We start from the raw sequence: 72,089 nt of genomic DNA on the forward strand, positions 1-72,089 counted from the left end.
TGGAAAGCAGGTAAACAATATCACCCTCCTCCTCCAAACAAATGAATGAACACAGCCAGTAGTTTGGATGAAAACTGGACACTGTGTATTGGCCATCATATCTTGTGTGGATGTTACTGAAAATCTATGAACATCAAGGCCGATAACAGGTATGTTTCCTACTGTTTTACTGCTTGTATTTAGTTGAACACGATTTCTCAGGATGGGTGTTGAATAGTTCATGGCTGACAATCAGTCACTGCGATTTTTTTTTATTAACAAGATTTAAGATCTTTACTTTTCATTGCTGTGAGAGGTAGTAGTTAAGATGGAAAGCAAGATGGAACATGTTGTCAGTCTACTGGTTTCATTTAGAGTGTCCATCTTGCATTTTTCCTTGTATATTAGTTTTGCGGTACATAAAGAAAACAAATCAGTTATTGTGTATTGAAAAGTAATTAATTTTAAGTTTATTTTGTACCGTGTGGCATTCCTAAAATAGGATAAATAGTGATAATAGATTCGGTAAATGAGGAAAATGTTGATTTTTATGTCTATGCCGGAAATAAATCCACCTATTTCTGAGTCAGAATCAAATTTGCAGCCTCAACCTACTGCGGAAGTTTCTCAAGTCTCTCTAGACGTTTATCAGTTTACTGATTTGCTTGACAAAATTTCAGTCTTCATGAGTGTGCGTGATACAGACTTGGTCCCGCAAATAAATGTGACTCTGGTTGAGGGAGATAAGGGGCTAGCATCACAAATTTCAGCACAACTTGAAACGCGAGACCAAGTTTTCATCAAGCGAATAAATAACAGCTTATTAGGTATGTCAAAAGAAATTTGATACCTAAGAAAGATCTACAGAGGTATCCCTGCAGCGATAGATAATTTTTAAATGAAGTTCAGACATTGTAATTGAAATCACCGAGCAGCAGTTGTTTGGCAGGGTAGAGAAATTGGCACACGGAACCGAAGAAGTATGAAGAAAGTGTCTAGATGCTCAAGGGGAAAGGATTAGCGCTTACTTTACTAAATGGCTATACGAAAAAGCCACACAGATTAATGACAAAATAAACGCGGGGTAGAAGCAGGGAGTGCAGCGAAGGGGCGCTGAGGCATTCACTGAAGAGAGTAATTCAGGTCATACTGTTCAAGCAGAACTAGAAAATATCAAACACAAAGGATGACACTCCACAATGGCGAAAAAACTATAAATCTCAGGTCGTGGACGTGCATCGCGCAATCGCAGCTTGACAGAAGCCATAACGTGCGTGCGTCACACGTCACTGCTAGTGCTTACGACTTATATGAAATGAACGTTGCCTGTCACCGATCGTATGGCGGCGAAACTGACCAAGTTAATTCTGACACTGAATATTCTAATGAATCTGTCTGGCCGGCTCCCACTTGGATGTGGTGGCCGTTTACAGAAGCAGATATGTGAAAGGTACAATTATAAGTTCCGACAGGTACTACGTTTTTAAATCAAGTACTAGGAGCAGAACTGAGAACTAAAATGGTTACGCAAGAGCCTTGGTTTTTGCTGCTGAAAAATACAAGGTCCATTGTCAACAATTCAATGAAACATTTCAAGCTTTAACGACAGGGGGCATCACTCTAAAGGATGTAAAAAATGAAAACAGGTGGGATTCTGCTTGTGCACGAAAGTTCAATCAAGAAGGGCCATCGACTATGAGTGAACAATGTATCTGGAGGTTTTATTTGCGGAGAGACACTTTATTGTGTTCGATGTTTACAATGTGTTTTGTTACATTTTTTTCTAAGTGAAACTTTCAAGTTATAACACAAATGTCCTTATTGTTGTCCAGCGGCGGATACAGAAAAACCTGAAGGAGAGGGCGCTAAAGATATCTTGAGCTGCGTTTACTTTTACCGTAACAAAAAAGTAATCAAGTCACATGCAAAGTTTAAGAAAGTATCTACATCACTAGAATGACCGCGACTTTTCTCGTAGGTTAGCTACCTATGTGCCGGACAGAAATGTATAAAATACGATGATGCGCACTCTCGTGCTACATAGGAATGGTACAACTACTCGATAACTCGATTCAGTCGAATCGACTGACTAAAGAAACGAACGAATAGTGTGCCGGTTGACTGGCTGGGGCGGTGCGGATGGCAATGCTGTCGGCCCCGTAACGTTGGGGGGAGGGGTTCCCACGCGCCCTCTACAGGGTATTACAAAAAGGTGCGGCAAAACTTTCAGGAAATATTCCTCACACACAGAGAAAGAAAATATGGTATATGGACTTTCCATGTTAGAGCTCGTTTTATTACTTCTCTTCAAATCACATTAATCATGGAATGGAAACACACAGCAACAGAACGTACCACCGTGACTTCAAACACTTTGTTACAGGAAATGTACAAAATGTCGTCCATTAGCGAGGATACATGCATCCACCCTCTGTCGCATGGAATCCCTGATGCGCTGATGCAGCCCTGCAGAATGGCGTATTGTATCACAGCCGTCCACAATACAAGCACGAAGAGTCTCTACATTTGGTACCGGGGTTACGTAGACAAGAGCTTTCAAATGCCCCCATAAATGAAACTCAAGAGGGTTGAGGTCAGGAGAGCATGGAGGCCATGCAATTAGTCCGCCTCTACCAATCCATCGGTCACCGAATCTGTTGTTGAGACGCGTACGAACACTTCGACTGAAATGTGCAGGAGCTCCATCGTGCATGAATCACATGTTGTGTCGTACTTGTAAAGGCACATGTTCTAGCAGCACAGATAGAGTATCCAGTATGAAATCATGATAACGTGCTCCATTGAGCGTCGGTGCAAGAACATGGGGCCCAATCAAGACATCACCAACAATGCCCGCCCAAACGTTTACAGAAAATCTCTGTTGATGACGTGATTTCACAATTGCGTGCGGATTCTCGTCAGCCCACACATACTGATTGTGAAAATTTACAATTTGATCACGTTGGGATGAAGCTCATCCATAAAGAGAACATTTGCACTGAAATGAGGATTGGCACATTGTTGGATGAACCATTCGCAGAAGTGTACCCGTGGAAGCCAATCAGCTGCTAATAGGGCCTGCACACGCTGTACATGGTACGGAAACGACTGATTCTCCCGTAGCACTCTCCATACAGTGACGTGGTCAACGTTACCTTGTACAGCAGCAACTTCTCTGACGCTGACATTAGAGTTATCGTCAACCGCACGAAGAATTGCCTCGTCCATTGCAGGTGTCCCGTCGTTCTAGGTCTTCCCCAGTCGCGAGTCATATGCTGGAATGTTCCGTGCTCCCTAAGACGCCGAACAATTGCTTCGAACGTCTTCCTCTCGGGACACCTTCGTTCTGGCAATCTGTCTCGATACAAACGTACCGCGCCACGGCTATTGCCCCGTGCTAATCCATACAACAAATGGGCATCTGCCAACTCCGCATTTCTAAACATTGCTCTGACTGCAAAACCACGTTCGTGATGAACACTAACCTGTCGATGCAACGTACTGATGTGCTTGATGCTAGTACTGTAGAGCAATGAGTCACATGTCAACACAAGCATCGAAGTCAACGTTACATTCCTTCAATTGGGCCAACTGGCGGTGAATCGAGGAACTACAGTACATACTGACGAAACTAAAATGAGCTCTAACATGGAAATTAAGCGTTTCCGGACACATGTCCACATAACGTCTTTTCTTTATTTCTGTGTCAGGTATTCTAAACATTCATGGTGGTGTCTGTTTGTTCTATATCGTGTCTCCCTACCACTTTCGCGCAACGATGCTCTGACCGTGGTTTTTAGGGAATTAACTAGTTTGAACCTGGGACCTGTTGCTGGTAAGGAGACGCCAGACCACACATGACATGTAGAATTCAGAAGAGTTCTGTGAGACTAGCGATGATATAACCAAATACTAAATGGTCTCAGCGTCAGCTCCACTGCACTCCCTGTAAAAGAATCTTAATACTAACTAAATTTAGTCGAAAGGGTTCAAGACTTTCCTGTTTTTAGTTAGCTGGTAAAATAGCATCCAAAAAGCAGTTAAGTTTACCATTGGAAATTTTATTCTACTCCCAAAACATTGTTTATAAATTGCACTATTGATAGAAGGAAGTGTTTTAATACAGGATGGTAAAAACCAACAGTGTCCAACAAAAATGTGAACGAATATTCCCTGAATGGGTTTCCAAGTTCTACAATCGATCGAAGGATGACCTATGCCATATCACATCTATAATCTAGTTTTAATTTAAGTTTCACAAAAGAGAAAACTATCAAAATGGTCTACAGTAACCCACAATTATCTTTAATAACTTATCTAACTTGTAAATTACAGTGGCTGATGTGGCTTCTCAGTAACTATATAAAAGAAAAATCATCGCGTTTCAGATCTGTTCTTCAAGTGGCAAATGTGAACACCATGAGTTTTAATTAACTATCGACACTAGCATTATGCAGAAACGGGGTGTAACAGATGAGACTTCTGCAGTTCTGAGTGAAGCCTTATGCGTTCAAAAATGCGGCATCGCGTGCGTTCATTACCTTGTCGGTGTTTAGGCAGCGTCAGGGCGACAGCGGCCGGCGCACCAGCCATCCAGCTCGCCGCCTCGGAACTCACTCTCCTCTAACTTCTCGTTACTACAATTTACCGAAGTTAGTTTAAAAAAACTATCTGGCTATGTTTTCATCTGACCAATCAGGGTCTCAATGTTAACCTTAAGCTCCACCTACAAAGATTCTGTCTATCCAATGAGAAACGTTATACTTTTCGTGGTGGGGCAATGCTTTTAAAGTTTTCAACATAACAGAGACGCTAAAAAGTCTCACGCTAAAACCTGCAGCTGGTGTGGTCCTTTTAGCGTTATCGTAAGATCTATACTGTTCTTCTGGAGGGCTCTGTCTTTTAACATGGGCTGGGGGGTTGTCCTTGACGTAGCTGAGACGCGAAAAAGTCTCACGCTAAAACGTGAGGGTGGTAGACTTAGAGGTAGGCTGCTGACGTGGGTGTCCGTCCCTTATCGTAGGGCTTTCTAGCTTAACACGGTTCTGCTCTCGGCTTCTGTCCTCGTTTCTCCCCTCAGAACTGCGTCTGCCTCACGGTGGGAAGGTACGACATGCATTTAGGCATTCTTGTGTTAGTCTGTGGTATTCCATGTGCTCACTCGTTACTCGTATTACCTTGCGTTAATTTAATGTCACGATTTATTCGGAGCTATGTGACAAACTACTGGATTTGCTTATCATGTCAGGGTTTTCATGTAAGGTATTGCATTTGCCTGACACCTTACATATCACCACCCTTCGAACTTAATTTTTGCACTGAATTTAGGCAATGATTGAATCGTTGTCTAAGTCAGTCAAAAATTTTCTAATTTATCTAAATTTTGTTGCATATTGTTCAGCCACGTTATTCTGTTCTATGCTAGTTCGTATTACTAATTTATATTTTTATATTCTTCCACATTATAATTAAAAATGACAAGAGAAGGATATTTTTACGCTATTATTAATTTTCAATTACTTTCTTTCATTATTTAAGTGTGAAGTTTGTTTCTTATTAAGTTTGTTATCGAAAGTGAGGAGTCTTTCACATCGATTTTCTTAGAAATATTGTCTATATAAATATATTAATTAAGTAAAATCTATTCTTAACACATTTTCTAAATATCACGTACAAGTAAAATGTTTTTGTTTCTAGACACTCGTTTCAACATTGTTACACTAACAAATAAGAATTATTTCCAAGAATTGCTTTGTCAAAGAAATATACATACACAAGTATTGAGATATTATCCTAATAAATGGTACAAATGTTAAAAAAAAGGGAAAACATCCAACAAAATATTTTTTTATTCTTTATTTTTATAAAGAGAAAATAAGTAAAATATAGTTATTCTTTTATTTTTATGTGGAGAAAATAAGTGGCATATTGTTTCTTTATATAATGTCCATTTCAGAACTAATGACTTATTTTTATCGATAGTCTATTTTTTTATTTAAGTCCATAGTCAAAGACTGTTATTTTTTTAGTTTATTAGCTGTCTGGTGTGCTTAACTTATTTAGTTTGCCACACGTTTCTTTTGCACAATTCCTACATCACATAATTTGATTTCACACATTCACACAATCCTATGAATGTTTAAGCATGAGGTTGGCGAATGTTTTTGCACGAAGGTGATGGACTTGAGCGAGATGGATGTGGGCAAGTATTTGATGTACAGCTTCGTTCGTCGTTCCTTGTTGGCTTTGCAAGTGTGTGTCGATGTTGTCGAGGTCCCATAATGGAACGGAGCTATGAGTGAAGAATCTCGTGGTTTACTGGCTTTGTATTCGTGAAAGTCATCGTTATGTGTCGCTGAAAGCGGTCGTTTTTCTTTGTAATACTTCGCAGACGACTAGTTTACAATAGGATAGGGATTTGGGAAGGTATGTCGTCTATTCTTCACCCATCTTCTTTCTTGGTCTCAATCTTGCAAATCTTCAACTTCTGTTCTTCCCGATTTTTCTCTGCTTCTTATTGTCGCTTTGAATCTTAATACTAACTAAATTTAGTTGAAAGGGTTCAAGGCTTTCCTATTTTTAGTTAGCTGGTAAAATAACGTCAAAAAAGCAGTTAAGTTTACCATTGGAAATTTTATTCTACTCACAAAACATTGTTTATAAATTGCACTATTGATAAAAGGAAGTGTTTTAATACAGGATGGTAAAAACCAACAGCGTCCAACAAAAATGTGAACGAATATTCCCTGAATGGGTTTCCAAGTTCTACAATGGATCGAAGGATGACCTGTGCTATATTACATCTGTAATCTAGGTTTAATTTAAGTTTCACAAAAGAGAAAACTATCAAAATGGTCTACAGTAACCCTCAATTATCTTTAATAACTTATCTAACTTGTCGTAAATTACAGAGGCTGATGTGGCTTCTCAATAACTATATAAAAGAAAAATCATCGCGTTCCAGATCTGTTCTTCAAGTGGCAAATGTGAGCACCATGAGTTTTAATTAATGATCGACACTAGTATTATGCAGAAACGGGGTGTAACAGATGAGACTTCTGCAGTTCTGAGTGAAGCCTTATGCGCTCAAAAATGCGGCATCGCGTGCGTTCATTACCTTGTCGGTGTTTAGGCAGCGTCAGGGCGACAGCGGCCGGCGCACCAGCCATCCAGTTCGCCGTCTTGGAACTCACTCTCCTCTAACTTCTCGTTACTACAATTTACCGAAGTTAGTTTAAAAAAACTATCTGGCTATGTTTTCATCTGACCAATCAGGGTCTCAATGTTAACCTTAAGCTCCGCCTACAAAGATTCTGTCTATCCAATGAGAAACGTTATACTTTTCGTGGTGGGGCAACGTTTTTAAAGTTTGCAACGTAACAGAGACGCTAAAAAGTCTCATGCTAAAACCTGCAGCTGGTGTGGTCCATTTAGCGTTATCGTAAGATCTATACTGTTTTTCTGGAGGGCTCTATCTTTTAACATGGGCTGGGGGGTGGTCCTTGACGTAACAGGGACGCGAAAAAGTCTCATGCTAAAACGTGCGGATGGTAGACTTAGAGGTAGGCTGTCGACGTGGGTGTCCGTCCCTTATCGTAGGGCTTTCTAGCTTAACACGGTTCTGCTCTCGGCTTCTGTCCTCGTTTCTCCCCTCAGAACTGTGTCTGCCTCACGGTGGGAAGGTACGACATGCATTTAGGCATTCTTGTGTTAGTCTGTGGTATTCCATGTGCTCACTCGTTACTCGTATTACTTTGGTTAATTTAATGTCACGATTTATAGGGAGCTGTGTGACATACTACTGGATTTGCTTATCATGTCAGGGTTTTCATGTAAGGTGTGGGATTTGCCTGACACCTTACAGTATGTCTCCTGAAAGTTTGGGCGTGCCTTTTTGTAACACCCTGTATGTGTATCCGCCACTGTTGTCCGAATGTATGAATGTAGTTAAAAGAAACTGAGAGCTTACGTTACAGATATGACAGCAACGACAGAAAAGGGACGAATGTTAAGAGGAAGCAAATTCTGATTGTTGCAGAGGAAGAGTGGAATGTCTGCGCGCTAGAGTATCAGGAGCCAATGCAGAGATGTTTGTAAACAAATGGGCGTCCTCCTACGAGACCTTAATTGTTGGTGCGTGAACAGACGCAGTGTTTGTAAATAAGGGAAGCACTCATTACGTTGAATACATCTGCATGTTTTTTTAAGTCCGCCCATGGCAAAAAGCTAGATCGATTAGAGGAATTTCATGTTGGAGAGAAAATTCTATTGAAAGCGCACTCGAAGCACTCATTCTTATCCGTGTCGTACACTAGAAGGAATACTAATTATTGTTTGGAACGTAAAACGTAATATGCAGTAATTCCCCCCTTCTCCTACAGACAGTTACGTTTTACTGTGTATTGATTAAGCTAAATCTAAAAGGAGCAATCTGCACTGACATGATTTAAATTACTGCCGAATGACTAAAATGTTGTGAACGACCGGAGGGATAATTAGTTGTAATTTGCAAACAAGTTTCATGGGAATAAGTAACCACGCTTCGTGTATAAATAACAGTTTTAATGTTTACTGAAGCAGAACATTTGCTCTAATTGTACTAAGAAATGGCACGATCATCTAACGGTAAGTCGAGTCTAGGGATAACAGAATCATATCGGAAAACACCACGCTTGCGCCTAGTAATTATAAAGTGAGTGATGCTAATTGATTCAAAAATGAAAGGGAAGTCGTTCAGGTGACATAACGTAAACCGCGTACAGGGAGCATGATAATAAAATAATGGTGTGGCTATACGTCATACCATGCCATTCTAAAAACACTGATGGAAAACAGTGGCAACATCAAAAAATAACTGATGCAGAGTAATGAAATTTCAGGAATACATTTGTCTAGGTAACAAGTGTAAGTGATTAACGTTTCAAAACCACAGATTAATATAAGCGCGAGATACGCCACTACAAATATTAAATTCTGGTACATTAATAACCGCTGTAACCACCATAATATTGAATGTAGGCACGTAAATGTACACGCGTTCTGTTGTACAGGTGCCGGATGTCATTTTGTGGGATGAAGTTCCATGCCTGCTGCCCTTGTTCGGTCAATGCAGCGACGGTTTGAAACGTAGCAATACAGTATTGTTAGGTTAAGTATGACGTGAAGACAATCTGATTTCATTTATGTGGTCATTTTAGAACTCAATTTATTATACTGATTCATGTTCCGTCATCAATTTCGTTCCGACTTTGGCAAGCATACAAATATCTCTACACTGCTTCGACTATTACTAATCGAGACTTGAACATAAAACACACAAAATTCTCAGTTTGTAATTCCAGAATACCTTTCAGAAGAAGTGAAACTAGCTTTTCGTTAGTATTTATGAGATGAATGCGTGCAAATGTTAGGAATATTTTCAACCTAATACTCTTCATGATACAAGCAACTTCATAAAACGCTTTGTTGTCGAACATATTTTATGAATTTCCAATACTTAAAGCTGAAGGACGTGTAAAACTTTATATTGCACTTTGAGAGGAAAGAATTAACACGTAATTCCATGATATCAGTCTGTATACACCAGCATGTTTTTGATTGTAATCCATAACTTTTCTGTTTCTAATAATGGATGACGCAACAGTAATTGGTAAAGCAACTGGCGAATCAGCTGCCAGGATCTAAGTTTTCCGACAGTTTATATGAGCCACTATTTTTACAGTTTTGTAACTGTATTACACAATAAACATGTAATTCTAAAGAGATCATCGTGTCATCCTGATTTCACGGCAATTTTTCTTGCCACTAGCAAATCATTAGCTACACTGTCATGAACTCAGCAAATTTTGGTGAAGCAGATATTCGCAAATTCTTTTACAGCTAGTGCAACATCAGACATCTCCGAAAAACGAAGATGGGTATTTGCTAATTACCCCTGTAATATTTCAGGCTAATGCTGATTGTGCATGACGCTCGAACTGTCGTCCGATGATGTCCTGTATGTGCTCAAGTGGAGGCAAATCTGAAGATCGAGCATGCCTTTTCAAAATGTCGACACTCTGTAGAGCATGTTGGGTTACAATAGAGGTATGGGGGCGAGCGTTATTCCATTGGAAAACAGGCTGACATTAAAATCTGCAGTATGGTTCGTGGTATAACCACGAAAGCGCTAGGTACTGCTGTCATTCGAAATAGCACTCAAGACCTCAGCTCCAAGTGTAGGTCAAGTGGGCTAGCAATCAGACAGGTTGGTTGCATGTCCTCAGCTGGCCTCCGCCTACAACACACGTCCATCACTGGCACCAAGGCAAAACGTCATCAGGAAACATAACCGACTTCCACTCTGCCCTCCAATGAGCTCTCACTTTACACCACTCAAGTCGCAAATGGCGATGGTTTGGGATCAGTGGAATGCACGCTACAGGGCGTCTAGCTCGGAGCTGTCCTTCAAGTAACCGATCTGTAATAGTTCGTTGTGTCACTGTGGTGCCAACTGCTGCTCAAATTGCTGCTGCAGATATGATACGATGCATCAGAGTTATACGCCGAACGCTATGTTCTTTCCTCTCAATAACGCCACGCGTCAGGAGACCGGATTTCCTGCGACTCTACCTTGTCAAGATCACTGCTGACAGCAGTCACGTACAGTGGCTAAATTTCTGCCAAGTCTTTCTGCAGTATCTCGGAAGCAGCTTCCATCTTACCGTAGCTCCATTGCACGACCTCGTTGAAACTCAGTGAGGTTTTGGCAATGGCGTTCTTGACTGCCTCGAAGGTATTCCTAACAAACGTCAACTCACCACGTCCAGTTTCAAACGTAACTAACTGACGATAGTTACAGCGTGTATTTAAAGCAAACCTGATTTGTATCTTCATTGAGACGCCACTCTTATGCAACTGACGTGAAATTTGAATTGACATCAACTTCAGATGGAGAAAAACGAGTACCAACTTTCTTTTACGTCGCAAAACTCCTTCAAGACGATGTGTTTTTTTCCGTTAGTGTATGTACACAACACGAAATACACAATTCTAGTAATTAGTTGCGCTGAAATAAAAAAAAGATTATTTCTTGAACTAATTATGCTATATGATGTATGTTCTCATGATTTTCTACTTAGTTTAAGATTGGCAAATATACTTAGATTCTTAAGATTTTAATATATTGCCTCATCTTTTATTCGAAAATAACACTGTGCTAGAAGTAACGACGGACCATGGATTATTCATCACAGATTGCGTCATAACAGTAGGATAAGATTTATCTTTTTTATTCATGCGGTTTGGAGGACGTTTCTTTCCGCGTACGCGATTCTGCTAGGCTTCCATTTATTCTGATCCGCCGTTAGGCACCATTACGTTGCTTTTCACTCGCACGATAGAACAAGGCAAACCAAGGTATGATGTACACAAAGCCACTGAGTATAAAATTATTTCATCTGTATCAGACCACTACGGCCGCAGGTTCGAATCCTGCCTCGGGCATGGATGTGTGGGATGTCCCTAGGTTAGTTAGGTTTAAGTACACTCCTGGAAATTGAAATAAGAACACCGTGAATTCATTGTCCCAGGAAGGGGAAACTTTATTGACACATTCCTGGGGTCAGATACATCACATGATCACACTGACAGAACCACAGGCACATAGACACAGGCAACAGAGCATGCACAATGTCGGCACTAGTACAGTGTATATCCACCTTTCGCAGCAATGCAGGCTGCTATTCTCCCATGAAGAAGATCGTAGAGATGCTGGATGTAGTCCTGGGGAACGGCTTGCCATGCCATTTCCACCTGGCGCCTCAGTTGGACCAGCGTTCGTGCTGGACGTGCAGACCGCGTGAGACGACGCTTCATCCAGTCCCAAACATGCTCAATGGGGGACAGATCCGGAGATCTTGCTGGCCAGGGTAGTTGACTTACACCTCTAGAGCACGTTGGGTGGCACGGGATACATGCGGACGTGCATTGTCCTGTTGGAACAGCAAGTTCCCTTGGCGGTCTAGGAATGGTAGAACGATGGGTTCGATGACGGTTTGGATGTACCGTGCACTATTCAGTGTCCCCTCGACGATCACCAGAGGTGTATGGCCAGTGTAGGAGATCGCTCCCTACACCATGATGCCGGGTGTTGGCCCTGTGTGCCTCGGTCGTATGCAATTCTGATTGTGGCGCTCACCTGCACGGCGCCAAACACGCATACGACCATCATTGGCACCAAGGCAGAAGCGACTCTCATAGCTGAAGACGACACGTCTCCATTCGTCCCTCCATTCACGCCTGTCGCGACACCACTGGAGGCGGGCTGCACGATGTTGGGGCGTGAGCGGAAGACGGCCTAACGGTGTGCGGGACCGTAGCCCAGCTTCATGGAGACGGTTGCGAATGATCCTCCCGATACTCCAGGAGCAACAGTGTCCCCAATTTGCTGGGAAGTGGCGGTGCGGTCCCCTACGGCACTGCGTAGGATCCTACGGTCTTGGCGTGCATCCGTGCGTCGCTGCGGTCCGGTCCCAGGTCGACGGGCACGTGCACCTTCCGCCGACCACTGGCGACAAAATCGATGTACTGTGGAGACCTCACGCCCCACGTGTTGAGCAATTCGGCGGTACGTCCACCCGGCCTCCCGCATGCCCACTATAAGCCCTCGCTCAAAGTCCGTCAACTGCACATACGCTGTTGCGGCATGCTACCAGTATTAAAGACTGCGATGGAGCTCCGTATGCCACGGCAGACTGGCTGACACTGACGGCGGCGGTGCACAAATGCTGCGCAGCTAGCGCCATTCGACGGCCAACACCGCGGTTCCTGGTGTGTCCGCTGTGCCGTGTGTGTGATCATTGCTTGTACAGCCCTCTCGCAGTGTCCGGAGCAAGTATGGTGGGTCTGACACACCGGTGTCAATGTGTTCTTTTTTCCATTTCCAGGAGTGTAGTTCTGTAGTGTCGTGGAATAGTAAAGAGTTGGAAACGCGGAATATTGTCAAAGTTTCGTTGCCTATGTCGAGAACCAGAGGTAGGACGATTGCACATATATCGGAATGTGTCACCATGCAGGGGCAATCGCCTGGTTACACACAACAGGGCAGAGAGAATTGCTTAGTACGTGGGTGTGTGAGACAGAGACTTTCGTAGAGTGAAAGACAGAGGTATAGCGTGAGCTGTACTGCATTTCACAACTTCGCGTAAGTCTGCCGCAACAACACTTAACTCTGTCGCAAGAACACCTAAGGGGCGGCTACGACAGATGAATCAGCAGTCTAAGTGGAACGAATGTAGTCCTTACAAACGAGCATGACGTCAGGACGTCGCTCGTGCTTCCTTTAAATACGACAGCTTTGATAGCAACAAGGCACTCACACTCTCTCTCGCAGTTTGACTTGCAGTTAGATGTGTACCGGGTCGCTGCGTAGTGCTCAGCTCGGTGATCGACACGTTAATCTTTATTAAGGAGATGTTGCAGTAAGTGCGGCCCATCCAGCAGCAGACGTGAGGGGACAGTACCAGTTCTGGTCATCTCTGCTGCCGCTGTCAATCATCAACCCAGAATTAGCAGACCGCAACAGACTCGCTCGCCGCCAATGCTGACCAATCAGTGAGCCGTCGTCGAGATCGTGCGGGGCCTAGGCCCTGTGCATCTGCCGTCACAACCGGGTGAGCCGACTACGCTGGGGGACTGCAGCCCGTTCCGCCCGTCCACCGCGGACGAGCCACCAGGAGGAGCAGGGAAGAAGGCGGGGTGGGATAGAGTACACTCCGCACTACGAGAACGCCTGTCGTGCCGACAGCGCCGGGGACTCCAACCCGGAGACCCTACGCGCAGCGGCCTGCTGTCTGCCGCGAGCCAGCAGGACAGCCGGGCGCCGCCAGCCACGCGCGGCCGAAGTTTAGGCTAGGCGCAAATTGAGACGCGTATAGCGCTTGTGGCGCGACGCAGCGTGTGTTTTTGTAACATCACAGGTTCAAATGAGCCCGCGCAAATTTCGACGCGACGCGACTGGGACGCGACACGCGCCAGCGCCAGGTCGCGCGGCGTTGTGGTTGAGGCACAGTTTCTCGCGCCGCGCGGCTCTTGTGCCTCGCTAGCACCGTGGGAAATTTGAGGCGGGGAGCGAAAAAGTAGCCCGGCCATATGCTCACATCGGAACGGCGCATATCAGCAGTGGTAGTATTGCCCTTACGATAAATTTTGCCTTACTGTGTACTAAATTTCATTGCCTTTGGGTAGTGTTCCGTTTTTTCGCCTTTAAAAGGCTCCAGCTTTCTTCGTTAGTAGCTCATACTTTTCTGTTATTTATATCTGTATAGTTTTGTTGTCAAGAAAAATGCATACTTCAGTAACTGATAAGACATTGGCCGCTGGAATTGTATCATATGCCTCCGCGATGTTTTCAGACCGCAAGAAGGCACAGAGGGTAGTGAAGCAAGGAATATTATAAACTCGTGTGATAAAGAATCAAGGTAAGAAAGTAAAACAAGGTTATCTTCTCTCTGCCTAGTATGCTGGCGAATCTGTACGATCTCTTACAAAAATTTAGAAAGGTATAATCTCCACAGGTGTGATCCCTTTGTGCTCCTGGTAAAAAGCGTCCCAGATCTAAAGTATAGAAGTCTCACTGGGATTTCTCTGAAATGGATGTAATAAGGTAACACGACACACTGTACTACATGCATGTGAACATCACATTTCCACTGCAAGCTAGAAACAGTCGAAAAACAGTCACAAATAACAATGTTTTAATTGGTTCGCCGTGATGAGAAAAAGCATTTCAGTTGCTCCATGCACATTATCAGCATTAATAAACTAATTATACAACAGGCTACACAAATGAAGAAAATGGTTGGTATTATTACGAAATTAGGAATATCCAAAAGAGTCTTATGACTAGATATATTTAATTTGTTGAAATGTACTGCTGAAAAAGGCAGATCTACTTCCTTGACAATGTTTTTCGAACTCCAACTCACAAGGCACACATGGCACACATGGCTAGCTTGTGCATTCCTGTCACGCGCATTATCCTTCGCTGCTGGCAATACACTGACCATTGTCTTGTTCGACTGATCAATTGTTTATTTTTCTCAATAACAACTATTTTATTCGCGATCACGCATTGTCAGTTTGGCAAGCCCTAAGTGAGTAAACAGTATCTGGCTGTGCCTATCATTCCGCCTGAAGGGACGCTCGTCATTATTTTAATATTGCTCAGATTAAGAGAAGGAATAAAATCCTTTGGTAAATTTCCATTCCAGTCGCTCAGTGTTAAAAATACGACGGATTTCGGGAATTCCACCAAAATTCCAACAGAACTGCCAATCTGTTTTTGTGTGAGTTGTTAACCTATTCTCATTCGAAGAAGCATCGCCATTTATGAGTAAAGGCCACATTTCTCTTGGCGAATGGTTTAATTGTACTTCATTTGTCATAATGTAATTTGCCAAAGTCGTCTCACAGCATCTATTGAGACAGAATTCCGAAACGGAGGGCCTCATTCAACACGTAATTGGCAATTACAGAGCTCAATAGCTTACGAAAAACCTCATAGTATCGGTTTGCAGTAACATAAAAGAAGAAATGTCATGTTTATTTTTGTACTAGGAAGCTCTTGTTTTGCTAGCTGTCGATAACTCTTAAACAATTACAGTTACTGGAGTGAAATACATAAAAAAAGGAGGTATAAGTAGTGATATATCGCCATAGACCAGAAAGTTCCGTGTGTTTAATAACTGCAAAACACTCTCCTCCTTTGCCAAACTTTCAATGTCCCGAGCGGTTTAGGAGATATGACAGATGTTGCGAGTATTTCATTCTCGCGGGCGTGAGATCGGAAGTGAGCGCGCTACATGGGATCCATTTTCCCGAGATCTGAGGCAGATAGAGAACAAGTCTAAACAAAAATTCAGCATGTTAGCTAAATTTCATACACAGCTACATATGGTGTAATACGCACCAAAAGCAAAATCATAGCGTCATTTCGTTGCAAACTTTCTGAGTTTTGCGTAGTGTCTTACTAAAATGTGTACATCACAATAAGAATGGTCATTAGCGAGGTGATGGGCACTTCGGCACGAAGCTGACATATTACGCTACAAGTAAGGCAAACATCATATATTTCCAGAGAATAGTTTCTGTAAAATCGTTTGAGGAAGATAAGAGGTTGCGCGCGCTTCGGCTCTGTCAGCGCAGAGCGTCGCCAGTCGGCGCGTGCGAAGTATGGTGTTTTTTTTGTTTTTTTTTTTTTTTTGGGTCATCAGTCTACTGACTGGTTTGATGTGGGCCGCCACGAATTCCTCCCCTGTGCTAACCTCTTCATCTCAGAGTAGCACTTGCAACCTACGTCCTCAATTATTTGCTTGACGTATTCCAGTCTCTGTCTTCCTCTACAGTTTTTGCCCTCTACAGCTCCCTCTAGTACCATGGAAGTCATTCCCTCATGTCTTAGCAGATGTCCTATCATCCCGTCCCTTCTCCTTATCAGTATTTCCCACATATTCCTTTCCTCTCCGATTCTGCGTAGAACCTCCTCATTCCTTATTTTATCAGCCCAACTAATTTTCAACATTCGTCTATAGCACCACATCTCAAATGCTTCGATTCTCTTCTGTTCCGGTTTTCCCACAGTCCATGTTTCACTACCATACAATGCTGTACTCCAGACGTACATCCTCAGAAATTTCTTCCTCAAATTAGGCCTGTATTTGATATTAGTAGACTTCTCTTGGGCAGAAATGCCTTTTTTGCCATAGCGAGTCTGCTTTTCATGTCCTCCTTGCTCCGTCCGTCATTGGTTATTTTACTGCCTAGGTAGCAGAATTCCTTAACTTCATTGACTTCATGACCATCAATCCTGATGTTCAGTTTCTCGCTGTTCTCATTTCTACTACTTCTCATTACCTTCGTCTTTCTCCGATTTACTCTCAAACCATACTGTGTACTCAAACTGTTCATTCCGTTCAGAAGATCATTTAATTCTTCTTCACTTTCACTCAGGATAGCAATGTCATCAGCGAATCGTATCATTGATACCCTTTCACCTTGTATTTCAATTCCACTCATGAACCTTCCTTTTACTTCCATCATTGCTTCCTCGATGTACAGATTGCAGAGTAGGGGCGAAAGGCTACAGCCTTGTCTTACTCCCTTCTTAATACGAGCACTTCGTTCTTGATCGTCCACTCTTATTATTCACTCTTGCTTGTTGTACATATTGTATATGACCCGTCTCTCCCTATAGCTTACCCCTACTTTTTTCAGAATCTCGAACAGCTTCCACCATTTTATATTGTCGAACGCTTTTTCCAGGTCGACAAATCCTATGAACGTGTCTTGATTTTTCTTGCTTCCATTATTAGCCGTAACGTCAGAATTGCCTCTCTCGTGCCTTTACTTTTCCTAAAGCCAAACTGATCGTCACCTAGCGCATTCTCAATTTTCTTTTCCATTCTTCTGTATATTATTCTTGTAAGCAGCTTCGATGCATGAGCTGTTAAGCTGATTGTGCGATAATTCTCGCACTTGTCAGCTCTTGCCGTCTTCGGAATTGTGTGGATGATGTTTTTCAGAAATTCAGATGGTATGTCGCCAGACTCATATATTCTACACACCAACGTGAATAGTCGTTTTGTTGCTACTTCCCCTAATGATTTTAGAAATTCTGATGGAATGTTATCTATCCCTTCTGCCTTATTTGACTGTAAATCCTCCAAAGCTCTTTTAAATTCCGATTCTAATACTGGATCCCTTATCTCTTCTAAATCGACTCCTGTTCCTTCTTCTATCACATCAGACAAATCTTCACCTTCATAGAGGCATCCAATGTATTCTTTCCACCTATCTGCTCTCTCCTCTGCATTTAACAGTGGAATTCCCGTTGCACTCTTAATGTTACCACCGTTGCTTTTAATGTCACCAAAGGTTGCTTTGACTTTCCTGTATGCTGAGTCTGTCATTCCGACAATCATATTTTTTTCGATGTCTTCACATTTTTCCTGCAGCCATTTCGTCTTAGCTTCCCTGCACTTCCTATTTATTTCATTCCTCAGCGACTTGTATTTCTGTATTCCTGATTTTCCCGGAACATGTTTGTACTTCCTCCTTTCATCAATCAACTGAAGTATTTCTTCTGTTACCCATGGTTTCTTCGCAGCTACCTTCTTTGTACCTATGTTTTCCTTCCCAACTTCTGTGATGACCCTTTTTAGAGATGTCCATTCCTCTTCAACTGTGCTGCCTGCTGCGCAATTCCTTATTGCTGTATCTATAGCGTAAGAGAACTTCAAACGTATCTCGTCATTCCTTAGAACTTCCGTATCCTACTTCTTTGCGTATTGATTCTTCCTGACTAATGTCTTGAACTTCAACCTACTCTTCATCACTACTATATTGTAATCTGAGTGTATATCTGCTCCTGGGTACGCCTTACAATCCAGTATCTGATTTCGGAATCTCTGTCTGACCATGATGTAATCTAAATGAAATCTTCCCATATCTCTCGGCCTTTTCCAAGAATACCTCCTCCTTTTGTGATTCTTGAACAGGGTATTCGCTATTACTAGCTGAAACTTGTTACAGAGCGTCGCCAGTTGGCGCGTGCGAAGTATGGTGTACGCGTCGCAATATGCGCTGGACCCGCGCGACCCGCGCGGCATGCGCGTGTCGCGCTGTAGTCTGTAGGCTAGGCGCAAATTGAGAAGCGTATAGCACCTGTGACGTGACACTAGGCTACAGCGCGACACGCACGGGTCGCGCGGGTCCAGCGCATAATGCGACGCGTACACCATACTTCGCACGCGCCGACTGGCGACTCTCTGCACTGACAGAATCGAAGCGCGCGCAACCTGTTATCTTTCTCAAACGATTTTACAGAAACTATTCTCTGGAAATATATGATGTTTGCCTTACTTGTAGCGTAATATGTCACTAAAAATACACTCCTGGAAATGGGAAAAAGAACACATTGACACCGGTGTGTCAGACGCACCATACTTGCTCCGGACACTGCGAGAGGGCTGTACAAGCAATGATCACACGCACGGCACAGCGGACACACCAGGAACCGCGGTGTTGGCCGTCGAATGGCGCTAGCTGCGCAGCATTTGTGCACCACCGCCGTCAGTGTCAGCCAGTTTGCCGTGGCATACGGAGCTCCATCGCAGTCTTTAACACTGGTAGCATGCCGCGACAGCGTGGACGTGAACCGTATGTGCAGTTGACGGACTTTGAGCGATGGCGTGTAGTGGGCATGCGGGAGGCCGGGTGGACGTACCGCCGAATTGCTTAACACGTGGGGCGTGAGGTCTCCACAGTACATCGATGTTGTCGCCAGTGGTCGGCGGAAGGTGCACGTGCCCGTCGACCTGGGACCGGACCGTAGCGACGCACGGATGCACGCCAAGACCGTAGGATCCTACGCAGTGCCGTAGGGGACCGCACCGCCACTTCTCAGCAAATTAGGGACACTGTTGCTCCTGGGGTATCGGCGAGGACCATTCGCAACCGTCTCCATGAAGCTGGGCTACGGTCCCGCACACCGTTAGGCCGTCTTCCGCTCACGCCCCAACATCGTGCAGCCCGCCTCCAGTGGTGTCGCGACAGGCGTGAATGGAGGGACGAATGGAGACGTGTCGTCTTCAGCGATGAGAGTCGCTTCTGGCTTGGTGCCAATGATGGTCGTATGCGTGTTTGGCGCCGTGCAGGTGAGCGCCACAATCAGGACTGCATACGACCGAGGCACACAGGGCCAACACCCGGCATCATGGTGTGGGGAGCGATCTCCTACACTGGCCGTACATCTCTGGTGATCGTCGAGGGGACACTGAATAGTGCACGGTACATCCAAACCGTCATCGAACCCATCGTTCTACCATTCCTAGACCGCCAAGGGAACTTGCTGTTCCAACAGGACAATGCACGTCCGCATGTATCCCGTGCCACCCAACGTGCTCTAGAAGGTGTAAGTCAACTACCCTAGCCAGCAAGATCTCCGGATCTGTCCCCCATTGAGCATGTTTGGGACTGGATGAAGCGTCGTCTCACGCGGTCTGCACGTCCAGCACGAACGCTGGTCCAACTGAGGCGCCAGGTGGAAATGGCATGGCAAGCCGTTCCCCAGGACTACATCCAGCATCTCTACGATCTTCTTCATGGGAGAATAGCAGCCTGCATTGCTGCGAAAGGTGGATATACACTGTACTAGTGCCGACATTGTGCATGCTCTGTTGCCTGTGTCTATGTGCCTGTGGTTCTGTCAGTGTGATCATGTGATGTATCTGACCCCAGGAATGTGTCAATAAAGTTTCCCCTTCCTGGGACAATGAATTCACGGTGTTCTTATTTCAATTTCCGGGAGTGTATATGATTTTTACCTTACTTGTAACTTCATAAGTCACCTTCGTGACGAAGTGCCTATCAACTCGTTAATGATCATTCTTATTGTGATGTACACATTTTAGTAAGACACTACACAAAACTCAAAAAGTTTGCAACGAAAGTTAGGGGTCGCTTTGATTTTGCGATTGGTGGAATGCGCGTAACCCATTGTATTTTTAACACTGAGCGACTGGAATGGAAACTTACCAAAGGATTTTATTCGTTCTCCTGAGCTCAGCAGTATTAAAATAATGACGAGCGTTTCTTCCGGCGGAATGTTAGGCACGTGCCAGATACGGGTTACTCACCCACAGCTTGCCAACCTGACAATGTGTGATCGCGAATAAAATAGTTCTTATTGAGAAAAATAAAGAACTGATCTGTGGCACAAGACAATGGTCAGTGTATTGCAAGCAGTGAAGGATAATGCGCGCGACAGAAATGCACAAGCTAGCCATGTGTGCCTTGTGAGATGGAGTTCGAAAAACATTGTCATGAAAGTAGATCTGCCTTTTTCAGCAGTACGTTTCAACAAATTAAATATATCTAGTCATAAGACTCTTTTGGATATTCCTAATTTCGTAATAATACCAACCATTTTCTTCATTTGTGTAGCCTGTTGTATAATTAGTTTATTAATGCTGATAATGTGCATGGAGCAACTGAAATGCTTTTTCTCATCACGGCGAACCAATTAAAACATTGTTATTTGTGACTGTTTTTCGACTGTTTCTAGCTTGCAGTGGAAATGTGATGTTCACATGCATGTAGTACAGTGTGTCGTGTTACCTTATTACATCCATATCAGAGAAATCCCAGTGAGACTTCTATACTTTAGATCTGGGACGCTTTTTACCAGGAGCACAAAGGGATCACACCTGTGGAGATTATATCTTTCTAAATTTTTGTAAGAGATCGTACAGATTCGCCAGCATACTAGGCAGAGAGAAGATAACCTTGTTTTACTTTCTTACCTTGATTCTTCATCACACGAGTTTATAATATTCCTTGCTTCACTACCCTCTGTGCCTTCTTGCGGTCTGAAAACATCGCGGAGGCATATGATACAATTCCAGCGGCCAATGTCTTATCAGTTACTGAAGTATGCATTTTTCTTGACAACAAAACTACACAGATATAAATAACAGAAAAGTATGAGCTACTAATGAAGAAAGCTGGAGCCTTTTAAAGGCGAAAAAACGGAACACTACCCAAAGGCAATGAAACTTAGTACACAGTAAGGCAAAATTTATCGTAAGGGCAATACTACCACTGCTGATATGCGCCGTTCCGATGTGAGCATATGGCCGGGCTACTTTTCCGCTCCCCGCCTCAAATTTCCCACGGTGCTAGCGAGGCACAAGAGCCGCGCGGCGCGAGAAACTGTGCCTCAACCACAACGCCGCGCGACCTGGCGCAGGCGCGTGTCGCGTCCCAGTCGCGTCGCGTCGCAATTTGGGCGGTCGCATTTGAACCTGTGATGTTACAAAAACGTGCGCTGCGCTGCGTCGCGCCACACGCGCTATACGCGTCTCAATTTGCCTCTAGCCTTAAAGGGCATTCCTCCGCTACGTTACAGCACGCGGCGCTGCGCTAGCAAGACTGGTGCGGCCCGGATCTGGAGTCATCGCTACGAGTCAGCGAGGACTCAGGGAAGGTCGTTGATATCACCAAGCCACATTGTACTCGGCAGGAATGAAGTTGTTATGAATGAATAATGTTTCTTTGGCGTTTATGACGCTTCTACAGCTATTTCCTAGCATCCTGACAACTGGAGAGGTCACCGCTCAGCCATCCAGCCTACCGTAGGCGACCGGGACCACCGGGCGCCTACAGTTCTGAGTTCTAGGGGACTGATGACCTCAGATGTTAAGTCCCATAGTGCTCAGAGCCATTTTTTGTAAGTATTTTGTCACCGAGTACCACATCGAGAAACACATCCGTATATTTTATATAAAAAAACTGTGGTCTTAAACATTATCTGGTAAACGCTATGTACTCGTAATTTCACTTCCTTATAGTAAGAAAGCTATTTATAATCCAGAAGGACATAGAAACTCTGCCTGTTCCAGAGTAAAAATAACTGCAAATGAATTAGTGTGAGAATGAAGCGCCAAACGGAGTAACGCCTATCTACCACAAGAAGTTACAGGACACCCATGATATGTGGCACAGCACTCAAAGCATATGAAAAGAGACCGTGCAGTGGTACTCATCTCAAGCAGACTGGATGCTGGGTGCAGCGATGTCGATAATCCATAATCCTTGCACACCTTTTGTCTCCAGAGGCTTTTGCAGGAAGTGATGTATCCACACACACTTATGCACACGTAGAGAGCGGTCACGAACTAAATTACTGCTTTCTCGGTGAACGCTAAGAATGTGACTGCACAGTCAATAATTGTCGTCGCGTGCTAATCTCTTGAGCTTGTGCGAGACGTGTGTAAAAGGTAAAATTCAGCATTCGACGACACTACAGTGACATTTCTTCACTGCCTGTTGTGGATGTTTATATAAAATATTAATTTCGACAACGGCCTGGTTTAAGTTAAGATAGCACTGCAGGGCAGAGCGTGCAGAGTTACCAACTTAAGATTAGTGGGAAATACATGTCCCCAACTATTTTGGATGGTATGAGCACTTGAATGTGCGAATTCAACGTGTTATAAAATGCATGTACTAATCAGACTTTCTTCTAGGGCAGTTTCGCATTTCAAAACGTTATGTAACATTGATTTTGCTTGTTCAAATGTATCATGTACGCTCGAGATGGACCATAAGGAGAATGTTGGTCATTCTAGTTTGCCAGCTAGGTTTTTTTTTTTCGTAACCGTCACGTGTACAGCCCGACGACAGCGTCCGCTAACTCTAGGAGAACACGGTAATGAGGTTGTCAACCTGCGCTATCTGACAGCGCCGGAACTCCGTTCATGCCCACGTCACGACATAACATCAAAGCTCCCTATTTAGGTTTCTCATCATTTTAAGAACAAATACCAATCAAAACGGTTTAAAGTAATTCGTAGTCTTGCGGTAGCGTTCTCGCTTCCCGTGCACGGCGTCCTGGGTTCGATTCCCGGGATTTTTCCAGCTTCGAAATGACTGGGTGTTGTTGTGTCGTCTTCATCATCATCATTCATCCCCATTACGGTCGGAGGAAGGCAATGGCAAACCACTTAAAGACATAACTTTATTCTGGCTAAATAACTTATCCATGAATATAGACAATTTCTTTTTCACACTATGTGTAATGTATGTGACCTCTGTGAAACGTGTAGTGCCTTCGCCAAACCATCCTGTCGTTGTTAAAAAACAATATTACATAATTCGATTTGTTACAAACTTTTATCATATATATTTCAGATACCAAAGAGACATTGAATGAAAATCTGTCCCTCTTACTGCGTTTTTTAATTTTCTTTATCAGTTCGCTTTTTCCCCCATCTATGCCCGAATGGAGAGGAGAAGAACATTAAAATGTCATTCTGAATGTAGAGTCTTGTACCGCAAGGAAGCAAGGGAGAGGATGTTGTTGCGGGTGGCCGGAGCCTCTTTCTACAAAACAAATGCACACGTGAATTAATACAGTTCTTTATTTACTTGTACTGGAATTATAGAGTGTACATAAAGTCCGGGAATACTTTCAATTATTTGTTGCACAAGAACTGAAAATTGTACAGATGTCATACATAGTGCATTTTGAAGAGGAACTCTGAAAGTTTTTTTACAAACATTCGATATGTGAACCATGAGTGACTCGGCAGACGTCAATACGGTAATCGAATTCTTGCCATACCCGTCCCGGTGTGGCATCGTCTACTGTGGCAATCGCTTCCCGTATTCTCTTCCAGAGCTCTGCTACATCAGGTACTAGAGGCGGTAAATGGCCTTCTTTGTTTGACTTCTTACCGTACTTGGTTCTAAACATCAGTTGAAGAGCTGTAGCACACTTGTTTTTGTCGAACTCTAACACACAGACAGCTCGCTCTGCACCTGAACTCACCATGTTTGCTACTACCGCTGACTATCGGCAAATTACCAAACTTATCTGTTGCTGTATACATGAAAAAAAACTCGAAAAGAGTCCATGTGTGGTGTTACAAGCTCGTCACTAATAGTCCTCTTGCAGACAATACCGGTAATCCTACTATAGTCACTAATCAGATCACTATGTTACTTTTGAATACATTGTGGGGGTGAACAGTGATCGAAGTGTTAGAAATATTTACTATCGAAAACAGTCTCGATCACAATTTATTTACTATGTTGACAGGTTTCGACTACTACTGTGGTCGAAACCAGCGATTCTCCAGCAGAAGGAGGTCCTTACTCATTGGTCTGAAGATGACCACAGTAGTGGTCGAAACCGGTCACCATAATAAATAAGTGGTGATCAAGACTGTTTTTGATAGTAAATATTTGATCACTATGTACTGTCATAGACTAAGATGTGAACTGAGCGCGCTCTTCGGACGTAGTGACAGAAGCCAAAATCGATGAGTGAGACAATGAGACCCTCTGCTTAGGCCCATTTCTTCTGGACTGGACAGTGGGTAGCTCAAATCTATCTGGAACGAAGTGTTTACCCAGGAGGGCATTTACTACCACTGCGGTGGAATTGTAGGTGGTGGTGAGCATCTTGGTTGACAGTGTGAATCTGGGAGAGGAATCAGTGGTGGTGAAAGATTCAATGTTGACCTGTACCTATTCGATCAGGGCAATGCGCCGCCTGTAGTGGTCGTGGGTGTCATTCGGTCGTCCCAGCTGCTGGACGAGGGGTTGTGTCATAAAAGTGTTGCGCAGCTTGCTGTAAGCGTTCCTTGACGAGGGGTTCTTCAGCAGCTTCGTGGAGGAGACGATGAGGAAAGTCATTTTGAATGTGGTAGACTTGTCGCAGAATCTTGTTTTGCAGTTGTTGGAGGTTCTGTATATGGGAGGTAGCACCATTCCCACAGACTTCACATGAGTAATCCATAACCGGGCGGATACAAGTGTGGAAGAGGCCTAGACCATTGTCAACCGTTAGTGAGGAGGTAGCGTTGAGCATAGGCTATAACGTCCTGGCCCTCTGCGACATCTTCTTACGAACTGCGGCGATGTGGGGTTTCCAGGTCAGCTGGTGGTCGAGGAGGACTCCAAGATAGGTGACTGTAGTTGTCCAGGTATGGCCATGACTCACCGGTTGAAGGTGAGGCTTTGAACATTTTATTTGGAGGAGAGGCGATGTAGCACCACTCTTCTGACCGCCATTTTACTTCCGCCTCGAAGTGATGAACTCATGTTTCACCGCCTGTGACGATTTTTGTCAAAAAGTTGCCACGTTCAGTTTCGTAACGCGCAAGCAGTTCTGGACAGATGGTCCTGCTGTTAGGGGGTCAGAAACCGTGCTGGTAAACATCTTTGAGTACCACAACTGGTGGAGGAGTGTGTCAACTCTACCAACAGAGACGCCCAGTCGATCAGTGATTTGTTTTATTGTGACCCGTCGAACACCTCGAATGAGTGTGTCCCCACGTTCCAACATTACAGAGGTCACAGATGTGTGCGGCCGGCCGGCAAGCAGGACATCGGACAGGTTTGCGTGGCCTTGTTGTGATCAGACTGGCTCCTCGCCCAACGACTTACCGTGCTTTTGTTCACTATCAGGTCTCCGTAGACATTCTGCAAGCGCCTATGAATATCTGCGATGCTCTGGTTTTCCGCTAAAATAAACTCAATAACAGCTCTCCCATAGGAACGCATCTCCTTTACATATGCCATTTTGCAGACTACGTATAGCGCCGCCGCCTGTTGGAACTTAGTGAAACAGTAGGGGCTGAAGCGGGAGTATTCCACGATGTCACATATAATATTTCTCATTTTTTCTACCGAAAATTGCTGAGAAAAAAGCTGTGTAGCAGTACTTATTGAAAGCCTCTCATATTATTTCTTTCTTCCTGAGTAAATTGTATTTGACTAACTGTGGTCCAAAGGCATTCTTATTTCTTAAAATAAATATTAATGAGTAATCTCTTTACACTCTTGCGGCTGGTGTTCATAATCCTTTTATATAATTTGCAATTGCCGCAATCAAGTGCAGGTTTAGATGATGTGTTTCATTTCTATTTATTATGCATATGCCACGTTCAAGTGCAAGTCAAGATATTGAGATTCCTTTGACTCAATACGGAAGCGCCGCATTCACGTGCAGCTTAATAACACACACTGTAAAATGTCGACCACTACATTCTCGACATTCTCACGAACAGAACGTGGGAAGAAATCAACATCTAAATCTTTCTGGTTTATCTTACTTTATTACGATTATGATTTCTCTATGCATGTGGGCAACAACAAAATGTTATTTGCATTCAGATGAGGATGTTGGTGATGAAAAGTTTGTGAAAAGATGTCGTGGCAACGAAAAACGCCTTTATTTTAATGATTGCCGCTCCAACTCACGTATGATGTCCCTGATACTCTCTTCCCTATTTTGCGAGAGTCGAAAACCAAATATCCTTTTTTGATTATTTTCCGTGTTCAAATGGCTCCAAGCACTGTAAGACTTAACATCTGAGGTCACCAGTCCCATAGAACTTAGAACTACTTAAACCAAAGTAACCTAAGGACATCACATACATCCATGCCCGAGGCAGGATTCGAACCTGCGAGCGTAGCAACAGCGCGGTTCCAGACTGAAGCGCCTAGAACCGCTCGGTCGCAGCAAATAGCTATTTGCCGTGTCCTCTGTCACTTCTGTCTGGTATGGGACCCACACTGCTCAGTAGTAAACCAAAAGAAGAGGGACGAAGCTAGTCTAGATAGTCTTTTTAAAATATTTGTTGCATCTTATGTTTTGCCATTGCTACGCAGTTTTTGGTCCGCTTTCCCCACTACATTTTCTATGCGATAATCCCAACTTAAGTTATTTGTAGTTGTAACCACAGGTATTTAGTTGATAATCTTTAAATACGTGTGATTTCTTTTTGTAACCGAAATTTAACGGATTTTCTTAATATCCGTGTGGAGGACCTCACACTTTGTGATGTTTAGGGTAAAATGTAGCTTTTCACATCATACAGATATCTTGCATAAGTCATTATGCAATTCAAACGAATCTTCTGATGACTTTATTAGATGATAAACGACAGCGTAACCTGCAAACAACCTGCTCAGATCAGATTGTCTCCTAATTCATTTACATAAAGTATGACCAACTGAAGGGCCTATAAAATTTCCTTGAGGAGTCCCAGGTATCACTTCTGTTTCATTAGGCCACTTCCTTTCATTTATTAAGATCTGTGGCCTTCCTGATAGGTCACGAATCCTGTCGCATAAGTGAGACGATGTTCCATAGGCACACAATATGATTATAAGCCACTTGTTAGGAACAGCGTCAAAAGTCTCGTGGAGGTTTAGAAATATGGAATCAATTTGGATGGTTGGGTTGGGGAAGGGGGCCAAACAGCTAGGTGATCTGTCCAGGGAGGGACGGGGAAGGAAGTCCATCGTGACCCTTCGAAGTAACCATCCCGTCATTTGCCTGAAGCGATTTAGGGAAATTACGGGATACCTAAATCAAGATGGTCGGACGCGTGTTTGAACTGTCGTCCTCCAGAATGCAAGTCCATTGCGACACCTAGCTCCGTGTAATCAATTTGAGATCTCCCGTCGATAGCACTCATTATTTAGTGTGAATAAAGAGCCCGCGAAAGGGAAAGGTCCCGAGATCGGGTATCGGTCCTGCACACAGTTTTAATCTGCCAGGAAGTTTCATATCAGCACACACTCCGCTGTAGAGGGAAAATTTAATTCTAGAAACATCCCCCAGGCTGTATCTAAGCCATGTCTCCGCGAAATCCTTTCTCCCAGGAGTGCTAGTTCTTCAGGGATCGCAGGAGATTGGCAAATGGCTCTGAGCACTATGGGACGTAACATCTGAGGTCATCAGTCACCTAGAACTTAGAACTACTTAAACCTAACTAGCCTAAGGACAACACACACATCCATGCTCGATTCGCAGGAGAGATTCTGTGAAGTTTGGAAGATAGGAGACGAGGTACTGGCGGAATTAAAGCTGTGAGGAGGGCGCATGAGTCGTGCTTGGGTAGCTCAGTTGGTAGAGCACTTGCCCGCGAAAGGCAAAGGTCCCGGGTTCGAGTCTCGGTCTGGCACACAGTTTTAATCTTCCAGGAAGTTTCATATCACCGCACACTCCGCTGTAGAGTAAAATTTCATTCTAACGCAATACCTGTTTCTTAGCAATTTTCTGTTTATATGGTCTGAGAGCATCAATCCTGCACGAAGTCGCCGGCACGGTAGCTCAGCGTGTTCGGTCAGAGGGTTACGTGCCCTATGTAATAAAAAAACTGAGTCAATCGATCAACAACGAAGATAAATGGATGTCTTACGACGTCCGTCCCGAGCAGATGCAACGATCAAAAGCGACCAAAATGAGATTAAAAAAAAAAAAAAAAAGCCGAAAATCTGCCGAGTCTTTTCAACTGCAGTCGTTCCCATCTTGTTGTGAGCTACATGTAGGTTTAATTTAGTCCTGATTAACCCTAAATTAAACATTTGAACCCAAAATAGATCTTGAGGTGCCTTTTGTAGAAATTATCTGTACAATTTTGATTGGTACATTGTCACGGTTACTTCGAGAAACAGAATGGCGTCCAACTCAGATCTTATCATATTCTCTTGATGTAATAGTTATAACATTGGACGGCCATTCAGGAGGAGTGGCGTATAAATCTCCGTGTAATCAGCCAGATTTAAGTTTTCTGTAAAATTACTGAACGCGAATTTTGGGATTTTTCCTCTGGAGACAAACCAGGCAGGCAGGTGATGTAATACTGAACAGTGGCCGGATTAAATTCGAGAATAACCGTCTCAGTTAGTACTTCAGGACATGGCGGGAGTCATGCTACACCCACTGAAAGGGAAAGAAAGGTTAGGCCTCTTGGTAGTGGCGGAACTGTAGTCTGTTCAGTATTACTTTAGGACTGACACGTAGAGGAGCGGGCATACCCCCAACGGAACACATGTGTAATCTTACATTTCATTCAACTCACTCCAATTTGAAAAAAGAGACATGACACTGGTTTCGTTATGTTTTGCAAGAACTGCAGTGTCATTTCATTTTAGTTTTACAAGCAGCAACAAATTATTAAGACTATACACAGTTTACGAAAATGCATTTCCTGACGACGTTAACCGAATTTTTGACATGCAGGAAACCTTTTTGTCCTTTAAGTTTCGTGAACACATTAAGCGAACGAAATGTTTAGAATGCATCACATTTTCATCTTTTCCATACCACAACTACGTCACAGTTCTCTAACACGAGATAATTTCCGGTAAATGCAACGCTCACCCGAATCGTTTCCTTAAGAGATACAGATCGCTAGATTTATTACTAACCTTACATTATGCTTATTGATCCACTTAGTTTTTCTAACACAACAAAAAATAAGATATATAAGTGATTATTACGGTGAAAGCATTTATCGGCAATAAACCAACCGGTACTGAAAGAACATATCGATACAAAAGAAACTGTACCTCAGTGTTACAACAACTATATTACAAGTAATATACACTGAATTCCTGAGAGGGACTTCATTTGGAGTCTTATTAATATGTTAAAATTTATGACAGTATAATTTTGTTACGTAGCTACTTGCCACTGTGAAATCGCTCACTGCAAATATTCCGCTGAACATATCTATTCATCATTTCCGTGGCGATAACGGAGAAACTCCACTGACGTGACTGCTGTCGCTGTCACAGGTGCTTGAAATTATAATAGTACCTTTTACTTTGTTTAAAGAATCATTAAAAATATGTAAAGAAATTGTAATACAGAGATTTCTAAAATGCTGTTTGCATGTTTCTATATTTTATTTTCAAAATAAAAAAAGCTCTGTACTTCCGTCACAACAAGATTTGTATTGTGTGATCTGAGATTTTTCCGGCGTACAGAAATCTTGGAAATTTCTCTGGTATTCAGCCAGGTGGCGTCGTCCAAAAGGAGCGATATTTCGGCAAGCCTACTTCTTGCCATCCTCAGGCGTTGTTGGTGACACCAAGTCGGCTTGCCGAAATATCGCGCATTTTGGACGACGCTATCTGACTGAATACCCGAGAAATTTTCAAGATTTGTATTACTTGTTTCTGTGTGTCCATATTCGATGGTAATATATTGTAAGTGTTGCTCATGTAAAAGTATTTTTTGAATAATTATTTAATTAATTGTGTAGAGGTATTTTATTTGTAGGCGTATTTGAAGTACATATTTTGATATATTCTCAACTAATCAAAATTGTAAGTTATTATTTCATAGGAAGCCGATTTCAACAGGGTTTGTGATCGCCATCGTTCAGGGATGAAATGATTTGAGATTCATGTTGTCTCTTTGTTCAACATTTTTCGTCAAAGGAAGAACCTATGTTCGTAGAGAGAAAGTGAAATAACTTAATTTTCTTTCTTTTTTCACTCTTTCGCAGTGTGAGAATCGTGTCGAAATTTCACGGTCGAAAGAGTTGATGAACAATGACGGAAGCCATCCACAACACTTTAGCCTGACCATTCAGCGATTAGAAGAAAGGAACACGAATATTTCAGATCCGAATAATTAAGTTTTTTTTATCGGCAGCTGAGCAGTTAATGACAATGTCATCCCTGTAGGAATGTGTTTTCATGACGTGGCAAAATGTGTATCAAAACTTTCGCATTGCTCGCATCTTTAAGTGTAGCATAACTGGAGAATTTTCCTTTGACGTAACTTGCATTAACTTGAAGGCAATAAACACCTCTTCCAGTAATTTTGTCCAAAGAGTTTCATTTTACTCTTTCCATAGTGGTGTATATACAACTGACTGAGTTCTTCCAGTTCTTTGAAACAAGTTTCTAAGAGTTTCTTTCGTCAGACAGGGAGTACTTACCAATATTTCTGAAAATATAGCCTTTAATTTTCACATCTGCCAACGCCTACTTTCTTTGGGATTGGAATTATTATATTCTTTTTGAAGACTTAGGGTATTTAGCCTCTCTCATACATTTTGCTCAGAAAATGGTAGAGTTTTGTCTGGACTGGCTCTCCTAAGGCTGTCTGTAGTTCTAATGGAATGTTGTCTACTCCCGGGGCCTTATTTCGACGTAGGCAAAATACTAACGCGAATTCTTTACAGACGAATGGAAAAACTAGTAGAAACCGACCTCGGGGAATATCAGTGTGGATTCCGTAGAAATGCTGGAACACGTGAGGCAATACTGACCCTACGACTTATTTTAGAAGCTAGATTAAGAAAAGGCAAACCTACGTTTCTAGCATTTGTAGACTTAGAGAAAGCTTTTGACATTGTTGACTGGAATACTCTCTTTCAAATTCTGAAGGTGGCAGGTGTACAGTACAGGGAGCGAAAGGATATTTACAATTTGTACAGAAATCAGATGGCAATTATAAGAGTCGAGGGACATGAAAGGGAAGCAGTGGTTGGGAAGGGAGTGAGACAGGGTTGTAGCCTCTCCCCGATGTTATTCAATCTGTATATTGAGCAAGCAGTAAAGGAAACAAAAGAAAAATTTGGAGTAGGTATTAAAATTCATGGAGATGAAGTAAAAACTTTAAGGTTCGCCGATGACATTGTAATTCTCTCAGAGACAGCAAAGGACTTGGAAGAGCAGTTGAACGGAATGGACAGTGTCTTGAAAGGAGGATATAAGATGAACATCAACAAAAGCAAAACGAGGATAATGGAATATAGTCGAATTAAGTCGGGGGATGCTGAGGGAATTAGATTAGGAAATGGGACACTTAAAGTAGTAAAGGAGTTTTGCTGTTTGGGGAGCAAAATAACTGATGATGGTCGAAGTAGAGCGGATATAAAATGTAGAATGGCAATGGCAAGGAAAGCGTTTCTAAAGAAGAGAAATTTGTTAACATCGAGTACAGATTTAAGTGTCAGGAAGTTGTTTCTGAAAGTATTTGTATGGAGTGTAGCCATGTAGGGAAGCGAAACATGGACAATAAATAGTTTGGACAAAAAGAGAATAGAAGGTTACGGAATGTGGTGCTACAGAAGAACGCTGAAGATTAGATGGGTAGATGACATAACTAATGAGGAGGTATTGAATAGAATTGGGGAGAAGAGGAGCTTGTGGCACAACTTGACAAGAAGAAGGGACCGGTTGGTAGGACATGCTCTGAGGCATCAAGTGATCACAAATTTAGTATTGGAGGGCAGATTGGAGGGTAAAAGTCGTAGAGGGTTTCCAAGAGATGAATACACTAAGCAGATTCAGAAGGATGTAGGTTGCTGTAGGTACTGGGGGATGAAGAAGCTTGCACTGGATAGAGTAGCATGGAGAGCTGCATAAAACCAGTCTGAGGACTGAAGACCACAACAACAACAACCTTTAATTTGGGCCCATGTCAACTCTATTTATTCGAAATGGAAGTGGTAGGGTAGTAGTCCAGTCACTTTATGTCCGTGGTTTTTGCAGCTCGTCGATTTCATTTATGGGGAACTGTGGTTTATGGAGCGATATTAGTTCCATTATCTCCACCTTTCTAAGATTATAAATTAACATCGACGTTACTACGCTGAGGTCAATCGTATCCTCATTTCACTTTGCCATGGCAGGTATTTCATCACCTTCAACTGAATGGTAAGAACAGTTGTTGACGGTTTACTCAGATTTGGAACTAGTGAGTGTATGAATTACATGGTAAACGTAAAATGATTCATTCTGTCGTGACAATCTCCTGCCTTCTTTGACTGAAAAAGCAGGAGACTGTTTGGGAAAAACCTTGCGATATACCTGCCAGCAGAAGAATAAGTCTGCCCACCTTACCAGAAGGCGTCTGTCCTGCACCACTAGACATCGTGACCAGAATTGACTCACGCTCCCTCAGCCAAACTACTTCGTCGAAATTCACGCCACGAATCTGCCTTAAAAATCTGCACTGGCAAGCAACTATATACTCGCTCTCCATCAAAGGCTTACAGTCACAAAAATGTCCCTAAAGACTTGAAAATTGCTCGTCCCATCAATACCCAAAAAAGGAAATAGGCATTGAATAATAGGCCTATATTACTAAAGTCGATTTGCAGTAGTGTTTTGGAACATATGCTGTGTTAGAACGTTATTAAATACCTCAAATAAAACGATTTATTGACAGATAGTCAGAACGGATTCAGAAAATATCGTTGTTTTGAAACACAACTAGCTCGTTATACTCGTGAAGTAATGAGTGATATCGACAGGGGATGTCAAATTGATTCCATATTTTTAGATTTCCAGAATGCTTTCGCCACCGTTCCTCAGAAGCGTCTTCTAATCAAATTGCGTGCCTATGGAATATCGCCTCAGTTGTGCGACTGGATTCTTGATTTTATATCAGAGAGGTCACAGTTCGCATAATAGACGGGAATCCATCGGGTAAAACAGAAGTAATATCCGGTGTTCTCCAAGGAAGTGTTATAGGCCCTCTATTGTTCCTGATCCATGTTACCGACATTGGAGACAATCTGAGTAGCCCTCTTAGATTGTTTGGAGATGACGCTGTCATTTGCCATCTTGTAATGTCACCAGCTGACCAAAACGAATTCCAAAATGATTTAGATAATAAATATTTAGGGTGCGAAAAGTGTAAATTGACTCTGAATAAAGAAAAGTGTGAAGTTATTCACATGAGTACCAAAACAAATCCGCTAAATTTTGATTAAGCGATAAGTCACACATATCTGAAGGCTCTAATTAAACTAAATGCTTAGGGGTTACAATTACAAATAACCTAAATTGGAACGATTACATAGGTAATGTTGTGGATAGAGCAAAACAAAGACTGCGATTCATTGGCTGAACACAGGTCTACTAAAGAGACTGCTTACACCACGCTTGTCCGCCCTATTCTGGAGTACTGCTGTGCGGTGTGGGATCCGCATCAGGTGGGACTGAAAGATAACATCGAAAAATTTCAAAGAAGGGCAGGTCGTTTTCTCTTATCGCGAAATAGGGGAGACAGTGCCACAGACATGATATGTGAATTGGAGTGGCTATCATTCAAACAAAGGCGTTTTTTGTTGCGACGGGACCTTCTCATGAAATTTCAATCACTGGTTTTCTGGTGCGATTGCGAAAACATTCTGTTGGCTCTCACCTACATAGGGAGAAATGATCATCACGATAAAATAAGATACATCAGGGCTCGCACAGAAAAATTTAAGTGCTCTTTTTTCCCGCGCGCCGTTTGAGAGAGGAATGGCAGAGATACAGTTTGAATGTGGTTCATTGAACCCTCTGCCAGGCATTTAATTGTGAATAGCAGAGTTAGCATGTAGATGTAGATGAATGTTAAATGGGAAATCCCAGGCTGTTCTAAACTGTGAACGTCGATATGGGATTGGTTCCAAAAAATCTGGTTCTTTGTGGATGACCAATAATTTGCTGAGTGTTGAATGTTTCTTTCCGCGATAGCAATCATAAACTTGACAGCCCATCCCATCCACAGTAAATGAATCCGTACTGGTAATCCACTATTTCATACAATGTTTTTTCTTTTGTAAATTTTTTTGTTTATTTATGGACGCAATCACATGTTTATGACACAGTCAAATGTTCAAAATGTTAAAATGTGTTTGAAATCTTATGGGAGTTGACTGCTAAGGTCATCAGTTCCTAAGCTGACACGCTACTTAACCTAAATTATCCTAAGGACAATCACACACACCCATGCCCGAGGGAGGACTCCGAACCTCCGCCGGGACCAGCCGCACAATCCATGACTGCAGCGCCCTAGACCGCGCGGCTAATCGCGCCCGGCTATGACACAGTCATAACCGGTTTCGGCCATACAATGACCATTTTCAGATTCCAAAGGCGGCATACACTGAACAACAGGTTCATGCGTTTCACAACACATGAACCTGTGTTCAGTGTATGCCGCCTTTAGAATCTGAAGATGGTCATTGTATGGCCGAAAACGGTCATGACTGTGTTATAAACATGTGATTGCGTCCATAAATAAACAAAAAAATTTACAAAAGAATCAATCAAGCACTCCATAGACAAAATGTCGTTTTTCTAATGTTTTTGCACCGGAGTTTCAAATGGTTCAAATGGCTCTGAGCGCTATGAGAATTAACTACTGAGGTCATCAGTTCCCTAGAACTTAGAACTACTTAAACCTAACTAACCTAAGGACATCACACACATCCATGCCCGAGGCAGGATTAGAACCTGCGACCGAAGCGGTCGCACGGTTCCAGACTGGGAACCTGCGACCGCAGCGGTCGCACGGTTCCAGACTGTAGCGCCTAGAACCACTTGGCCACCCCGGCCGGCCTGGAGTTTCAAGTTTCGATTATTTGTCACCTTCCTTTCTCGAACTTTCCTTGTAGATATTTATAACAATATCTTTGTTCGTATGCAGAGCTGCAGCTGTACTATCGATTACCTTGTTAAAGCCCGGCATTCAGCAATTTCAGTCACGAAGTAACCACTTAACATGCAAAACCATTTCTCTCGACTAACCCAGTATGCCGTAAATGTAATAAGCTGGCCAAGAGAAAGGTGTCGAACTTTTCTAGCTAAAATTATCGACGAACTCGCTTATGATATTGTTCAGTGCCACACAATAAACAACGACAACAATGAAAAATATAAATATTTCACCAAGCGTAAAAATGAAAACAAACAAAATCACGGCGTGCAATGACTGATCGCACAGGACAGAAAGCTGCCTAAAACTGAAGTACAAGACAAGCGGAAAGAATTATAGTAATGGGGCTGAAAGTTCGGCAGTTACGTGTGGTTACTGTGGCTACAGGATTCGTGAGACTGCCGGGATGTGCGGCGTGCCTGCCTTGTTGGTCTTAGACCACTACTTCTGTCGTAGATGTCAATCCTAATGGGAACTGGGATTCATTCCCTGGTTCCCAATTCCGTACACGAACCGTTTTGTAACGAATGAAGAAACTGAGGAATAGCAGTTGGAAAAGGCTAATGGTGAGAGCGGAGGAACAACAGGAAGAGAAAGAGTAAGAAGAAGTAGAAGAAGAAGAAATACTTAAGGGAAGGAAAGGTTCTTCTCGTTGAATGAAACATACCATACGAAAAGTTTAGGTTTCTTCTCAGAACGAAAGATGCTGATGAGAGGGACTTCAAGACCAAATCCGAAGGTTTAGAAAAATGTACTGTCCTGATGTAGTTGGTGAAAAACCATAAGTAGAAATTTTTGACTGTAGGATCAAGCAGTGATTCCACCAAACTATCAAGACCAGGAGAACTCTTGTATTTCACTGTTAATTATGGTGGTGGAACTGTCTTCCCAAATTTGAAAGTGGTTGTCTAACTCTCGCGGTCTCCATCGCCAGTTGCGAGAGATATTTGATCAAAATTAAGTTCATGCTTTCGTACCTCGGAGCATCTACGGGTCACATTAGGTTCAGTGAACTTGCTCTTCTTACGATATTAGTAATGAAGGGGAGAAGACAGACAAATGTAATTATGATGCAGCGATTGAGAGAATTGCAAAAGCAAAAGCACTAAAAGTAGCTTTTTGATTGAGTCGTCATATGTAGAATAATATCAAAGAAAATAAACGCTCTCAGGTCAGGGAAGTTAAACAGATGTGCCGTTTTGTCGACCACATACCCATATGCGTAGTGTAAACACCGTGTTGAATCAGCTTAAGTCGTTGATAAGTGTCTCAGTTATACAATGTATGTTAGCATATCATTCTTATGTAATTTTGAGTTGAAACGTTTAGCCTTTTCTTGTCGTCCTTCAATCATATCTAGGCATAAGTTTATCAAGCAGCTCTTAGGATCCTGTAATGCTGTCTAATGAATAGAACTCTGTTTGTGTATGTATAATACCTACGCGCACTATAAATTTCTATTCATTTCCACAATATGGAATTTAACTTAATTTTTCGGGCTTCAGTCATGTCCAGCCACATGTCTGTCAGACAGAGCGTGGGTCTCTGTAATGTTAATTAATGAGGAGGTCTGAGTTTTGTGAGTCTAATACCTGAACGATTTGTAAGTTTTGCTTACGTTTGTGTTCTCTTTGCGCCCGCCTGTGGCACCTGTCATGGTAACACAGTTCTGCTCTCTGTCACGCGTATTGTAGCATTTGCTTGGTACTGTACTGAAGGAAAGAAGTCCCTTTGTGTGCTATGTCAGATGCACTTACACATATGACTACCGTCCTTTTTGAGCAGTTCCGTCGTGTACTACACCGTATTCATCCTCAGTTCCTTGATGAGACTGATGCTCTTATGATCACGCACGTATAAGTAAGTCATACTCTTAGTATAAAAGCTAAATCAATTACGCTGACGGGAAAAAAACGCAACATCAAAAAATTATTAATGTAGGGTAATGAAATTTCAGGAACACGTTTGTCTTGGTAACACATTAAAGTGATTAACGTTGCAAGATGACAGATCAACTCAAGCGCGAACTAAGCCATTGCAAATGTGAAATGCTGATACCTTAATAACAGGTGTAACCGCCAGAATGGTGAATGCAAGCATAGAAACCTACATACATTGAGTTGCTCGATGTCAGTTTATGGGTTGGAGTTCCATGCCTGTTGCACGTGGTTGGTCAATGCAGTGGCAGTTAATGCTGGTTGCGGATGACGCCGGATTTGTCGTCCGATCTACATCTACATCTACATCTACATCCATTCTCCGCAAGCCACCTGACGATGTGTGGCGGAGGGTACCCTGAGTACCTCTATCGGTTCTCCCTTCTATTCCAGTCTCGTATTGTTCGTGGAAAGAAGGATTGTCGGTATGCTTCTGTGTGAGCTCTAATCTCTCTGATTTTATCCTCATGGTCGCTTCGCGAGATATACGTAGGAGGGAGCAATATACTGTTTGACTCTTCGGTGAAGGTACGTTCTCGAAACTTTAACAAAAGCCCGTACCGAGCTACTGAGCGTCTCTCCTGCAGAGTCTTCCACTGGAGTCTATCTATCATCTCCGTAACGCTTTCGCGATTACTAAATGATCCTGTAACGAAGCGCGCTGCTCTCCGTTGGATCTTCTCTATCTCTTCTATCAACCCTATCTGGTACGGATCCCACACTGTTGAGCAGTATTCAAGCAGTGGGCGAACAAGCGTACTGTAACCTACTTCCTTTGTTTTCGGATTGCATTTCCTTAGGATTCTTCCAATGAATCTCAGTCTGGCATCTGCTTTACCGACGATTTACATTTTAAATCACTCCTAATGCGTACTCCGAGATAATTTATGGAATTAACTGCTTCCAGTTGCTGACCCGCTATTTTGTAGCTAAATGATAAGGGATCTATCTTTCTATGTATTCGCAGCACATTACACTTGTCTACATTGAGATTCAATTGCCATTCCCTGCACCATGCGTCAAATCGCTGCAGGTCCTCCTGCATTTCAGTGCAATTTTTCATTGTTGCAACCTTTCGATACACTACAGCATCATCTGCAAAAAGCCTAAGTGAACTTCCGATGTCATCCACAAGGTCATTTATATATATTGTGAATAGCAACGGTCCTATGACACTCCCCTGCGGCACACCTGAAATCACTCTTACTTCGGAAGACTTCTCTCCATTGAGAATGACATGCTGCGTTCTGTTATCTAGGAACTCCTCAATCCAGTCACACAATGGGTCTGATAGTCCGTATGCTCTTACTTTGTTCATTAAACGACTGTGAGGAACTGTGTCAAACGTCTTGCGGAAGTCAAGAAACACGGCATCTACCTGTGAACCCGTGTCTATGGCCCTCTGAGTCTCGTGGACGAATAGTGCGAGTTGGGTTTCACACGACCGTCTTTTTCGAAACCCATGCTGATTCCTACAGAGTAGATTTCTAGTCTCCAGAAAAGACTTTATACTCGAACATAATACGTGTTCCAAAATTCTACAACTGATCGACGTTAGAGATATAGGTCTATAGTTCTGCACATCTGTTCGACGTCCCTTCTTGAAAACGGGGATGACCTGTGCCCTTTTCCAAACCTTTGGAACGGTTCGTTCTTCTAGAGACCTACGGTACACCGCTGCAAGAAGGGGGGAAGTTCCTTCGCATACTTTGTGTAAAATCGAACTGGTATCCCATCAGGTCCAGCGGCCTTTCCTCTTTTGAGCGATTTTAATTGTTTCTCTATCCCTCTGTCGTCTATTTCGATATCTACCATTTTGTCATCTGTGCGACAATCTAGAGAAGGAACTACAGTGCAGTCTTCCTCTGTGAAACAGCTTTGGAAGAAGACATTTAGTATTTCGGCTTTTAGTCTGTCATCCTCTGTTTCAGTACCATTTTGGTCACAGAGTGTCTGGATATTTTGTTTTGATCCACCTACCGCTTTGACATAGGACCAAAATTTCTTAGGATTTTAGCCAAGTCAGTACATAGAACTTTACTTTCGAATTCACTGAACGCCTTTCTCATAGCCCTCCTCACACTACATTTCGCTTCGCGTAATTTTTGTTTGTCTGCAAGGCTTTGGCTATGTTTATGTTTGCTGTGAAGTTCCCTTTGCTCCCGCAGCAGTCCCGTATGGCCGGCCGGAGTGGCCGAGCGGTTCTAGGCGCTACAGTCTGGATCCGCGCGACCGCTGCGGTCGCAGGTTCGAATCCTGCCTCGGGTATGGATGTGTGTGTGATGTCTTTAGGTTAGTTAGGTTTAAGTAGTTCTAAATTCTAGGGGACTGATGATATCAGAAGTTAAGTCCCATAGTGCTCAGAGCCAATTTTTTGTCCCGTATGTGCTTGGTAATAGGCAGATCTGGGGACTGAGCAGGCCAAGGCAACTTGCCGACACACTGCAGAGCATGCTGGTTACAACAGCGGTATTTGGGCAAGCGTTATACTGTTTTAAAAACACCCAATGGAATGCTGTTCATAAATGGCAGCACAACAGATCGAATCACCGGTCTGACGTATACATTTTCAGCCAGTTGTGAGATATAACCACGAGAGTGCTCCTGCTCTCATACAAAATCGCTTCCCATGCCATAACTCGAGGTGTAGGTCCAGTGCGTCTAGCACGCACTCAGGCTGGTTGTAGGTCCTCAACTGGCTTCATCCACCAACACACATCCATCACTGGCACCGATGCAGATCATGGTTTCATCAAAAAACACAACAGGCCTCCATTCTGTCCTCCAATGAGCTCTCGCCTGACACCACTGAAGTTGCAAATGACGGTGGTTTGGTATCAGAGGAATGCACGCTACAGGGCGTCTGGCTCGAAGCTGCCCTTGTAGTAACCGATTTGTAACAGCTAGTTATGTCGCTGTGATGCCAGCTGCTGCTCATACAGCTGTTGCAGATGCAGTGCAATGCGCCGAGGCCATACGCCGAACATGACGGTCTTTCCTCTCGGTAGTGCCACGTGACCGTCCGGAGCCCGGCCTTCTTGCGACCGCACGTTCCCGTGACCACCGCTGCCAGAAATCACGGGCAGTCGCTGCATTCCTGGCAAGCCTTTCTGCAGTCTCACAGAATCAACCTCCAGCTTCTCGTAGCCTTCTTACACGACCGCATGGAAACTCAGTGAGGTCGTCTTAAAGGAATTCCTGACTAACATCAACTATTCACGTCCAATCTCAAAGGTAAATAACGCTCACGCCCGTTACAGTGTGTCAAAATAAGTGATAGGGATCCTCATAGCGGTGCTACTAGCGCCACCCTTCTGCGACTGGCGCGAAATTTGAATAGACGGCATCTTCCAGATGTTGAAACACGCCTACCAACTTTCGTTATGTCGTGCAGGTCTTTCTTGATGTTTGCAATTATTTCCGTCGGTGTATTTTCCTAAGTCTGGAGAGTAGTGACGTTCAGTAATGTGAGGACTTTATGTCTAATGAGATCTGTTCCCGTTTTGTTCAAGAAACCTCATGTGAAGATCATTAGCATCCAACTACTACTATTTCACGAACTCCTACCAAATCTGAACCATCATTCGTTTTTTGACTTAGTTCTTGGCTCGATAAATACTGGTTTGTCACTACCACAGAAAATGGAAATACAATCATTGGTCTATCTCTAGTTGTTATGACGTATTAGTAAGTCCTTCTCTGTTGCCAGCCAATAATTAAATTTATTTGTCTCATTAGTGAAGTCAGGTGTCCGTTCCCTATACTCTATCAGTGAGTTTTCATACATCCCACATAGTAGCACGACTAAATAACCATATGATATTGGCATAGTCATGCTAGCTACTAGGGTACAGGTTCCCGCCTAACTCCGAAGAAACCGACTGCGATGTGCGAGAAATACTCTAAAGTAACGAAACGTTTCGTAGTGTCGTGCAAGTAACGTAACATCCACTTAGGCTACAACATAAGTGAGACCCATGGCGGAATACCTCAAGACAAATGGGAACTAAAGTCCACCTTTTATCCGTTTCTCGGGAATGTCGCGAGCTAATGTATCCATGAGCATTGCAATAGATTTAATTTCTCTGTGTCATGTAAACATGAATGAGTGAGGTAGAGCAAGTCGAGCGACATATAAGCCATTTAGATCGACTGTGATCAGGGATGAAGACACAAGTCATACGAACATGCCTTTCAGGCTAATTTTGTATATCTAGAACCACGAGGATGAAAGCAATAAATTTGCAGCTATATAAACGGAACGCTATTGAGCAAACTCCACTTCCAGTTATTTTAACGGCAAGAGGAAGTGAAAGTGGCATAATCCTCACAAATTGTGGTCAGTTAACCAATGGAAAACTTCCAAGTAGGAAGATTAATTGACTTCGGCGCTATTTGCAAAGAGACGCAGATACTACGTCTTCGACCCAATCTTACCATCCGCTCTTTCCAACGGAAAAACGTGACAGAAAATCAGGCGTTATAATGCCAGTCGCTTAGGAGCTCTACAGTTAAGGATTATGTTCACGGCAATCATTATGTGGGAGTAATTGATGACCAGGTAAATCCCATGATACAAGCTATTCTCTTCAGGAGATGATTTTGTCAAGATGACAATGTCTCCTTACCACCAATGGTGTTGTCCGGTCGTGGTTGCCTAGTGAGCAGATGGGTTTCACACTTCTCGAGGTATGCACAGTCACGTAATCCCAGTATTGAAGAACTTTCGTGCTCTGTTTTGAAGGAACGAATTCGATCCTGGTGCCTGCATTGTGTTTCGAATGGTTCAGATGGTTCTAAGCACTATGGGACTTAACATCTGAGGTCACTAGTCCCTTAGAATTACAACTACTTGAACCTAACTAACCTAAGGACATCACACACATCCATGCGCAGGGCAGGATTCGAACCTGCTACCGTAGCAGCAGCGCGGTTCCGGACTGAAGCGCCTAGAACCGCTCGGCCACAGCGGCCGGCATTGTGTTTCATTTGAAGGGCATAACCATTCACTGACTATCATCACTATAATCATCAACATGTATCTGATATCAGCTACTGGCCAAATATATAAAATTCCATTGTCCTCCACCCTTGGCTTTCTCAGTTTCCAGGCAGAGAAGGGCCGTCAAAACTGTCAAATATTCATTTACACCTTACCGTCAGACGAATTCGTTTTTTTTCCATCGTGTTTCCATAATTTCCTAAAAGCTTTGCATAATACACGAGCGTTTGCTGAATTTGTTTTCGTTGTTACTGTTTTCTTCTTTGGCTGCATTTCTAAGGATAGGCCCTGTGGTGTAATGAACCTGCAAGGTGTGGATCTCTCTCTCCCTCTAAAAAATATTGTTCGTGTCATCCTTTACCTTCCTCTCATTTTTGAACTTTGCCTAGTGACTAAGTGGCTGTCTTCAGTGTAGCGTTGAATGCAAATGACGGTACTTCCTGACGCTTGTTACGTTTGCACAGCTTTAAATGCTGATGGAACGCTGTTGAAAGAAAAGAAAGGATATAAATTGCAGAACGTATTCTGGCGTGTGGTTCTAATATAGACAAGTTGAGTTGGTCACACAACGAGACAGAATTGAGGATTATAAAGGGAGATCTAAACTAGTCATTATATGTTCATGACATGGTTAGTCTGAGGGCGACGTGCAATTTATGGTAACTGAAGAAAACATCGCAAGTCAAGATCTCTAAAAAAAAGTGTACCACATGGTCAGTTTCAACATATATATGCTGTCATCATCGGATCTTTTACTTTCGAATTTTTACAACATGTTCTTCATCGTGTTATAATGCATATACACTTCCCTCTACCAAGAATATTAATACAATGCGGCATGTCAATTTAAAAGAATTATGTACAAACATACACATAGCTATGTTGCGTCGATTGCAAGTATTCGTGTTCACCATCACCTGGCAACTGGCAATGGTAGAAATTAATATCGGATGAAGACAGCATAGCTCTATCGGAACCGGTCATCCAATAAAATGCCTTTTTAGCGATCGAAACTAGCCGTACTGTAGAAAATGTGCAACTCTGACTGAAAAAACAGATGTGTAAATTTTTTGAAAGCTCACCTACTGTTCCTAAATTCTCTCTTGACAAATATGTAGGCTACAGTAAACAAAAGGATTATTAGAATCTCTGAATGGCAAGTACAGAGAGACAACGAAAACAATGTCAATTACAGGAAGCCTTGCACTTCATGACGATATTATTGAGAACATATAGGATGTTCCCAAATTCTGTCTACTAATTCCTAGACCGATGTGTATCTTATCTACTGATTCACTGAGCGCAGTGGAACAGTGACATAACGACAATGTGCTTCGCACTTGCTGCAGCGACAGCAACCACGTCACAATACTTCTACAAGTCTTCATCAGTAAATTATACGAATGTATGGTGCATGCTCTTTCGGTCATGCTCGAAAGAACAGACACCACCCTGAATCCGCAGCTGTGACGCATAGTTGTAAATTGAATAAGGAGGGAGGAGAAAGGAAAGGAAAGGAAGTAACGATATCAGCTGCTTGGGGTCTTTATGCTGAATCAGCGGCGACGAGTGAAAACTAATGCCGTATTGTGACTCGAACACGCTATCTCCTAGAATGAGATTTGCACTCTGCAGCGGAGTGTGCGCTGGTATGAAACTTCCTGGCAATTTCAAAACTGTGTGCTGGACTGAGACTCGAACTCTAGACCTTTCTCTTGGGCGGGCAAGTGCTCTGCCAACTAAACTACCCAAACACCACTCAAGACCCCTTCTCACAGCTTCAGTTCTGGCAGTACCTCGTCTCCCACCTTCCAAACTTCGCAGAAGCTCTTCTGCGAACCTGCAGAACTATCACTGCTGAAAGAAAGGATATTGTGGAGACATGGTTTAGCCACAGCCTGGGGGATGTTTCCAGAATGAGATTTTCACTCTGCAGCGGAGTGTGCGTTCATATGAAACTTGCTGGCAGGTTAAAACTGTGTGCAGAAGGTCTTCTGTGAAGTTTGGGAGGTAGGAGACGAGGTACTGAAAGAAATGAAGCTGTGAAGACGGGTCGTGAGTCGTGCTTGCGTAGCTCAGTTGGCGGAGCACTTAACCGCGAAAGGCAAAGGTTCCGAGTTCGAGTCTCGGTCCGGCACACCGTTTTAATCTGCCAGGAAGTTTCACGGGATCTCCTGCTTACTAAGCAGTTGCGTTAACCACTGTGCCACCCTGACACAGTACTTATGGCAAATGCGCGGACTATCTCAGCGTGCTCCCTTGCCAGCCCACATTCCCACCTAGCACAAACTGTCCGCAGATTCCGTCCATGTCATACATGCTCGTTAATTTTCAGATTTCCGCTGGAGGTCGAACGTAAACTGATTCGCCTCGATGTGCAATGAAACCACAACCTTCAGTGTGGAGGCACATTTACTTTCGGCCTCCATCGGCAGTCCTAAGATTAGCGAGCATTGAGGACATGGAATGGGACTACAGATAGGTGGCGCTGGGTGGGAATGTAGTTCGGCAAGGGAGTGTGGAGAGACAGTCTGCACATTGGCGATAAACACTGCGTCCAGTTGGTGCAGTGGATAACACATATGCCTGGCAAGTAGGAGATCCCTGGTTCGAGTCCCTGTCTGGCACACCTTTTGACTTGTAGCTACTGATTCCGACACACATTTTTCATTTGTCGCTGCTGATTCTGCATAAAGTCTAGATGTAGCTAACATTAGTTCCTTCTCTTTCCTTTTCCTCCCACCCCCTTCAGTTTTCGTCCTATAGAGATACAAAGGTAAGGGAGGTTAAAAACTCAAATGAAAGGTAAATGCTCTATAAGAAACACTGGAGACCACAGGTCTCTTACACCAAATAACTCAGAAAATGTCCCTGAACAACTTTCGAAAATTTGTCGGCGTTGTTTTAGGTGCGCCTTGTTTACGGAACATAAATCTAAAAACATAACGTTGTATATCATAAACATGTAAAGCAATATGATCTACTCTCTTGAGTATGGTGAGTGAAAGGTGGTGGTACCAGAATGTACTGTGAACGGCAGTTCTTACATTGGTAACAACTAACAACTGTTAGAAATGACCAACTCTAGCCTGTGTTGTCGCAATGGAGATACATGTAGAACATTTGGGGTAGACACCGTTTGTTTAATGTGAGACATGAGCGAAATAGGTCTCATGTGTTACTGGCACTAATACAACCTGTGCTACTAGCGCTGTGTACTGTTACCACATTAGTTAACATTATAGGTGTAGTAATTATCAGTTGAAGCAAATGGAATGTAGTCGAATTAAGTCAGTCTTCTCAAGAAATTAGATCAGAAAATGATACGGTGAAACCAGAATATGACTTTGTGGTGCCGTGGAAGAATACTAAAGAGTAAATGGGTAGGTCAGATAACTAATGGAGACGGAACCAGGCTGAAATGAAAAGAAATTAATGGCACAGATTTGAGTAGAGGAAGGGGCAGGTTGACAGGATATATCCTGTGAAATAAACGAGTTGTAATTTGGTTACGCAATGAAATAGGGGGAGTAATAATTGTAGAGGGAGACTGTTAAGAACAACCTTACATAAGGAGAGGTGGGCTACAGAGTGGTGTGGCAGTTGTCGTCGTAGGAAAGGTGGACAGAGGCAGAAACGATTACTGAACAAGTAACACAGCAAACGGAAGATTTACTTAACTTGTATTTCTCTAAACATATGAAGACTCATTAAACAAAAGACAGCAGCAAGAAACAGAGTTCTGCTATTACAATGTCTGCAACGAAATGTCTCTCTGTACTGAAGTACGAACGATGAAAACGGAGCGGCGTCTGCATAGCATCACGTGGCTCCGAGTGCGAGTGAGTGGCCGCTGCCGGCCGTCCTACACTGTGGAGGCAGAGGGCGCTCGAAGTATGAGGCTGCTGAAATGTGGCACAGCGGGTGCGAGCAATTGGTTCCGCCAGGTCCCGCGCGACCTCTGTCGGCGTCAGACGGAAACTTGCAATACCTCTGCAATGACGCCCATACGGTGGTTTTAGATATGTGACACCACACAGACCAAGGTTGACTACAGTAAGCAGTCTGAAACTGATGTTGGAAGAGACTGGCACAGGACAGACTAGCATCAAATTAGACATTGGACTGAAGACCACAACTACAATAGTTAATTATCATCCCTATTTCACCCAGCAGACGTGAGAAAGAATAATACATTGTTTTAAGGATTGTTTCTGGGCACGATATGTCCTCATGGCAGTAGTTGTTCTTCAGATCATTGCCGGTGCCTTTGACATGCCGTGAGAGCTTAGAAAGAGACTTTAGATATATCCTGAAAGTATAATTATATGTACTGGAAAAGAAATAGGTGACAGTGTATAAAAGTATAAAGAAGATATCGAGATGGGTATACAGGCGCAAAATAAAGCGTTGTTCAGCCCAAGGTGAAGGCTGCTATGAGTTCATGAGTGTTCAGGCGTGCTAGTAACGAATGATACGCAATCGGCTAAATACACTACTTGCTACACCACGAAGATGACGTGCCACAGACGCGAAATTTAACCGACAACAAGAAGATGATGTGATATGCAAATGATTAGCTTTTCAGAGCATTCACACAAGGTTGGCGCCGGTGGCGACACCTACAACGTGCTGACATGAGGAAAGTTTCTCATACACAAAAAGCAGTTGACCAGCGTTGCCTGGTGAAACGTTGTGGTGACGCCTCGTGTAAGGAGGAGAAATGCGTACCACCACGTTTCCGACTTTGATAAAGGTCGGATTGTAGCCTATCGCGATTGCGGTTTATCGTATCGCGACATTGCTGCCCGCATTGGTAGAGGTCCAATGACTGTTAGCAGAATATGGAATCTGTGGGTTCAGGAGGGTAATACGGAATGCCGTGCTGGATCCCAACGGCCTTGTATCACTAGCAGTCGAGATGACAGGCATCTTATCCGCATGGCTGTAACGGATCGTGCAGCCACGTCTCGTTCCATGGGTCAACAGATGGGGACGTTTGCAAGACAACAACCATCTGCACGAACAGTTCGACGACGTTTGCAGCAGCATGGTCTATCAGCACGGAGACCATGGCTGCGGTTACCCTAGACGCTGCATAACAGATCGAAATGCCTGGGATGGTGTGCTCAACGACGAACCTGGGTGCACGAATGGCAAAACATCTTTCTTTCGGATGAATCCAGGTTCTGTTTACAGCATCATGATGGTCGCATCCGCGGTGAACGCACATTGGAAGCGTGTATTCGTCATCGCCATACTGGCGTATCACCCGGCGTGATGGTATGGGGTGCCATTGGTTACATGTCTCGGTCACCTCTTGTTCGCATTGACGGCACTTTGAACAGTGGACGTTACATTTCAGATGTGTTATGACCCGTGGCTCTACCCTTCATTCGATCCCTGCGAAACCCTACATTACAGCAGGATAATGCACGACCGCATGTTGCAGGTCCTGTACGGGCTTTTCTGGATACAGAAAATGTTCGACCGCTGCCCTGGCCAGTACGTTCTCCAGATCTCTCACCAACTGAAAACGCCTGGTCAATGGTGGCCGAGCAGCTGCCTCGTCACAATACGCCAGTCACTACTCTTGATGAACTGTGGTATCGTGTTGAAGCTGCATGGGCAGCTGTACCTGTACGCGCCACCCAAGCTCTGTTTGACTCAATGCCTAGGCGTATCAAGGCCGTTATTACGGCCAGAGGTGGTTGTTTTGGGTACTGATTTCTCAATATCTATGCAACCAAATTGCGTGAAAATGTAATCACATGTCAGTTCTAGTATAGTATATTTGTCCAATGAATACCCGTTTATCATCTGTATTTCTTCTTGGTGTAGCAGTTTTAATGGCCAGTGGTGTACAACACAAATGATAACGTAAATGAGCAGCAGTGCGGTATGCATTGTCTTGTAAGATGGGGTGGGATACGCTACTATTGATTGGTAAATCGTTTGCAGGAACACCACAAAGACGGAGAGATGGGAATCAAAGTGGGGGTGTTGGGACAAAGACAGGGCAGTGAGCAGAGCTCATCAATCGATTGTTCTGGCCAGCCGGGGCTCCTATCCTCCGCAGCTCCCTCCACCCCCCTCCCCCTTCCCACTCATCCTCGCAGCTCTTTTTCGATAATCACAGTATACTTGTCCCTCCACGTACCACGAACTCTTCGCTCTCCCTCCTTCTTTTTCTGTCACGCAACTTGTTGGAGGACCAAGATAGGAGCACTCGAAGCGAACTAACGTGTTCTGAAGACTTTCCTAAAAGGTAAAAAGTGCTTTGATACTGTTTGAAAATATATAATGCAATAACTGCGTGCTAAGAGAAATTACACACCATTCCCTCCGACAGCGATAATTGTATAAGAAACCTACAGGGGGTTTTATGTACTATAACAACCACATACATGTGTTTATATACAGCTTGTAACGGGTAGAAGTGTAGATGTTCATACTGAGGCTGGGAACGGTGTACTGAGCAACATTACATGTGTATTTTCTTCATCTAAAGACTAACAATTACTGCTATTACGAGTTGCATGTTTTTAAGTTGATTAGTATCTTCAAGTACATATGGCAAGATCAATGCTAAGCTTTCCATGGGAAGCATATCAGGTGTTTAAATGTGGATACATGCGTGCATAACGGTTAGTCAACACTGAGAGACGTGTGTGCAGTTACAGCCATGCAGAGAACGTCAGGTTTGAAAGTTTGTAACGCGTTTGTGGGAAGACTGTTCGACGCAGAGAAAAAAACTACCTGTGCACTGATGTATGTATAGCTTAAGATACCACATATAAAAATGTCTGCCTTTATTCTCGTCTCACCATGTATATACTAGCCACCCGCTCCTGCTTCACACGGGTATATACCGTCAGACGACATGTGTGGCGTAGCTGTAATGTATACTAATATACAGATTGTTCTCAAATTCCTGTTACAAACTTCTAGGACTTGTAGAGGGAAATGAATACATAATATTTTGAACAGGAACCCATTTCCGGAAACGAACCGTTACCTTTCTACGATGGTTTCAATTCAGATGTTCAACTCATCCACTTTCGCTTGAGGAACTGTGTTAAGGGTGTCGCATTTATCTGTATTAACACTTTACGTGATTACATTATTACAAAACAAAAAAAGAACCCTGCATATTATACGTACAGAAGAGTACTGATGAATTACAACAGCCGCTCGATGTGACGACCTCCTACGTTGTTATGGACATTATACCCACGAAGCGCGTCTGGTACACTCTTTCCCACGTGGCGTCTCTTCAGTTTCTAGTGCGACGCCCGCAGCGTCTGATGTAGTACACGTTATACTGTGTACCCTATCGCAAACCAGGACAAGCAACTCCGAGGCTTCTTCCTTCCCTCAGTAGACATCGATGCGTTACACATCTGAATTGCAACCGTCGTACAACAGAAACGGTACGTTTCCAGACGTGGGTTTCTATTCGAAATATTACGTACTTACTCCTCTCCACGAGTCCTGGAAGGGTGTAACGGGATTTTCCGAACACCCTGTATAAAAGGGACACGTCATTAGCAAAAAATTCGAAATGTTCTTGGGCGACTCATTAAAGTTTTTACACTAGACTGATTGGCACAATTCACTGCGAGGTGGTAGGAATCGAATGAAGGGTAGAGCCACGGGTCATAACACATTCCGGTGGATGTGCTACATTAAAAAAAAAAAGAATGTATAGAGTTTCTGCGAGAACGAAAATGGTGTGCTGCGCTGTGATAATGTGCCGTTTCGTTTTCATTCTCGCAGTCGGTTTTAACAACAATAGGAGAGAATGAAAACTATTTCAAAGATAGTTTCTCCCATACGTATGGTTTCCCCATATTCAGAGAGTTGACAAGAACATGGAAAAGCCAAAATTACAACTCTACCATGCCTAATGCGATACAGGAAAACGTTTGGCATTTGAGACAGCTACCAGTCGTTTCTAAATGGACAAATACAGGTCCCGTACAGTTGGAGGGAAACTTGTATTATTCTTCCGGCAAGATAGAGGCTATCTCAGGCAAGGGTGATGGAGGTGGATAGCCATCACGCACCGTTCTCTCCAATGTAGACCACAATGACTCAGAAGTATTGAGAACTGATATCTATGGTGGCTAGTGCGGAAGCGACAATTTATCCTAGTGCTCAGAAAAACCATTCGTGGACGATGGGACATGTGTCAACAGTGGCGCTGTCGTCTTGGGACGGCCGGAGTGGCCGTGCGGTTCTAGGCGCTTCAGTCTGGAACCGCGCGTAGTTCTGATGACCTCGAAGTTAAGTCCCATAGTGCTCAGAGCCATTTGAATTTGTCGTCTTGGAACACACCATCACTATTGGAATGGACCTGATCAGCCAAAATGGTCACACAATCCTTAGCATTAATGCATAGGTCCCATGGAACACCTCGATACGGCTGTCAAGATCATCACCGACCACCCGCCTTGTTTCGCGCTTGGGACCTAACTTGGCCAAAAGTTGGAAGGAGTGTGAAACAAGAGTTATCCGAAAAAATGCCTTTCTTCTGTTGCTCCATAGTATAGGTTTTATGCTTCGACACCAAGTTTTCCAGTTATGAGCATTTGCGCCATTGATGACTGTTTTGGAATTTCAGCTCGCGTTCCAGTTCCCAACTTATGGGGCGCCGTCAGTGTTGTTTTTGTGTTGACAGAGTTTGCTGTTGACAGTGTTTTGCAGTGACTTCAGAAGCATTCGTCTTCCTGCTTTTTGTCACAGTCCTCTCCAGTGATCAGTTAAGACACACTTTGTCCGCGTTCTGACTTAGCGGATGTTATTTTTCCGCTTTTCCTGTATGCGGTGCCTCTTGAAACACAAACACTTTGCCGCGCGTGATTAGCCGAGCGGTCTCAGGCGCTGCAGTCATAGACTGTGCGGCTGGTCCCGGAGGAGGTTCGAGTCCTCCCTCGGGCATGGGCGTGTGTGTTTGTCCTTAGGATAATTTAGGTTAAGTAGTGTGTAAGCTTAGGGACTGATGACCCTAGCAGTTAAGTCCCTTAAGATTTCACACACATTTGAAAATTTTTTTGAAGAAACACTTTGGCTAGCTTTGTTACGGAAATACTCACGATAGGAGCACCATCAGTTTTCCCATGTTTGAATTAGTGAAGCTAAATCATAATGCAGTCGCAATTACAGGAAGCATCTTCTGACTACGACTGGCTCTTGTAACGCATTAAGGATATTGCAGCTTCGCTTCCCTTACAAATACAACAGTGCAAGCTGCAGGCTTGGCTAGCACCTGCGTTTGTGTTCAAGCATGCGTTTGTCGCTGTATTTTCTTTTTTTTTTGTCCAACTCCTACACAGAAATTTAAACAAAAATTGTATATACAACAATGTACTTCTTCTTGTTTTCTTCTTCGCAGCCAATTCCAACAAAAATACTGTATATTAGGAAAGTTTTAGTCATGACTAGTCAGATGTTTATAGTACTAATATGCGATGCTAATCGTCCGAAATTTTGTAATGCTATCCGTTCGCAGATGAAAAATGTGAGACGTAATGTCATTGTACCCGCAAACCTCAGAGATTCAGCAAGTGCCGGCCATGTTGGCCAAGCGGTTCTAGGCGCTTCAGTCTGGAACCGCGCAACTGCTGTGGTCGCAGGTTCGAATCCTGTCTCGGGCATGGATGTGTGTGAAGTCCTTAGGTTAGTTACGTTTAAGTAGTTCTAAGTTCTAGGGGGCTTATGACCTCAGCTCTTGAGTCCCATAGTGCTCAGAGCCATTCGAACCATTTTGATCCAGCAAGTGGAAAGGTCTCTCTCATACGCCGTATACCAATGATCCCAACCGATTTAGCCATTCAGTTTAAGTGACTTAGCACTGATTAATTGTGTTGAATCCTGGGTAGTCGTCGAATATGTGGGTTCTAGGGAACCTGCCATCTCGGATCGCTGGACATCATCCAAACAAATCGTGCTAATGAGTTTTATTACGAAATGAACAATGACAGTACTTAACTTTGACATTAACACAGAAGTATCGCAAGCAAAGGGCGACATGCAAATAAACAATGTTATTCAGTATATACAATTCCTAAGTCGCTGGTCCTTAAGTGGCTAATCTTCATGGTGCTGTAGAAATAGGCCGCGACCAGACGGAAGCGTCGTTTATGTCCTCTTCACATAGAGGCCACTGCTGTCGTCGCGTTGTCGTCCTAGAGAAGGGTTGGTCAGCGTGCAGCTGGCTGACGTCTTCATCTCTGCTCTCTCGTTTCAGACTGCCGTTCTGGCACTTGAATTTAGGCCGTTACAGATAGCGTTGTTGGATCTCCTCCTGAGAGATGTCGTGCCAAATTCTGTCCAACTGGCGCATTAGATCGTCAAGATACCGAGCTGGTAGGAGGGCAGCCCCCATGATGCTCCAAACGTTCTCAGCTGAGGGGAGATCCGGCCAACTTATTGGCGAAGGTAACGTTTGGGAGGCACGAAAACTAGCAGTAGAAACTCTCGCCGCTTTCACAAAAACAACAGGACGGCAATTACGTGCATCTATTTGACTACCTTCTTGCAAAATTTGAACCGATTCGCAAAAGTTTGAAACACAGAAACTATGCGCTTCAGAAATCTGACAAAAACGCGTTTTTGGCGCGTAAAATCCAAATGAAGCTAGATTTTGAAGAAGAGTTGTCTTTTTTATCGAAAGAATGGATTTCTTATTTATTTGATTCGCTGTAAACCGTTTCCGCTCATTAAATTCACATAAGATCGTGTTTTACGTGCCACAAAGCTCGGTTTTTACCATTGTATTTTGACAACAGGTAACGATTGTTGGGCAAAAAAATTCGTTTTCACTTTTCTGTTTACAATTTGAATCGATTCGTAGAAGTATAGAAGTAGTGCATTAGAAAAACCTCCCAGAAAAAGTTGTTTTTCGCTCATTAAATCAAAAAGAAGTAAAAGTTTCTCAAATGGTAAAAAAGGTAAATTACGCGAAGGTCAGATACACGAGTAAAAGAAATTTGAACCATTTGTCTCTATCCAGTCCAGAGTTATTTTAAAGTGATTGCTTTGCACATAAAATCCGAATGAGGGTGGCTGTTTTTGCATGTAAAACGGTGCACTGACGTATGGTGCCATTAACTGAGCATTAATTTCAGCCCAAGTAAAATCTTTCACGAAAGGAATTAATCCATTTGCTCAATTTGGCAGGGCATCAGCTACGGTTTTGTTATACAAACACTGCTTAATATAATTGAATATAGCTACAGGACAGATTTTTCGAATCACTGTACAGATGGCCGCTGGTCCGGGCTAAACAAAATCTTTTTACCCCATGTTCCTGGCTCAAGCAGAAAGCGAGCCCCAAGAACCCCCCTCCCCTCCTCATTCTCCCAAACCTCCACTTTGCGAGCCTATGCATACCTATTTGTTAAAACACTTCTGCCGTGTAGCGATAGCATCTTATAAAAAAGCATTCTTGTTATCCAATAGTTCACGTTCATTGTTGCTTCATTAATGGGGTGGGGTGGGGAGGTAGGACGTCAAACGGGCCGATTTGGAGCAGGAGAAGCATCACAGGACATTTTAATTCCACTGTCTATACTTTTACAAATAAATCCATAAAACTTTTTAGCATGACCAGGAAGGATTCACGATACACACACATAGCAATGGAAGTCCAAGAACATAACAAAGTATTTTTTTACATGTGAAATATCATCATTTTTTCACTTACTATTGGCTGCATTTATTGCTATAGGTACACGTTTCTTCATAAGTAATAGATATTCTTCGATGAATTTTACATAGCATACAAACCATACTTACTGGGTGTATGAAACTCTAGAATTTATTTAATTTCTGAAACGTGATAAACTGTTACATTTTAAACTTCGTATTTAGAAAAAACTCAAATTTTATAGTTAATTATCTCAATTTTTACCACAGTTTTTAATAGACATGGAAAATTCTAGAGTTTCATACACGTTTGAGTATGGTTTGTATGCTGCACAAAATTCATCGAAGGATCTTTCTTACTTATGAAGAGAAGTGTACCTATAGCAACAATAGCCAATAGTAAGTGAGGAAATGACGAAATTTCACACGTAAAAAAATTGTTTTGTTCGGTTTTTGAACTTCCGCTGATATGAGTGTGAATTCTGAATCTCTCTCTGATCATGCTGCCAAAGTTGTATGACTTTATTTGTAGAAGTACAGACAGTGGAAATTAAAATGACCTGTGGTGCCTCTCTTGCTCCAAATCGGCCCGTTTGACATCCTATCCCCCTTAAAGTGCATATACATCGTAATCTTTGGTCATAGATGGAGAAAAATATCTATATACCGGGTGTCTGCTAAGAGTTGTCCCTTACAAACAAGATAGTTTTCAATGCGAAATATTACGTGCTGATTCGACAGAGGGCTCCAAGTTATTCTAGTCCGATATTCCGCTTATATACGTTAATATGAACAGTAAAACACGAAGAATAAACAGTATTCTAGCAGCGACTCAGTAGCGCTGGTTGCTTGGCGGTAGCTATTAGCGCGGGCCAAGGCAGCCGTTGCTGCTGGATGGTTAATCTTCGAGTTTTATTATCCCTCTTAATGCGGATCAATAAAACGAATAAAGCTGTAGACTAATCTGGGACCACGCTATCGAATGGCTACGTAAAATTCCGATTTAAAAACAATTTAGTTTGTAATGGGATATAAGCCAACGCTTTCCGTCAACACTTGGTATCGCAAGAGAGACTAAAGGAGCACTATTTCTTTCGGCTGACTCCAGCTATACAAGGAAAAAACAAAGTTGCAAATATCTGCCGAAACACCAGATAAAATGCGCTTGACCACTATTAGGAGACAAAAAAAGAAGATGTACCACGAAGGAATTATACAGATGGGACGGAAATCGGTAGATGTGATGTACATGTACAAACATACAGATTATTACAACTTCAGAAATTTGGATGATTGATTCCAGAGAAAGAGCTTTACAAACTGAGCAAGCTAATGATGTGTTGGTCCACCTGTGGCCCCTATGCAGGCAGTTATTCGTTTTGGCATTGACTGATAGTATTGCTGGATGTCCTTCTGAGGGATAACGTGCCAGATTCTCTCCAACTGGTTCGATGGATTGTCAAAAACCCGAGCTAACTGGAAGGCCTTCCCAAAATCTCCCATCCTTCTCAACTGGTTAGACATCCGACAGTCTTGCTGGTCAAGGAAGCGTTTGTCAAGCACGAAACAAGCATCAGAAACTCTTACCGTATGCTGGCGGCCATTATCTTGCTGAAATGTATGCCCAGAACGGATTACCATAAAGGACAACAAAGCCGGGTGTAGAAAATCGTCCGCGTACCGCTGTGCTGTAAGGATGCTGCGGATAACAACCAAAGGGGTCCTGGTAGCAAATCAAAAGGGTCCAAACACCATCACTGCCGATTATCAGTTGGTATCCCACAACTGCCTGGGGCGTCTCCAGACACACCTTCGCCAGTCATTGGGGCTTCTTTCGACGAGGGACTCAGCACTAAAGACAATCTGCTTCTCCAGTCAGTGGGATTCCAGACCCTGATTATTAGCGACGGAATGTCTGGACGTGCCCCAGACAGTGGTCAGCGGTGGGATACAAACCTGACTGTCAATTAATGGTCGTCCTGTTGTTTTTGAGAAAGCTTTTTCTGTTGCCACGATATAGCGGTCTAAATTTGCACATGAAATCCGGTTTTACACGATTTAAAGTGATGCACATGCTAATTAAAACAGATTCTTACAGTATTATAAGAAGCGTTTGCAAAAATCTTTCATCGTTCGGGTCTTACGTGCGGAAGATCGAGCGTTTGCATATTAAACTATGTTTCTCGGAAATACATTGCATCTGAAGCAGTGCATTTGGATATAATTATCAAAACTGGTTTTTATTATTCATTATCAAAAAAATGTTCAAATGTGAGTGAAATCTTATGGGACTTAACTGCTAAGGTCATCAGTCCCTAAGCTTACACACTACTTAACCTAAATTATCTTAAGGACAAACAGACACACCCATGCCCGAGGGAGGACTTGAACCTCCGCCAGGATCAGCTGCACAGTCCATGACTGCAGCGCCCTAGCCCGCTCGGCTAATCCCGCGCGGCTATTGATTATCGTTTCTTTGTAGATACGTTGAAAGGTTTTATTCACCAGTGGTTGAAAATCATCGACAAATATTTGGACGTGCTAAACAGTACATATTCCAGATCAGAACTACGCCGAGCCCTGTACAAAATGGCACACTGTTTCATGGAGCATTTAAATCTTTACCGATTACCGTGCAGAAAATTAAGCTAATCCGAAAATTACTGTAAAATAACTGTCAGAGAAAAATGCCACTTTATTTCTAATCAGTAGAAAATGTTCTACTCCATTTTCTTCAAAAACTACTACGCTATGTTGTAGAAAATTTATTTTCTGATAAAACAGGCTTACGTTCTTCTATTTTCGTACTGGAGTGAAAGGTTGACAGTATTTTGTCATAGATACATTGTTTCGCAGTTGTTCTACTTATTTCAACCAATACTTAACTCAGACAGGTTGTTGCAAATTATTCACCTGAGTTTTTCTAGCGGTACTTTCTTAATTTTCATTATTTATTATTGCATATCTAAATAAACAGTGATAAGAATTTTAAGAGATAATAACTAGATCTATGCTGTTCAGTAATTTATTATTTATCGCACGCATCATTCAACTTGCGACATAGTGAGCTTTTAAGTAAGTTTACCTCTGTAATACGGTTGCAATGTAAGTTTATCTACATAATAAAATTATTTACATACATTATTATCATAAACGTTGCGCAATATTTAATATTTAGATTGGTATTGAGTTTACACTAGATGTAAATTCTCTTTGTCCCAGATAAAAGTGCTGCAATGCAAATTCGCTTACAGAATTAATTCTAGGCTGTCATCCATCGTCAAACACATTTCCGTGACAACGCAAGGAAGTACAAAAGAGTCCTCGTATTCTATATGATTTATCACAATTTTGAGTTATAACTTGAAAGTGGGCGAAGTTGCAAACAGGAGCCGAAATCTGCGTTCTGACACAAATCCGAGATAAACCCCGGATTAGAACGTATATTCAATCCCGATACATATTTACCAATTGCGGAACATTGCGGGTTCACTAGTAAATTATACAGACAAAACTTCCCCGTGAATCAGTCGGTCTGTTTGTGAAAAGCCTATCAAAATCCCAACAGTAGTTACTGAGATTAGCCTTGACATGTAGACAGGAAAACGCGACAGGTTGCAATAATTTATGATATATATAGAAAATCTAAAGAACAACTTGCATTAGTTCAAGATGAAATACTGTTTATCCCTGTCTCCAATTTTCGAGTGTCATGTGTAAGATGTTTCTCATGCACAGTGCTTTGTGTTCGTTGATTATAGTTGTCATGATTCAATGGATGATATAAGCGAAATGGGTTACATGGTCAACCCTTTTTAAATGTCTTTATAGTATCCATGTGCGGGTCTCACGAAAACATCGCTATTTCTTACACCAGATCTGTCGAAACAGGTCTGGTTCGCACATTGTCAACGTTGGGCAGTCAGCTGAATGTGTGCTCTTGACATAGAGATAGCACCAAACCAGGACGGTTTCCTCCATAGAAATCTTACAGCGAAAGGTAAATTGTCAGTGGTGCCTGGCCCAGGTAGACAGCACTCCCATTGTGCTGCTGCTCAGTGTGTTGGATTTGCTCAGATGAGTGCAGTATCGTGCCGCGGGCCATGCAACTCTGGCATCATACTCCGTATATGTCCAGTCCCTATCCCTGCACGGGTCTGGTGTACCATACGTCTCGTTCCCCATGATGATTATCTTGTACCGGCTCTCTCTCTCTCTCTCGCACCTCTTCTCAGTGTGTATCTGAGGCAACCTCGAACAATGTTGCTAAAATACCAGAATGAGATTTTCACTCTGCAGCGGAGTGTGCGCTGATATGAAACTTCCTGGCAGATTAAAACTGTGTGCCCGACCGAGACTCGAACTCGGGACCTTTGCCTTTCGCGGGCAAGTGCTCTACCATCTGAGCTACCGAAGCACGACTCACGCCCGGTACTCACAGCTTTACTCCTGCCATTATCCGTCTCCTACCTTCCAAACTTTACAGAAGCTCTCCTGCGAAACTTGTAGAACTAGCGCTCCTGAAAGAAAGGATATTGCGGAGACATGGCTTAGCCACAGCATGGGGGATGTTTCCAGGATGAGATTTTCACTCTGCAGCGGAGTATGCGCTGATATGAAATATCCCCCAGGCTGTGGCTAAGCCATGTCCCCCCTATATCCTTTCTTTCAGGAGTGCTAGTTCTGCAAGGTTCGCAGAAGAGCTTCTGTAAAGTTTGGAAGGCAGGAGACGGATAATGGCAGGAGTAAAGCTGTGAGTACCGGGCGTGAGTCGTGCTTCGGTAGCTCAGATGGTAGAGCACTTGCCCGCGAAAGGCAAAGGTCCCGAGTTCGAGTCTCGGCCGGGCACACAGTTTTAATCTGCCAGGAAGTTTCGTTGCTAAAATACATTGCCCACAGATATCTAAGTACGAAGATTCCCCAGAAAGTATTGCACGGCATTTTGTCTTGAACAATTCTTTATTCAACACAACGAGAATTACAGACACGAAATATTGGTGTTTTATGTAATCACCCTACTTTCCCACGTAATCTTCATCCCGTTCTACGGCCTTACTCCAGCACGAAACGAGGGCGTGTACGCCCTATAGTTACCAGCCGTTGTCCTGGTGGTGGGGCCAGTGCTCCGCTGTGTGAATCACCTCCTTAACGTCCACAAGGTGTCTTCCACGGATGGCATCCTTTAATGGCCCAAACCAGTGGAAGTCCGAGGAAACTAGGTCAGGGCTATAGGGTGTATGGGGTTACACTGTTTTTCTGTATGTTCAGCAGTCCTCAGCCTTGCGTGCGGCCGAGCGTTACCGTGTTGCAGCAGAACATCTCCATAGTTGCCGTGGTTCCAAAATCGCCAGAAACGCATATTGAGTTTGTTAAAGTGTTGACATATGCTTCTGAATTAATGGTACATACTCTTGGCATCAAATCAATGAGAATCACACCTTCACAGAACACAGCGATCATGGTCTTATCGGCGAAGGAGTTGTTTTGAATTTTGTCTTCTGTTGGGCGTGGGAATAGTTCAAAATGATTCAAATGGCTCTGAGCACTATGGAACTTAACTGCTGTGGTCATCAGTCCCTTAGAACTTAGAAGTACTTGACTAACCTAAGGACATCACACACATCCATGCCCGAGGCAGGATTCGAACCTGCGACCGCAGCGGTCGTGCAGTTCCAGACTGTAGCGCCTAGAACCGCTCGGCCACTCCAGCCGGCGCGTGGAAATGGTGAACGCAAGTTTCATCACCTGTCACATTCCGCGACAAGAAGACCTCTCCTCAGCTTCAGAACGTTGCAACATATCAAGAGATATGTTTTTCCTGTGGGGCTTGTGATCCACCGTTAAACACCGCAGGCACCATCTGGCATACCTTTTTGAATACCCAAGAGTGCGGACAACTGCATCCACAGTTCCTTTGCTGCTTGACAGATGCAGAACCAACTGACGAGTCGTAATGAGTCTGTCCTTGTGAATGACAACATCAGCTTGCTGCAACCTGTCGGGTGTGACAGCCATGGATGGTTTCGCCGACCGCTGCAAATCGTGGAACTCCGCCGAACCACGTTCTGATGATCTCATTCATCGCGCCCAGTGACCTAACTGTACTTCTGTCGATAGCAGATGCTCCACAGCCTTTGAGCAAGCGTTTGTCAATGTTCCCCACAGTTTCTTTCTCTGTGGTGAGAAATTCAATGATGGCACGGAACGTTGCGCATTCGTAGCGTTGTTTCCGGCTTAGAAAAAAAAGTGGTGCATTACTTTCTGGGCAACCGTCGTACAAAGTTACATTCTTTCATTGTGAGATATTCCGTTTTCGTATAATTAATCTTTGAAAATTGAAACTCATTGTATAAGTACGAAATTAACTCTAACATTCTCTACTTTGTAACTGTTATGAACATTTTCTTCTTTGTCTGTGATATAATTTCCATTTTACTGTATTTACATACAGGCCAAACACAAACAAGGTGGTGCAAGTCTGTATAGTGACAGTTTCCCTGTTCATTAAATATACAGGGTGTCCCAGGTATCTTGTCCACCCAAAATATCTCTGGAACAATAACAGCTATTGGAAAACGACTTTCACCGCTATCAATGTAGGGCTGGGACCCATGAATGTACATATTTGGAAACATTCTAAAACGAATGTATATGTGTTTTTTAACACAAACTTATGTTTTTATTAAATGAACCTCCTATATTTCTTCTTCAGCAATCCATAGCATGACAAATCACATACGCAATGGCGTTGATTGCATCGCAATATTCCCATTACATCCCGAGATATTAAGACGCGAAGTTGACGCTTGAAACACCCGACATGCGCTTCTAGCACACGTCCTGGGGCTCAGGCGTGAACCCCATGCTGGCCGTAATCGCGACGTGATTGATATGCGTAATCACACTTCCATACTTATCAAGAGGTCCGAAACGAATAATACGGTCTGCTGCCATGCTACATTAACGTCGTATATTCCAGCAGGTATTTAGCCCATAGGCTAGGGGTGATGCGGTTCTGTAACATATCTGTGTACCGCAACGTTAGTCACAAAGTTAACTTCGCTTATCGTTAATCCGTTACTAAAAAGATAATGCCGTTCAACGTTAAAACTTTACTTTACTGTAGATCTAGCGCAAGTGACAGTTAATCATTCACTACTAATAGTAAAATTCATGTTGATGGTTTTAGCGAAACGAGCAAGTGGACTAAAAGTTTTACCGTTGTTTAGGTAAAAATGTTTTGATTTGGGAAGTTCAGGTAGGACATAGAAGATGAAAGTAAACATGTTTAACCAATTAGTTTCATTATCACACAATTATCAATGTTATGTTTATCTAATGCGTTAAATGACAAATTGTTACAAACAAATGTTTCTTAACATCACTGGGTAAAATGGCCCTTTGTAGAAACTTCCACTGTGATACCAACACTACATACTAACCATAGCGTTCACATCTCATGCTCAAAGTGATGCCCATTGGCTTGCATACATAGGGTCACTCTGCGGATGAAAGATGCCCTACTTTATGCTAATGTTTCTTCTTTGATGGCTGTGCAAGCATCTATAATGCGTTGCTTCATGTCCTCTGGTGTTGTTGGTTCACATTGGTAAACAGCATCCTTCACTGCTCCCCAAAGAAAACAATCCAGCGGTGTAAGGTCCGGAGATCGGGCATGGCGCCTAACTGGGCCTAACCGTATTATTCGTTTCGGACCTCTTGATAAGAATGGAGGTGTGATTAAGCATGTCAATCACATCGCGATTACGGCCAGCATCGGGTTCACGCCTGAGCCTCAGGACGTGCGCTAGCAGCGCATGTCGGGTGTTTCAAGCTTCAACTTCGCGTCTTAATATCTCGGGATGTAATGGGAATATTGCGATGCAATCAACGCCATTGTGTATGTGATTTGTCATGCTATGGATTGCTGAAGAAGAAATATAGGAGGTCCATTTAATAAAAACATAATTTTGTGTTAAAAAACACATATACATTCGTTTTAGAATGTTTCCAAATATGTACATTCATGGGCCCCAGCCCTACATTGATACCGGTGAAAGTCGTTTCCCAATAGCTGTTATTGTTCCAGAGATATTTTGGGTGGACAAGATAGCTGGGACACCCTGTATATCACTTATTCATTAAAGATGTATCACTTCTTATACGGGGAAGTACAGGGTAGGTTTCGATTGTTGCACGATTAGTTAACATGTTGTTGTTCATTCAGTTATACACTACATTATTAAACATGAAATGTGCACTGATTCTCGTACAAACAACTTGCCATTACTTCCTAGCTTGCAACCAACTACTGCCCAAATGCATCAAATGTGGCTACTTTACTCGCACTGCCAACACCATCGTGTCCATCTTCACATTCACCCTCATTTCATTTCCTCTTATCAGTTTTTCTTTGCTGTTCATTTGCCGCTCCCCTGCCTATAATCTCGATGACCGTTCATCATTGCTATTTCATTTTATAACAACTGACTTTTTCCACAGCATATCTAGTATACACAATATTGTTCACCTTTAACACTAAAAACGTCGTACAACATAGTTATTTTACCCTAGAGATTATTTCATTAGGTTATCTCATTCTTACCTTATTGCCTTGTTTTAGTCCTACAACGACTTACACATCTTGGAGTCCAGTCATTTTGATGGTCTGTATACTAATTTTCTTCCACCGTTAATATAGGCCTCCCTTTCTGTCATACTTAAAAATCTAATTTTTTGTATGTAACACATCTCTTTTTTACTTATTTCGGTATAGGTTTCCTCTAATAGTTCAAACATCCATCCTGTTAACCGTACAGTGAAACACACAAAAATTATACACATTCTACTCTCACCGAACTTACGTATCCTCATGTAAAAATCAACCTAACACCCCTGTCCCAGTGCCATCTCACAACTGGCTGAATCACAAAAAATCCACAACGGATCAGTGGTACCTTGCAACTAGCTCAGTTTACCACGAAAGAAAACCCTTAATCTCCAGTACTTCTGGCACTGTGTTACCGTGTTGCCTGTCAAAATAAAACAATCAGCATCAGTAAAATATGAATATCATCCTCCATCATCACTATGGGTAACATTATCCAGTGGTTTGTCCGATGTTTCTTCCCTTGGCATGTCCTACATAGTCTCCAACAATTCCACTGACGACGAATGGCGTTATCACCTACGCAAAAATATTACATACGATCTTACAACTTCTCATTACGTAGATCAGACTACTTCTTGTTCACAAATAACACTTTTTTCCATCGGACACGAGACTTGATGTACTATCTCTGGATCTTCTTACGAATTCATTTGCTTCTTAAATATCTTGGTGTAAGAAATACACTGTGTCCCCTTCAACCTGTGGCTTTACAACATCTCCAGTTCCTCAATATCATCATGTATTATTCTTCGCACATGGTATGGCCCACAAAATAAATAAAACTTGTTGCTTAAGTATTTGCTTTTCTTAAATCGTCTCCTTTATTTCAATAACACTTTGTCTCCAACAGCGAACTTTAACTTTCGTAATGACCCCTCCCGTTTCCAAAAACCCATTTCACATACACATTTTCATTACTATTCCGCATGTTACACAGACAATCTAACATAAAACAAAAATTGACATAAAAATTCCTTTTTACCTCGCCAACGCTTCCTAATACACCCAGTACATGCCTCCTTTCTACACTGAGCTTTAACTGAACAAATAACTCCATAGATTGTCCTTGTTCTCACTGTCTGACCCCTCCTCATTACATTCTTCTCCTCTGCGCTTCCTTCAACAGAACAGCTTTCCTGCAATATGATATTCTTCCTCCACCCCATGAACCATGGACCTTGCCGTTGGTGAGGAGGCTTGCGTGCATGAGCGACACAGATAGCCGTACCGTAGGTGCAACCACAACGGAGGGGTATCTGTTGAGAGGCCAGACAAACGTGTGGTTCCTGAAGAGGGACAGCAGCCTTTTAAGTAGTTTTGGGGGCAACAGTATGGATGATTGACTAATCTGGCTTTGTAACACTAACCAAAACGACCTTGCTGTGCTGGTACTGCGAACGGCTGAAAGCAAGGGGAGACTACGGCCGTAATTTTTCTCGAGGGCATGCAGCTTTACTGTATGATTAAATGATGGTGGCGACCTCTTGGGTAAAATATTCCGGAGGTAAAATAGTCCCCCATTCGGATCTCCGGGCGGAAACTACTCAAGAGGACGTCATTATCAGAAAAAAGAAAACTGGCGTTCTACGGATCGGAGCGTGGAATGTCAGGTCCCTTAATCGGGCAGGTAGGTTAGAAAATTTAAAAAGGTAAATGAATAGGTTAAAGTTAGATATAGTGGGAAGTTCGCTGGCAGGAAGAACAAGACTTTTGGTCAGATGAATACAGGGTTATAAATACAAAATCAAATAGGGGTAATGCAGGAGTAGGTTTAATAATGAATAAGAAAATAGGAATGGGGATAAGCTACTACAAACAGCGTAGTGAACGAATTATTGTGGCCAAGATAGACACAAAGGCCACGCGTACTACAGTAGTACAAGTTTATAGGTCAACTAGCTCTGCAGATGATGAAGAAATTGATGAAATGTATGATGAGATAAAAGAAATTATTCAGATAGTGAAGGGAGACGAAAATTTAATAGTCATGGGTGACTGGAATTCGAGAGTAGGAAAAGGGAGAGAAGGAAACATAGTAGGTGAATATGGATTGGGGCTAAGAAATGAAAGAGGAAGCCACCTGGTGAAGTTTTTCACAGAGCATAACATAATCATAGCTAACACTTGGTTCAAGAATCATGAAAGAAGGTTGTATACATGGAAAAATCCTGGAGATACTAGAAGGTATCAAATAGGTTATATAATGGTAAGACAGAGATTTAGGAGCCAGGTTTTAAATTGTAAGACGTTTCCAGGGGCAGATGTGGACTCTGACCACAATCTATTGGTTATGAACTGTAGGTTAAAACAGAAGAAACTGCAAAAAAAGTGGGAATTTAAGGAGATGGGACCTCGATAAACTGACTAAACCAGAGGAGGTACAGAGTTTCAGGGAGAGCATAAGGAAACAACTGACAGGAATGGGGAAAGGAGTACAGTAGAAGAATGGGTAGCTCTGAGGGATGAAGTAGTGAAGGCAGCAGAGGATCAAGTAGGTAAACAGACGAGGCCTAGTAGAACTCCTTGGGTAACAGAAGAAATATTGAATTTAATTGATGAAAGGAGAAAATATAAAAATGCAGTAAATGAAGCAGGCAAAAAGGAATACAAACGTCTCAAAAATGAGATCGACAGGAAGTGCAAAATGGCCAAGCAGGGATGGCTAGAGGACAAATGTAAGGATGTAGAGGCTTATTTCACTAGGGGTAAGATAGATACTGCCTGCAGGAAAATTAAAGAGACCTTTGGAGAAAAGAGAACCACTTGTATGAATATCAAGAGCTCAGATGGAAACCCAGTTCTAAGCAAAGAAGGGAAGGCAGAACGGTGGAAGGAGTATATAGAAGGTTTATACAAGGGCGATGTACTTGAGGACAATATTATGGAAATGGAAGAGGATGTAGATGGAGATGAAATGGGAGATACGATACTGCGTGTAGAGTTTGACAGAGCACTGAAAGACCTAAGTCGAAACAAGACCCCGGGAGTAGACAACATTCCATTAGAACTACTGATGGCCTTGGGAGAGCCAGTCCTGACAAAGCTCTACCATCTGGTGAGCAAGATGTATGAGACAGGCGAAATACCCTCAGACTTCAAGAAGAATTTAATAATTCCAATCCCAAAGGATGCAGGTGTTGACAGATGTGAAAATTACCGAACTATCAGTTTAATAAGTCACAGCTGCAAAATACTAACGCGTATTCTGTACAGACGAATGGAAAAACTAGTAGAAGCCGACCTCGGGGAAGATCAGTTTGGATTCCGTAGAAATAGTGGAACACGTGGGGCAATACTGACCCTATGACTTATCCTAGAGGAAAGATTAAGGAAAGGCAGACCTACGTTTCTAGCATTTGTAGACTTAGAGAAAGCTTTTGACAATGTTGACTGGAATACTCTCTTTCAAATTCTAAAGGTGGCAGGGGTAAAATACAGGGAGCGTAAGGCTATTTACAATTTGCACAGAAACCAGATGGCAGTTATAAGAGTCGAGGGACATGAAAGGGAAGCAGTGGTTGGGAAGGGAGTGAGACAGGGTTGTAGCCTATCCCCGATGTTTTTCAATCTGTATATTGAGCAAGCAGTGAAGGAAACAAAAGAAAAAATCGGAGTAGGTATTAAAATCCATGGAGAAGAAATAAAAACTTTGAGGTTCGCTGATGACATTGTAATTCTATCAGACACAGCAAAGGACTTGGAAGTGCAGTTGAACGGAATGGACAGTATCTTGAAAGGAGAATATAGGATGAACATCAACAAAAACAAAACGAGGATAATGGAATGTCGTCGAATTAAGTCGGGTGTTGCTGAGGGAATTAAATTAGGAAATGAGACAGTTATAGTAGTAAAGGAGTTTTGCTATTTGGGGAGCAAAATAATTGATGATGGTCGAAGTAGAGAAGATATAAAATGTAGACTGGCAATGTCAAGGAAAGAGTTTCTGAAGAAGAAAAATTTTTTAACATCGAGTATAGATTTAAGTGTCAGGAAATCGTTTCTCAAAGTATTTGTATGGAGTGTAGCCATGTATGGAAGTGAAACATGGACGATAAATAGTTTGGAAAAAAGAGAATAGATGCTTTCGAAATGTGGTGCTACAGAAGAATGCTGAAGATTAGATGGGTAGATCATATAACTAATGATGAAGTATTGAATAGAATTGTGGAGAAGAGGAGTTTGTGGCACAACTTGACTAGAAGAAGGGATCGGTTGGTAGGACATGTTCTGAGGCATCAAAGGATCACAAATTTAGCATTGGAGGGCAGCATGGAGGGTAAAAATCATAGAGGGAGACCAAGAGATGAATACACTAAGCAGATTTGGAAGGATGTAGGTTGCAGTAAGTAGTGGGAGATGAAGAAGCTTGCACAGGATAGGGTAGCATGGAGAGCTGTAGCAAACCAGTGTCAGGACTGTAGATCACAACAACAACACCATATATTCTTTTCGATCCCTCATCGTAAACTCGCCGTTGATTGACTTGATCTCACCTTCATTCATCTCGTCTCCTTTGTCAGGTATGTTCAATAGTATGCCAACGAACTCTCTCAAATTGTAAATATCAAAGGCAGGACCACTCGCCTTCAATACGTTGCACTCCATGTATTCCATATCTTTCCTTTCAGTTTCACTGGTCCCATTCTTTGTCACTCTCGGGAACCATGTATGTTGTGGAATCATGTGTTCGAACAGTTCCATAATTCTCTCCCTTTTCGTATCTGGCCCCCGCGCCGATCACATCTCGCATCTGTTCCGCTTCACTTCATAATAACATATCCTCCCTGTTATGTGTGACAACAAGACCTGATGCATCGAACCTTTATGCTTCCGATATTTTCACATTATCCAGGAACTTTAACTTCATTTCCTTGTCGTTTAGACGTACCAGAGAAAATCTTCCTTTCAAGTGTAAATCTAATCGATAATGTTTCATAAACTCGAGTCCTAATATCACTTTTACCATCTCATTTTTTATCGTTAAAAGATTTGAACCAAGCACATGCGATTGGCACTCTAAGTCCGCTCTTATTTGTTGCTTTAATTCAGCACACTTACCGTTCCCAGCACCATATACTTTCAAGCCTTGCATATTGAACATTGACATTTCTTCTCTCTGTTGCACGTTTCTTACACCTCTTTGTTTATCAGTGGACCTGACTGAGTCTAGTACACATGGTACCACTTTACCACCCATGCTTACATCTGTAATCGGAAATACGTTATCCTCCGCCCTATTATACAATGGCTTGACCCCTTGTGAAAATGTTTTCTTTAGTTCCTCACAAATCACAATAAAGGCTCCTTATAAACCTATTGTTTCTAACAGTGAAGACAAAGCCACAACGACTAGTCAGTTTCGCTGGTCATTCCTTTGGTCCTCATTCCGTTGATTACTCCAAGGTTTTGGATCCGGATCTCTAATCATTTGACCCTTTCTCTATACGGATCGCTTCTTCTCCCATTATTTCACCATTCATTCGGCGTATATTGAAGGCCCCACTGTTCATGTTGGGTCTGACGGTTCCACCTATTTCCGTTTCTCTGAGGTGGATACCTCATTCTCCAGTTTCAGTTGTCCTGTTCATATTTTTCCGAATGGAAGTCAGTCTTTACGAAGCGCACCGGCTTGTTCACTCCTGCACCACGATCATACCGAGACTCCTGAAGTATGCTCTCATGTCGTGCATATTTCTGCCTGCTGTCGTAATCTGTCTTTGTAGGCAATAAGGAAACTTCGTCAAGCAGTCAACTCTGTTGGTTTGTAAGGTGCGTCTATGAATTCGTTGCAGCTAACCATTTCTATAAAATATTGGATCGGATCTCGTCATCTGGAATCTGCGAGGGCGGGAGTCTTAACAGGTTGAGTCACGCGCATGGTTTCGTCGCCAGTGACTGTAGTTCCTCCGGGTGCTGACCAATCAGATACGTTCTAATAAAGCAGCAGACTCCCTTCCATACTCAATTTTAATATAATTAACCAATAGGGGGGATTTTAGCGCCGGCACTTAGAAATAGGCAGCATTTGACTACCACTATCTGTCCTATTTATGCACACGTGAGCGCTGTAATCAATGGTAGTTGCTCTGTGTGTGTGTGTGTGTGTGTGTGTGTGTGTGTGTGTGTGTGTTTAACGAAAATCAACCTCAGTTAGCTTGGCGCCAGCTTAAGGGCTGCTTGCAGGTGGTCCCTGCCTGACAGGCCTCTGCTCACACACAATACACCGGAAATGGTGGTAGGGATGGGAAGAAAACAACAGCTAGAACGGGTACCGATATTTCAGCTCTGAAAATCCGATATAATTCGGTATTTGTTTGATCTCGGTTATAATATCATTTGTTAAATTTTTTAGCAATGACCGGATTAAGGAACCGGCATATCAATTTGTCATAACATCCGTGCTAAAATGTTTGGTTATTAAATAACTTTTTTTAAAGCAATTAATGTTTATTCGGAAAATTTCTTGCTTTGGAATAGGGGTTATTATAGAAAATGGGAAAAGCGCTCAGTACTATTTTAATAACAACGCCTACTGTTAGGAACTAGCAAGATACACATGGCATAAGAATCGGTACAGCATTCCGGAGACAATAATGTACCTGCGGCCGTGTGGCACACCTTATTACACGGTATGCGTGTACATGCATTGTGCAAGGCTTGTCCCCACGTGGTCTGTACGGTAATTTCTCGTTCCGTCCTCGGCATCGGTTGTGCTACAGAATTGTGCCATATCTTCTCTAGAAGTATTTTACGAAGTGTGGTAGCAGTGAAGCACAAAGTCCATGAGCCGTGCTGGCTCCGGCTTATGCGTTGGCTGTTACTCTGCGTTTGGTTTTCCGTGGTTATTGCGGTTATGCCGAGGTTCTTTCTGTTTCTACGTCGTGTGGCAGCAGCGCTGTGTATCGATAATCGCACCTTGTACTATCTTTGGTCTGGTGCTTATAGTTTCCAGCTAGCCCGTGTGCTGCAGTCGGTCAGTTGGTGTGGATCAGCCAGGAGGAGGAGGAGGAGGAGATTAAGTGTTTAACGTCCCGTCGACAACTAGGTCATTAGAGACGGAGCGCAAGCTCGGGTGAGGGAAGGATGGGGAAGGAAATCGGCCGTGCCCTTTCAAAGGAACCATCCCTGCATTTGCCTGAAGTGGTTATTTTAAGTCCAAGTGCACCTGCGGAATTTTCTGCCCTGTGGCCGTCAGCGTTCGGGTTACCTGCCCTGGCCGCTGAATTAAAATTCAGGCAGTGTCCTTTCATTACCGTGTTGTCGCTGTCCAACAGGTGTGTGTAGTTTTGACAGCTTATGCATTCTTGGTTGTGGACGGTACGCCTTTTACGTTTTTGCATAGGAATGTCTTGCGTACTGGTCGAGTGGAAAGCAAGTCGCCTTGTTGGTGGGTCTGTTGACTGTCTCTTGGTTGGGTTGCCGGCGGATCGGATATAGTCGGGCCGACTACCTGTCTCCCCTAAGCGAACGTTGATATTTCAAGTGCAAACCGACCCCCGGAAACTTCTGAGCGTCGCTGGCTGTACTGCCTTTTCTTATTGGTGTTTGATTGTGTATTTTAGTGGCTCACAGCCGATGGTTTGAATTTGTATGCTTTTAGTTGGGTTTTAAACAACGGGCCTTCAGCCGTTTCAAAATTGAAAGTTCCTTTCTTGGCCAACCTTGCATTGTTTGGGCCTCCAGCCTCATTCAACATTTATTTTGATAAAGCTTTCGGCCTTCTGACTTTTGAAAATTTATTGTTGTTATGTTTTTAAATCATGAGCCTTCAACCGTTTTAAAATTAAAATTCCTTTTTTATAAAGTCTTAGATTGTTTGGGCCTTCAGCCTCATTTGAAATATTATTTAAGAATAAAACCCTGCGCTTTCTGCCTTTTGAAAATTTATTGTAGTTGTGTGTTAAATCATGGGCCTTTAGCCGCTTTGAAAATTGAAGAGGTTGTGCCCTAAAGCCATAAGATTTTGTGACATGTTCAGTCGATAGTTAAGCTTGGGATTTGCGCTGTAATGTTTGGGCAACTAAATAAAGTTATATGTGTTCGAGTGTAACTGACAGCTACTCATTTTTGGCCCGTTTCCACAATTCCAACTACCTGTTCCGCACTGTCGATTTAACCAGGCGTTTTAGTCCATTTGCTTTAAAAGATGAAAAACGGGAGGAGGCACAACAAAACTTGCGATATCATATACGGACAAAACATTAACAGCGTTCTTGGAATAATAACTGAACCTTTAATTTTATGTTTGCTTCAGGATGAGAACTGGTACCATCCAGAAAAGACGATGCAGGAAGTCTACAACTTGTGACCTTTCTTGGTGACAACGAGACTGATTCCTGTCACAGCCTCAATCCCATATCGATCGAGATCTCCTAGTCATTCATTAGAATTTTTTAGCCTTTGTTGGAAGTCTGTGTTTATTACCGGAAATTATAGAAGTAAAAAACCGAAATTCGGTTATTTCAGAAAACGGTTATTTTGAGAAGTTTAGACAGTTGGGTTAAACTGGAGACCAAAAGAATCAGTATAACCTACAACCAGTTATTTCAGCGTTAACCCTACCTAGTGGCTTCGTGCGACTGTCTCGCCTTCCTCGGTAGTGCTGGCACATGCGATTTGAGTAGGTCCCATAGACCCTAGGGACTAATGTCTCCACATTGGCCTTCCTGTTTCTGCTCTGCCAGTCTTCATTCAACATGCAACAATAGGACTCCCAACTATTCTGTAAAGTAATCTTCCAGAAGATGGAACTAGCGTGGAATTCTAGTAGTTAGACATGGCAATTGCTAAAGCCAACTTTATCAATACTTGTACTTTCATTTCTCGATGAAAAAAAAAATTAGTTAGCTTGATTTATCAATTTTGTGTCGTATGATTACGATGCAAGCCAGTTTTGCAAAAAATGGTCACATACAATTCCACGGTACATTGTTCGTCATACTCTTAAAACTGCAGGATAGGGCAAATTAAAGTGGCCTGGAGATCAGAGTTCCAGGATAGGAAGAAATGCAGCAGAGGAAAGGAAATACAGTTGTAATATGACTAAATCAAATT

The sequence above is a fragment of the Schistocerca gregaria genome, chromosome 3 (assembly GCF_023897955.1).
Source record: "Schistocerca gregaria isolate iqSchGreg1 chromosome 3, iqSchGreg1.2, whole genome shotgun sequence".
NCBI lineage: Eukaryota > Metazoa > Arthropoda > Insecta > Orthoptera > Acrididae > Schistocerca > Schistocerca gregaria.